Source organism: Suncus etruscus, chromosome 15, assembly GCF_024139225.1.
Source record: "Suncus etruscus isolate mSunEtr1 chromosome 15, mSunEtr1.pri.cur, whole genome shotgun sequence".
Taxonomy (NCBI): Eukaryota; Metazoa; Chordata; class Mammalia; order Eulipotyphla; family Soricidae; genus Suncus; species Suncus etruscus.
Window position 1 is genome coordinate 27174998 of NC_064862.1, and position 71819 is coordinate 27246816.

A 71819-nucleotide genomic window follows, 5' to 3' on the forward strand; every position below is an offset into this window, starting at 1 on the left:
GACCCTCTGGGGTGCCAATATCAAATGGAGGGGCAGGGAGGGGCATATGCAAGGCAAACGCCCTCCCTGCTGCTGTGCTATCACTCTGGTCCCTGCCAAACTTTTCTGAATGCCAGGAGGATGGTAACAAATGTGTCAATTACTTCCCTCCTCAACTCACAGCCTCAACAAACTCTTTCATGCTCCACTGGGGGCTCCCCAGACCTTTGTCTAACCCTCCTGTCCCCTAGCCTTGCTCCCCTGCCCCAGGGTCTTTGCATACCCACCAAACCCTTCTTTTCAATTCTTTTACCCCAGAAGTACCTCGCTCCTTCTCCCAGGCCCTCCCTCTGCCCCCAGAGGCCAGGTGTGCTACATCCCGTGGGGCAGGGTGCAGGGCAGCGCAAGTAGCCTGGTCGGTCGGGTGGGCAGGTGGGCAAGCGCGGGGCCAGGACCATGGCAGCACTTCCACATCAAGGTGCATCTGGCCAATGAGGTGCAGCTGCTGCAGCCACTCACAGGATAGATAGAGAAGGAAAGAAACAGGGGAAAAGGAAGATGAGAAGGCAAAGTTATGGGGAGCAAAGGGACTTCATGTAGGTCGGTAATGTAGAAGAGTGGTAGAGCTATTTATATAAATCAAAGACTCAACACTGAAAACGTGAGATCCAAATTACAACCACTAACCTTCAAAATGTACCTGTTGGGGCCAGAGCACTAATACAGTAAGAAAAGTACTACAAGGCTGACCTGGGTTCATACTCTGGCATCCCATATGGTTTCCCAACACTACCAGACATGATTCTTAAGTGCAGAGCTAGGAGTAACCCGAGTATATAGCCCCCAAAGTCACAAACAAAAAACCCTGAAAACTAAAAAAAATCCAAGACGGCACTCCATACAAACATTACACACAGAACAAAAGAATAGTAGTATTTTTAGTATCTTACCAGAAAACTATACAACCCACTGTCATATGCATTTCCAAATGGTAATAAACTATATTATGCAGGGCTATCTGGCAAATAAAAGGAACTGAATACTTAATAATATTGGCAATATGGAAATCCTGAGAGAAGATATACACAGATATGTGGCTAGTAAATTACAAAATCAAATGTATGAAATAGTTATTGATATTGGTAAAATGAAAATCCTGAGAGGAGGGGAATATATCCAGATGTATGGCTAGTAAATCACAAAACAAAATGTACCCTCCTTATTCAAATAGGGTAAGTTGGGGTTGAAGCAATACATAGAGGATAGGACATTTGCCTTGCATGTGGCCAACCCAGGTTTGATCCCAGGCATCCCCTATTGATTCCCCAAGCAAGCCTACCAGGAATACCCCATGTGCTGCCAGTGTGAACAAAAACCAAAAAAATTTTAAATAAAATCGAGTATGTTTTGTGCAGTTGACAGTTTCCACTGTTCAACCATTTGACACTGTAACCTTTTAAGTACATGAAGGCTCATAATACTGCCATTTATAAAACTACTTCTAATAAGTTGAGAGCAGTTCACACATTTTTTTCAATATCCAAAAACTTTTCATCCATCTTAATTTCAGGTGTTCTCTACATAAATGCTGATTATGTGATTAGGAGCAATAGAACAAGGTAGGGTGTTTGCCTTCCACGCAGCCAACCAGGGTTCAATCCCAGCATCTCCTATTGCCACGCCATGCATAAGGCACCTCCATTTTAGAGGAATTCAGGCCTACCAGATGTATCTATGGATTTTCCTGGAGTAGGTAGCTGATAATTCCTCAAGAAATATTTGTCCAAGCAGGCGCATTTGTGGATGTTATACAGCCTACGTGAATGACTGGTAATATTTTGAAATTCATGCCATGATAGTGACATTACAATTTCATATTATCTGGCATATTCTCGCCCTTGTAAATCACAGGCCGAAAGACTGCCTCGAGGTGCACACGCGCCTGTTCCAACACGGCCATTGCTGCCGGTGCCGCTGCTGCTGCTACCACCCACCTGAGGAAGAGGATTGGAATAAGGCACCGTCACCCTGAAACTTATCCCTCATCCCTGACTGAAAGTGATTGGCGTTTCTACACCTCAGGTGCTCAAGGGCAGCCCTAGCCCATTCAAGAGTTTCGGGGCCACAGCTGTCTCCTGTGCCACAGCACCCGAGGTGCCGTGAGATACTGCCTGGTGTGCTGTGGGAAAAATTACAATTTCATCCATAACATGCGGCTTCAGCTTACAAATAGACCAATCAGGGCCAAACAGGCCCCAGTTTCCGCACTGAAAAAGTTTGACATCTGAAGGGAAGTTGGAGGTGTAGTTCAGGAAGTACTTGTGAATTCATCCCGTTTCTAACATTAAATACAGTAGTATGAGAGAACTTGATGCTGCGTCATGATATGCTGTGTTCTGGGGTGCTGTTCTGGGAGATAAGGATTGCTGGATCAGTTGCAATGTGATGGATTGGCCAAAGCAAAGACACAAGATTGGAAATGACAGCTCAAGATTTTCCTAAGAAGTTTCTCATCACAATAAAATAGATGGATTTAAGGGAGAGGGTTTACATTTCTCCATTCTAGGTGACAGTTGGTACTATAAGGACCAAGAGCGACATTTGAAGCCATCCTTTTTAAGTGAGGAAAAACCAGAGATTAAGAAAGCTATGTGTGCATACCCTAGATGTGGGGAGCATTTCATTGAAAGATCAGACTTTGAAACAAATGATTTCCATATTTATGACTCAGATATCCAAAGTTTAGATTGTGACCCAATCTTGCACACTTATCAGAAAAGTTGTGCATCTATGAGCCAGTGTAATCAGTATGATTAGTGAGGCAAAGCTTTCAGGGACAGCTCCTATCTGACCAAGCACCAGAGAATTTAGACTAAGGATACCCCATATCAGTGTTCAGAATGTGGAAAATCCTTTAAGCAGAACTCTCATCTGGCAGTACATCTGAAACGTCATAGCAGAGAAGATTCCAGCCAGTGTCTGCAATGTGGGAAAACATTTTGAAAGAGCTCATCCCTCATCCGACATCAAAGAACACATCCTGGAGAGCAACTCCTGGAGACAGAATAAATGTGGACCTCACTCCGCCTCACCTTGATTTCATCGAGCAATGTATTCAGAAAGACTAGAAAAGACAAGAAAAGTCCATTGAGCTGGTGAATGCGAAGGCATTGCTTAGCTAAACTTTTAAGTCTGTACATTTGGGAACTCCTCGAGATGTACATGACAGTAAATATGGGGGGAAACTCTAGGAATGATTGAGTCTGTAGCAAACATCATAACACATACACTGGATGAAAACCTGTGAATGTCAAGAAATTTTCCGGAGGGGCCAGCGAGGTGGCGCTAGAGGCAAGGTGTCTGCCTTGCAAGCCCTAGCCAAGGAAGGTCCGTGGTTCGATTCCCCGGTGTCCTATATGGTACCCCCAAGCCAGGGGCAATTTCTGAGCGCTTAGCCAGGAGTAACCCTTGAGCATCAAACAGGTGTGGCCCGAAAAACCAAGAAAGAAGGAAGGAAGGAAGGAAGGAAGGAAGGAAGGAAGGAAGGAAGGAAGGAAGGAAGGAAGGAAGGAAGGAAGGAAGGAAGGAAGGAAGGAAGGAAGGAAGGAAGGAAGGAAGAAGGGAAAAAAAAGAAATTAATTAATTTTCCGGGGAAAAAAAGACTGCCTCAAACTCTGTTGCTCAGAGAAATGCAGCACCAAAGATTACTAAGAAAAGTTTTCCCTCTGGCCAACAAATAATTTACATCTCTAAAGCAAGTCAGCCAACTACTTGCAAATCCTGCCTTTCTGGGTTCAGCTTCTAAGTAGTAAACAAACAGTTTCTACCTTCACTATCAGCTGCCATCACACAGATCCCCAAACTGCAGCAAACAAGTGTTTCATCTTTTGTCATAAGATCCTCCTTTCTAATCTAGTACACCCCCTTCTCTTTATTATGTTTCTTCCTCCTTCCTAACTCAGGATTTCTTTGTTTTGTTTTTGTTTTTTTGGTTTTTAAGCCACACCCGGTGGTGCTCAGGGGTTACTCCTGGCTGTCTGCTCAGAAATAGCTCCTGGCAGGCACGGGGGACCATATGGGACACCGGGATTTGAACCAACCACCTTTGGTCCTGGATCGGCTGCTTGCAAGGCAAACACCACTGTGCTATCTCTCCGGGCCCCAACTCAGGATTTCTTAGTCAATTCTTTTCGCCTGTACTGGCTAGTTTTGATATGTCTATTTTAGCAGAGTCTGCTGTTATTATTTCTGTTTTTCGATGACTCCCGCCATTTGTCCAAGCAGAAATTCCTTTCATGCCTAAGATTGGGTTTGCCACATATATATACTACCAATATGGAAGAATAAAATTGTCTCACGTCTGCCGTAAGACGAGGGTCCCCACATTGTGTGGTCTCATCATTTATTTCTTCAATATTATTTCGCCCAACTGCTCATGTCTACGCGCTTTTCTCTCGCGAAGGATATTTTCCCCCACTAGAATTGCCGAGATACAAGACGCCTGCAGCCCCACATGGTCCCCCAAGCACTGCCGAGAATGACCCCTGAGCATAGAGCCAACAAACAGTAAACCCTGGGCACTGATGGGTATGGCCCCCAAACAAAACAATATTTGATTGTGTTTTGGGAAAGAGGGGGATTCTATAAATTTAGCTTTGTCAAATATTCCCAGTAATTGGCTAAATGTCATCATTGTCAAATCAATACTGATTAAAAATCAAGGCTAACTACGGGGTTTTGTTTGTTTGTTTTTAGGTCACACCTAGCGGCAGCGCTCAGGGGTTGCTCCTGGCTCTAGGCTCAGAAATCGCTCCTGGCAGCGGCAGGCGGGGGGACCCTATGGGATGCCGGGATTCGAACCACCGTCCTTCTGCATGCGAGGCAAACAGCCTACGTCCGAGCTCTCTCTCAAGCCCTTAGGCGGTTTTTAATTCAACATATTTACTTCAGAATTCATTTCACCTGGCTCGGGGAAGTAGAGCCAAAGGTTCACGCTAAGCACTCTCTCTATTTAGATATACATATATATAAGGCATCTATAGACACTCTGCTTTTGCCTAAAGCTCCAGAGCATTATAAATAGAAAGGAGAAATAGAATCATGTGAAGTAGACATCATGATACATTATTGCGTAGAAATATAATGGTCTGAATCCTAGAAATGGTCAATCTACTCGGGGGCGGGGAGATCGTGTCGGGAGGCCCCCTGACACAGACGCCCAATCCAGAAGCTTCTTCGACGGCTTTTGGGGGGCTCCAAGCGTCGTCTGGTGCCGGGCTGCCCGGGGAGCGATCGGCCGCAGAGGCGGAGCCGGGCGCGGAGGCCCGCCGCTCACCCCGAGTCGTCTCGGCAGCCCGGAGAAGGACGGGACTCCGCACGAGCTCGCAGGGGCGTGGAGCCAAGAAAGGACCGAGCGGGGAAGTCCGGGAGGCTCAACGCGCCCGCAGAGGCCCCAGTCCGGGCCGCGATGCGATGCCATCGATCGGGCAGCTCCCTCCCTTCCTCCCTCCCTCTCGCCCGTCGAGAGCGAGGCCCCGTCGGACTGCTGGCGGGACAGGGCGCCTGGGGCCCGGCTCCCGCGTCCAGAGGCCAGGGCGGCGCTGCTCCCCGGGGAGGAGGCGCCCACCCGCCGGCCCGAGCACGGAGCGACGGGCCTTCGCGAGCAAAGTCTCCGGCCGACCACGGCTCGCTCCGACTTGAGCGCCGCGCCGCGACGGCTCCCTCCGCGGGGATCACGGTCCCGCTGCCTCCCTCAGGGGCGCGCCGGCCCGGCCAGCCCGGAAGGTGGCCGAGTGCGGCGAGGCCACGGCCCCAGACCGGCGCCAACACGCCCGCTCCCGCCCCCGCTGCCGTCCACTAGGGTGCTCGAGACGGAGCCCAGGGAGGGACGGGACGGGACACGCCGCCGAGGAACGAACAGGCCCCGCCTCCTGGGCGCAGCCCCGCCTCCTGTCGCATTGGGCCACGCCTCTGGGAGTCCCGCCCCACCCGGAGGAGGCCACGCCTCTTAGTGCCCAGCTCCGGGCATGCTCAGGGGACCATAGGAGATGCTGAGGACTAAACCTAGGTCAACTCCAAAGGTGGTTGGTTCGAATCCCCGTGTCTCATATGGTCCCCCGTGCCTGCCAAGAGCTATTTCTGAGCAGACAGCCAGGAGTAACCCCTGAGCACTGCCGGGTGTGGCCCTAAAACCAAAAAAAGAAAGGATCCCAGGAACCCTTGTCCTGGCCGTGCCCTGGGAGGGTGGTGCCCGTCTCAGCGCCCCAAGGCGCAAGGACCTTTCTCCCCAGGGGACACACAGGTGGTTGAGAAAGTCACTGCTGGAGGCCCCAGTAGAGGGAACATCCAGGAGGATGGAGAGGCATCATGCTCCTTGGATGCTGCAAACTAGTTTCAAAGAATTGTGCCCAGAGAGCTGGCCCAGGGTGTGGAGAACTCCTTTGGACCACAATAGAGTGTCTGTCCACATCCGTGTCCAGAGCCATCTGACACACACCCCTCTCCGAGCTCCTTCGCTGCTTTTGGGCTCCCGGTTCCATCTCAGACGCTGCCAGATCTCGCCCAAAAGCTCAGCCCGAGAGACAGCAGAGCCGCGAGACTTGCAACACTTTCTGCAGACACCCGGGGCGAGGGGAGAGGAGGCCCAAGGTGTGGAGAGCTCGTTTGGATCACAATAAAGGCATGAACTAGTGTTGCAGGACAGCGGTGTGATGCCACATGGCACACAGTGTATGGGGAGCTGTTTCTGACTTTCAGCTTCCTTCGGGACTCTGGCCATAAGGGCAAATCCTGGAGACAGAGAGGAGGTTCAGACACTTATGGTGGGAGACATGTTTGTCTCAGGACAACGCCAAACAGAGAACAATTACTGATCTTCCCAGTAAACAGGGAGGAGACAAGTTGTTCCCTCTGGGTGAATGAATAACCTGATTTTGTTCCGCTGTGGCCAGTAGGAGGGGAGGCAGGGACTGGAGCAATTCATTAATGATTTCCTCTCTCTGGTCCAAATCAAAGGAAGGTGCCCAGTTGAGGTGGCAATTCCCTAAGAGTATCAAACACAGGGACTGTCCAACAGGGACCTGGGCATGCTTTCCTGCAGCCAGCCAACGAAAGCTGTTTTCCTTTTCTACTCTACCCTAAGACCCCAATCCCCCACCCCATTCTTTGGTCCTGCTCAGTTGCCCACTAGAGCGACAGAGAACATCATCGTCATCGTTGCATTTCTGCCCAGAGACAATGGAACATACAAGTCTGTCCATTTGGTCCCCAACTCTTTTCTGAAGGTAGAGAACGTGGTTGGGAAACGCTAAGGAAAGAAACGTAGTGCTGTCTCCAGGAATGTCATTGGCCACCATATGGAAAGTCTGTGAAAGAGCGGCAGACATGTAGGCCACCTTTTTCTGGCTTTATTCCAATGAACTCCAAGGAGCACCATCTGAGGCTCTGCCGTGCATAGCCATGCCCCTCTAGGGAACACTGATTCAGGGGTGCAACGCCTTCCCAAACTGTTGGAGACTGTTTGGCATAACTAAAGACCTTTTTACTAAAATCAAAATGGAGTCTCTGAAAGTCTGAGCAAAAATGCCTACGTGACAATTAGCAGGAGCTGCCAGCCTGAGCAGCTAGCAGATGTGGCCTTTGCCCATGGACCTAAAGAAAAGGGGAGTTACTGCATACCTCAGAACTAGGGGAGTTGACCACAGACACCAAGATGTTCCCATAAAGATAGGGGCTGGTGGGCCTAAGCAGAGATTAGATCTTATACTTTGTTGCTCTAACACAATGTAGGCCTCATGATTGATGAATGCCAGCCTCATGATGTATAACCTTCTTAATTTTGAAAAAACAGGATGTGCCTAAGGAAAGTTACAGTTATTCCAAGAATGCCTTGCCCCCTTTCTCTTTGTTTGGCCTGACTATATAAGGTCTACCTTTACCCACAATAAACGGACTCTTGATCGGAACCTTTCGTCTTGAGTCTCTTTATTTCCAGCCCCTCTTCTGTTTTAGGCCGGAATCCTCTTCGTGAATCGTGAATAACTGTTGTGGTCTCCAGCCTCACCCGTGGGTCGGGGTCTCTGGTGGGCACACCAAATCACCTCTGTGCTTGCTTTCCCAAGCCTCTTTTCTCAGGGCTGATCCTGGAATGCATGGAAAATGCAGGGTGGCTGACAGAAACCTTACAATTCACCAACTGGGCCAGAAACAACTCTACCTGGCCCTGACAAAGGACTGCACCACATTGTCTGAACTGCTGGGGCTGCCTCCCTCGAGCAGTCCCCAGGGGGAAGACTCTGCTCAGGATGGGCCTGTTCCTGGAAAGACCAGAAGCTTCACTGCTCCGGCCTGGATGTGGCTGTTGCTCAAGGAGGCCTCTCACTGTGGGAGATGCGCTCCCACAGAGGGAAACTTTGTGCTCTTCAGGACATCTGCCCTTTCCCTCTCTAGGGTTCACTGCAGCTGAGCAGCTGCCAAGATATTCCTCTCTTCATCAACGCACATCATCAGACATTGCCAGCCAGGCACGGACAAACACCTGACTGACTTCCTCTGTCCGTGACCAACAAAAGAGGTGCTATGAATCCTGGCTCCGGAGATCAACTTACCCAACGGCCAGTCCAGAACCGGGAGCCAGTTTGGTGCCGATGATGAAGGTCCCTTTCATTTGGGACTGCCAGCGTCAGGGGTTAGCGGCCTGGGAGATGAGCGTCCTGGCAAAATGGGATCCTGCAGCTAGAAAGACGTGTTGGCATATAGTGAGTCGCCTGTCGCTTGCAGTGGGCCAAAGCAGTCTATGATCGAGGGCAGACATTGCTGCATGAACCCATTCAGGAATTGGGCAAAGAGTCTGGCTTTGCTGTCCAGACACAAGCTGTCTAATGGTTCCTTTAACGATGGGGGAGCAGGGGGTCCATAGGCGGGGAGGACAGGCCACAGTCCAGGCAGCAAGACTTCCCCTGCCAGAATCATCCTGCCTGGCTCTGGTGAAACCTGTGGCTACCCTCACATCGCATGCCTTGACACTGCCTGGCCCCTGGCCTGTCTGCTCTAACCAGACATCCTTCCCATGCTACGTGGGCAGGTGCCTCCTATCTCGTGGCCATGAACGCGCAGAGAAGCCCGCACAGGAGCATGGAACATGCCATGGGTGATGTCAATTCAGAAAAGCTCTCCGGAAACCATGTCTTGGCCGTGCCCTGGTTGGGTAGTGCCTGCCTTGGCGACTCAGGGTTCAAGGATCTTTCTCCCCAGGGCATACACAGGTGGTTGAGAAAGTCCCTGCTGGACAACCCAGGGAGAGGGAACACCCAGGGGCATGGAGAGGTGTCGTGCGCCTTGGGTGCTGCAACTCAGTGGCAAAGGCTAGTTCCCAGAGAGCTGTGCCCAGGTGTGGAGAGCTGGTTTGGACCAGGATCGAGGCAATGACTAGGGTGACAGCACAGTGCTGTGATGCCACCAGGCACAGGGTTCACGGGGAGCCTTTGGTGCCCACTGGCAGCTTATTCTCGGGACCCTGGAAGAGGGTCAGGATCTGGGGGGACGGGCAGGTGCAGGGAGACAGGCTTCTCTCAGAGCAAAGCCAAGCAGAGGACAAGTCCTGAGCATCCCACAACAAGTATGAGGAGACAAGTATTTCCCATGAGGGCAAAGCACGGGATTGTGGGCTTGGGATCGGCCAAGCCATGACGAGCCAGGGAACAGAGCAAAGCCTTTACCTGCTCCTATAGCTGCAGTGGCAAGGGCTGTGGAGATGGGCTCTGGCTGCGGTCTCCTAAGAACATCAAACACAGTGACTGTCCAAGAGGGACTGGGCACACTTTTGTGCACCCAACCTGGGCACACTTTTGTGCACCCAACCACCAGTCTGTTCTCTTTTCCAACCCTGCCCCCACCCTTTGGTCCCGCTTCAGTGCCCGCCGCAGGCACAGAGCATCAGAGTCGCCAAGATGGCATATCTCCCCATGGAGGATGGCACACACAGGCCTGTGTGCTGGTTCCCGACCCTTTTCTGGAGGCAGGGAATTGGGTTCGGAATCGCCGGCGATTCGGGCGCTGCTTGGGCTCCGGCCTAGAAAGTGAGGCACGTGTGGCAGGTGATGCGCTGTTTCAGGGAGGCCATGTAGTTACCGCAGTCACGAGGCATCAGTCAATGCTCCACAGCTCCTCCTGGGCTCCCAGATTTTCGGAGCAGCTTGCGGGCCCAGGGGATGCCACCCCGACGTTGACTCGGTGGCGGGGACACTGGCTCCCTGGAAAGAGAAAGGGTTCTTCAGGAAAGCTTCAGCACAACAGCCGCAAAGCCTCCTCCTTCCGCAAAGCATTCCCGGCCAAGATGTATATTTTAACATACTATTCAGAGGATGACACACAGCAGCAAAAATATCTGCGTAAAAATTCCATGAATCTCACACAAAGATTAACTCTGGATCCAGAAAGAGGTGGCAAGGTGGGCTCCTACAGATACAGACATTTGGCATTAAGTGAAACATCTATCCCTTGCAGGACGAAAAGGCAGTTTAACATAGAGGGGAGATACTGGTGATTGCAGCCAGACTTCCCCTGCCAGAATCATCCTGCCTGGCTCTGGGGAAACCTGCGGTTACCCTCACATCGAACGCCTTAACACCACCTGGCCCCTGGCCTGTCTGCTCTAACCAGACATCCTTCCCATGCTACGTAGGCAGGTGCCTCCTATCTCGTGGCCATGAACTCGCTGAGAAGCCGCACAGGAGCATGGAACACGCCATGGGTGACGTCAATTCAGAAAAGCTCTCCAGAACCTATGTCTTGGCCGTGCCCTGGGTGGGTAGTGCCCACCTTGGCGACCAATGGTGCAAGGCTCGTTCTCCCCAGGACTCACACAGTTGATTCAGTAAGTCCCTGCTGGTCTCTCCAGGGAGAGGGAACACCCAGGGGCATGGAGAGGTGTCGTGCGCCTTGGGTGCTGCAACCCAGTGGCAAAGGCTTGTTCCCAGAGAGCTGGCCCCAGGTGTGGAGATCTGGTTTGGACCAGGATCGAGGCAATGACTAGGGTGACAGTACAGTGGTGTGATGCCACCAGATACAGGGTTCATGGGGAGCCTCTGGTGCCCACTGGCAGCTTATTCTCAGGACCCTGGAAGAGGGTCAGGATCTGGGGGGACGGGCAGGTGCAGGGAGACAGGCTTCTCTCAGAGCAAAGCCAAGCAGAGGACAAGTCCTGAGCATCCCACAACAAGTATGAGGAGACAAGTATTTCCCGTGAGGGCAAAGCACGGAATTGTGGGCTTGGGATCGGCCAAGCCATGACGAGCCAGGGAACAGAGCAAAGCATTTACCTGCTCCTATAGCTGCAGTGGCAAGGGCTGTGGAGATGGGCTCTGGCTGCGGTCTCCTAAGAACATCAAACACAGCGACTGTCCAAGAGGGACTGGGCACACTTTTGTGCACCCAACCACCAGTCTATTCTCTTTTCCAACCCTGCCCCCACCCTTCGGTCCCGCTTCAGTGCCCGCCGCAGGCACAGAGCATCAGAGTCGCCAAGATGGCATATCTCCCCATGGAGGATGGCGCACACAGGCCTGTGTGCTGGTTCCCGACCCTTTTCTGGAGGCAGGGAATTGGGTTCGGAATCGCCGGCACAAGAAACGCGCTGGGCTCTGCCTCCACGAACGTTCCTGGCCCCCGATGGCAAACTTCTTTCAAACACCCACACCCAGGGACTGACACTGCTTTCAGCTTAAGGAGTTCTAAAGGAGCCCCACCGGAGGCCCTGGCCATGCATGGCCGAGCCTTTGAGGGAACCCTGACTGAGTGCTGGGGCGCAACGCCCGAGACAACCACCTTTGAGCTGCCTTTCACCAGTGGCTTGACTCAAGGTTGACCCTGAAAGGCCTGGAAAGTGCCAGGTGGCTGCCAGAAACCCCTGCCTGGCCCTGACAGAGGACTGCACCACGTTTCCTGGGGCTGCTGGGGCTGCCTCCCTGGAGCACTCCCCAAGGGGAAGACTGTGCTCAGCATGGGGCCTATGCCTGGAGAGACCAGAAGTTCCATTGCTCTGGCTGGAATCTGGGTGTGGCTCAAGTAGGCCTCTCACTGTGCGACATGCACTCCCACAGAGGGACACTTTGTGCCCTTCACGACACCCGTCCTTTCCCTCTCTACAGTTTACTACAGCTGAGCAGCTGCCAAGGTGTTCCTCTCTTCATCAACGCACAGCATCAGACATCTCCTCGAGAAGAACACCTGACTCTTCCTCAGTCTGTGACCAACGGAAGAGGTGCTAATAAAGCTGGCTCCAGAGATCAACTTACCCAACGGCCTTTCCAGAGCCGGGAGTGTCTCCACTAACCCCGCATCATGGGTTGGGCTGCCATCGGCTGGGATTGCTGGCCTTGGAGAGGAGCAACCCAGCTCGATGGGATCTTGCAGATAGAAAGACATTTGGCGTATGGTGAGCTGCTTGTTGCTTGCAGTGGGACAAAGCAGTCAGAAAACCTCTCCGGAACCCATGTCTTGGCCATACCCTGGGTGGGTAGTGCCCAACTCGGCGACCAATGGTGCAAGGATCTTTCTCTCCAGGACTCACACAGTTGATTGAAAAAGTACCTGTTGGTCTCCCCAGGGAAAAGAAACACCCAGGGGCATGGAGAGGCGTTGTGCGCCTTGGGTGCTGCAACCCAGTGTCAAAGGCTTGTTCCCAGAGAACTGTGCCCTGGTGTAGAGAGCTGGTTTGGACCAGGATCGAGGCAAAGACTAGGGTGACAGCACAGTGGTGTGATGCCACTAGGCACAGGGTTCACGGGGAGCCTCTGGTGCCCACAGGCATCTTCTTCTTGGGACCCTGGAAGAGGGTCAGGATCTGGGGGGAGGGGCAGGTGCAGGGAGACAGGCTTCTCTCAGGCAAAGCCAAGCAGAGGACAAGTATGAGGAGACAAGTGTTTTCCGTGAGGGCAAAGCACGGGATTGTGGGCTTGGGATCGGCCAAGCCATGACGAGCCAGGAAACAGAGCAAAGCCTTTACCTGGTCCTGCAGCCGAGGTGGCACGAACCATGGAGATGGTCTCCGCAAGTGCTCTGCTAAGAACATCAAACACAGCGACTGTCCAAGAGGGACTGGGCACACTTTTATGCACCCAGCCACACAGTCCATTCTCCTTTCCAACTCTGCCCCCACCCTTTGGTCCCTCGTCAGTGCCCACCACAGGCACAGAGCATCAGAGCCACCGAGATGGCATTTCTCCCCATGGGGGATGGCGCACACAGGCCTGTGTGTCTGGTTCCCGACCCGATTCTGGAGGCAGGGAATTGGGTTCAGAAACGCGCTGTGCTCTGCCTCCACGAACGTTCCTGGCCCCCGATGGCAAACTTCTTTCAAACACCCAGGCCCAGGGACTGTCACTGCTTTCGGCTTAAGGAGCTCTAAAGGAGCCCCACCCGAGGCCCTGGCCATGCATGGCCGAGCCTTTGAGGGAACGCTGACTGAGTGCTGGGGTGCAGGGCCCACGACAACCACCTCTGAGCTGCCTTTCACCAGCGGCTTGACTCAAGGCTGACCCTGGAAAGTTGGAAAGTGCCAGGTGGCTGCCAGAAACCCCTCTGCCTGGCCCTGACACAGGACTGCACCACGTTGCCTGGGGCTGCTGGGGCTGCCTCCCTGGAGCACTCCCCAGGGGGAAGACTGTGCTCAGCATGGGGCCTGTGCCTCCAGAGACCAGAAGCTCCATTGCTCTGGCCGAAATCTGGGTGCTGCCCAAGGAGGCCTCTCACTGTGCGAGATGTGCTCCCACAGAAGGACACTTTGTGACCTTCACGACACCCATCCTTTCTCTCTCTAAGGTTCACTACAGCTGAGTGGCTGCCAAATTTTTCTTCTCTTCATCAATGCACAGCATCACACATCGCCTCGCAGGGCACATGATGAACACCTGACTCATCCTCAGTCCTTGACCAATGGAACAGTTGCTAGGAAAGCTGGCTCCAGAGATCAACTTACCCAATGGCCACTGCAGAACCGGGAGCCAGTCTGGTGGCGAAGATGAACGTTTCTTTTGCTTGGCACTGGCAGGTTTACGGGTTCGCGGCCTTGGAGAGGAGCATCCCGGTGCGACGGGATCCTGCAGATAGAAAGGCATGTTGGCGTATGGTGAGCTGCCTGTTGCTTGCAGTGGGCCAAAGCAGTCTATGCTCGAGGGCAGACATTGCTGCCTGCAGCCATTCGAGAACTGGGCAAAGAGTCTGGCTTTGGTGTCCAGACACAAGCTGTCTAATGGTTCCTTTTACGATGGGGGAGTGGGGGGATCCATAGGCAGGGAGGACAGGCCACAGTCCAGGCAGCAAGACTTCCCATGCCAGCATATCCTGCCTGGCTCTGGTGAAACCTGCAGTTACCCTCACATTGCAGGCCTTGACACCACCTGGCCCCTGGCTTGTCTGCTCTAACCAGACATCCTTCCCATGCTTCGTAGGCAGGTGCGTCCTATCTCGTGGCCATGAACTCACAGAGAAGCCCGCACAGGAGCATGGAACACGCCATGGGTGACGTTAATTCAGAAAAGCTCTCTGGAACCCATGTTTTGGCCATGCCTTGGCTGGGTGGTGCCCGCCTCGGCGACCCAGGTTGCAAGGATCTTTCTCCCCAGGACTCACACAGTTGGTTGAGTAAGTCAATGCTGGTCGCCCCAAGGAGACGGAACACCCAGGGGCATGTAGAGGTGTCGTGCACCTTGGGTGCTGCAACCCAGTGTCAAAGGCTTGTTCCCAGAGAGCTGTGCCCGGGTGTGGAGAGCTGGTTTGGACCAGGATTGAAAAATGACTAGGGTGACAGTACAATGCTGTGATGCCACCAGGCACAGGGTTCACAGAGAGCCTCTGGTGCCCACTGGCAGCTTCCTCTCGGGACCCTGCAAGAGGGTCAGTATCTGGGGTTAGGGGCACGTGCGGGAAGACAGGCTTCTCTCAGGGCAAAGCCAAGGAGAGGACAAGTCCTTAGCATCCCACAAGAAGTATGAGGAGACAAGTGGTTCCAGCTAGGGCAAAACACGCGATTGTGGGCTTGGGATCGGCCAAGCCATGACGAGCCAGGGAACAGAGCCAAGCCTTTACCTGGTCCTGCAACTGCGGTGTCAAGGGCCGTGGAGACGGGCTCTGGCTGCGGTCTCCTAAGAATATCAAACACAGTGATTGTCCAAGAGAGACTGGGCACGCTTTTGTGCACCTAAACACCCAGTCCCTTCCCTTTTCCAACCCTTCCCCCTCCCTTTGTTCCCTCTTCAGTGCCCGCCATAGACACAGAGCATCGGAGCCGCCGAGATGGCATTTCTCCCCGTGGAGGATGGTGCTCACAGGCCTGTGTGTCTGGTTCCCAACCCTTTTCTGGAGGCAGGGAATTAACATGCTGTGCTCTGCCTCCACGAATGTTCCTGGCCCCCGAGGGCAAACTTCTTTCAAAAACTGATGCCCAGGGACTTTCACTGCTTTTTGCTTAAGGAGCTCTAAAAGAGCCCCACCGGATGCCCTGGCCATGCATGGCCAAGCCTTTGAGGGAACCCCGACTAAATGCTGGGGCACAGTACCCGAGACAACCACCTCTGAGCTGCCTTTCACCAGCGGCTTGACTCAAGGCTGACCCTGGAAGGCCTGGAAAGTGCCAGGTGGCTGCCAGAAACCCCACTGCCTGGCCCTGACACAGGACTGCACCACGTTTCCTGGGGCTGCTGGGGCTGCCTCCCTGGAGCGCTCCCCAGGGGGAAGACTGTGCTCAGCATGGGGCCTGTGCCTCGAGAGACCAGACTTTCCATTGCTCTGCCTGGGATCTAGGTGTGGCTCAAGTAGGCCTCTAACTGTGCGACATGCACTCCCAGACACTTTGTGCCCTTCACGACACCCGTCCTTTCCCTCTCTATGGTTTACTGCAGCTGAGCAGCTGCCAAGGTGTTCCTCTCTTCATCAACGCACAGCATCAGACATCTCCTCGAGAAGAACACCTGACTCTTCCTCAGTCTGTGACCAACGGAAGAGGTGCTAAGAAAGCTGGCTCCAGAGATCAACTTACCCAACGGCCTTTCCAGAGCCGGGAGTGTCTCCACGGACCCGGCCTCAAGGGTTGGGCTGCCAGCAGCTGGGATTGCCGGCCTGGGTGATGATCGTCCCTGCTCGATCGGATCCTGCAGATAGAAAGACATGTTGGCATTTGGTAAGTCGCCTGTATCTTGCAGTGGGCCAAAGTAGTCTATGCTCGAGGGCAGACACTTCTGCCTGCAGCCATTCGGGGATAGGGCATAGAGCCTGCTTTTGTGTCCAGACGCATGCTGTGTATGGGCTCCAATTTTGGTGATAGGGCTGGGGGGGGGGGGGCGATAGCCAGAGCGGACTGGCCATAGTATGGCAACTAGACTTCCCCTGCCCAAACCATCCTGCCGGGCTCTGATGAAACCTGCGTATTCTCTCACATCACACGCCTGACACCCCCTGGCCCCTGGCCTGTCTGCTCTAACCAGACATCCTGCCCATTTTATGTAGGCAGGTGCCTCCCTTCTCCTGGCCATGAACCCGCAGCAAAACCTGTACGGGGGCGTGGAACTGCGGGCACATCGTGCCACGGGAGTCATCAATTCAGAACAGCTCCCCAGAGAACCCAAGTTCTCGCCATGACCTGGGAGGGTGGTACCCGCCTCGCTACTCCAATGCGCAAGGAATTTCACCCCAGGGGACACACAGGTGGTTGCGAAAGTCACTGAATAACCTGATTATGTTGCGCTGTGGCCACTGGGAGGGGAGGCAGGGACTGGAGCAGGTCATCGAGGATTGCCAATTTTTCTTCCGCGGTGAGCCGGCGATCCCCTAAGAGTATCAAACACAGGGACTGTCCAACAGGGACCTGGGCACGCTTTCCTGCAGCCACCCAACGAAAGCTGTTTTCCTTTTCTACTCTACCCTAAGACCCCAATTCCCCACCCCATTCTTTGGTCCTGCTCAGTTGCCCACTAGAGAGACAGAGAACATCATCGTCATCATTGCATTTCAGCCCAGGGAGAATGGAACAAACAAGTCTGTCCATTTGGTCCCCAACTCTTTTCTGAAGGTAGAGAATGTGGTTGGGAAACGCTCAGGCAAGAAACGTAGTGCTCTCTGTCTCCAGGAATGTCATTGGCCCTCATATGGAAAGTCTGTGAAAGAGCAGCAGACATGTAGGCCACCTTTTTCCGGCTTTATTCCCAATGAACTCCAAGGAGCACCATCCGAGGCTCTGCCGTGCATAGCCATGCCTCTCTAGGGAACACTGATTCAGGGGTGCAACGCCTTCCCAAAACACCTCTGTGCTTGCTTTCCCAAGCCTCTTAACTCAGGGCTGATCCTGGAATGCCTGGAAAATGCTGGGTGGCTGACAGAAACCTTACAATTTTCCAACTGAGTCAGAAACAGCTCTACCTGGCCCTGACAAAGGACTGCAGCACATTGTCTGGGCTGCTGGGGCTGCCTCCCTCGAGCGGTCCCCAGGGGGAAGACTGTGCTCAGCATGGGCCTGTTCCTCGAAAGACCAGAATCTCCACTGCTCCGGCCTGGATGTGGGTGTTGCCCAAGGAGGCCTCTCACTGTGGGAGATGCGCTCTCACAGAGGGAAACTTTGTGCTCTTCAGGACATCTGCCCTTTCCCTCTCTAGGGTTCACTGCAGCTGAGCAGCTGCCAAGATGTTCCTCTCTTCATCAACGCACATCATCAGACATTGCCAGCCAGGCACGGACAAACACCTGACTGCTCCTCAGGCCGTGACCAACGGAAGAGCTGCTATGAATCCTGGCTCCAGAGATCAACTTACCCAAAGGCCTATCCTCAGCCGGGAGCCACTCTACTGACTCGGCATCACCTGGTGGTGCTGGGGATGTCCTTCCCGGCGTGGTGGGATCCTTCAGATAGAAGGACACGTTGGTGTTTGGTCAGCTGTCTTTAGCCTGCAGTAGGCCAAAGCAGTGTATGCTCGAGGGCAGACATTATTGCTGCCTGTAGCCGTTAGGGAATAGGGTCCAGAGTCTGGCTCCCTCAAGCTATCCCTAAAGTGACAGTGCTTCTCCCTCTAGGTTCCAAAAGGTCCATTGCTGGACATCGATGTGGGTGTTGACATCAACCTTGATGGCTTCTCACTGTGGTACATGCACTCCTGCAGAGGAATGCTTCATAATCTTCACAACACCTTCCCATTCCTACTCTAGGGTTCATTGCAGCTGAGGAGCTGCAAAGGTATTCCTCTCTCCATCAACCAACACTGGGCACTCAAAGACCTCGTGACTCTTCTTCAGTCTGTTACCAGACTGTGACCAGGGAAGGGAAGGGAGGGGAAGGGGAGGGGAGGGTAGGGGAGGGGAAGGGGAGGAGAAGGGAGGGGAGGGGAGGGGAGGGGAAGGGGAGGAGAAGGGAGGGGAGGGGAGGGGAAGGGAAGGGAAGGGAGGGGAAGGGAAGGGAGGGGAGGGGAGGGGAAGGTAGGGGAGGGGAGGGGAAGGGAAAGAGGGCCGTGCTCGAGGCGCCGCCCTCCCGCGTCTGCAGCCACGTCCCCGCTCGCTGCCTCCCACCGGGTCCGGCTGGCCTAAGGCCCCGCCGCCCTCTCGCTCCCGCCGCGTCCCGTCCAGGCCGCTCCAGAGTCTGCAGGGCCGAGTCCGCCAGGGCTACCGCCGCCCGCCCGTCCACCGGCCGCGCACCCGCGCTCCCAACCCAGCCGGCACGGAGTCTACCTCGTCCCTGGGCTCCCTCCAGCGCGGCCACGGCCAGGCCATGACGACGACGCCTGCGACCGCTCCGACCCAACGGCCGCCTTGAAGGAACTGTCGGCCTGTCGCCGCAGGCGCGCTCGGAAGCTATGCCGAGCCGCGAGGCCCCGCCCAACTCGCGAGGCCCCGCCCAACTCGCGAGACCCCGCCCCGACCGGAGCAGGGCACTCCTCCTGGCGCCCCGCCCCGAACGTTTAGGCCACGCCTCCTGGAGCCTCGCCCAGCCTCCGACTGGATTAGATCACAACGCGTGGCGCTTAGTCCCGCCCCACCCGGAGGAGGCCACGCCTCTTAGCGCCCAGCCCCGCCCCTTGGTGCTGTTCCAGGTGGCCCGAGCGCCCCCTGCTGGGCATGGCACCTCCATGGGGGAGGTTCCGCTTCAGCCTCTCTTCTTGCGTGCTGGGAAGCCGCAGAGAGCAAGGGCCTCTGGGAAAAGAGGGAGCAGCTGTCAGCCCACTGGGCCCTCAAGCCCGAGCTCCCAGGGGAATGGTTCTTAGGGCTGGGTGGGGGCCACGAAGACTGGAGGCAGATGGGAAGCATCTGTGTCAGAGGGAACAAGAACATTCCACCTGAGGGTTCTCTTCAACCCTAAGGACATGAGGATTGTCCACAGGATCGGTGCTGGAAGGTCTTTCTTTTCACAAGTGCACATGACTGCACTGTATTTATTTATTTATTCACCTACTTACTTAGTGTGAAGTGGGCCACACCCAGCACTACTCAGTGGTTACTACCGGCTCTGCACTCAGGAATTACTCCTTTGTTTGCTTTGTTTTGGGGCCACACATGGCGACGCCCAGGATTTACTCCTGGCTCTGAGCTCTGAAATCACTCCTGGCATGCTCCGGGGACCATAGGAGAAGCTGAGGATCAAACCTGGGTCAACTGCATGCAAGGCAAGCCTGCTGTACTATGTCTCAGGCCCTGATAATTGGACTTTAATTTCTTAAAACAAACCTTCCTTCCTTGCTTCCTCCCTTCATTCCTTCCTTCCATCCCTTTGCTTTTTCACTTTTGCTTTCTTTTGAAAAGATCCTGATTCTATACGATAAAAGCCTAACAATAGTTATTCCCAACTTTTCTTTCTTTTAGGGAGGAGGCATCCTAGAGGTATTCAAGGGTTACTCCTGGTTCTGCACTCAGGGGACCATTGGGTACTGGGGATCAAACCAGGGTTCCTTCTGTGCAAGGAAAGTATCTCACTGCCCTATCCCTGCAGCTCTTCTTCCTTCCTTCCTTCCTTCCTTCCTTCCTTCCTTCCTTCCTTCCTTCCTTCCTTCCTTCCACTCCCCCACATGTATGAGTGCTCAGGGCTTATGGGGTGCCGGGTATTGAACCCACATTGTCTCTGTGCAAAGCAAGCACCCAAATAACCTGCTTTACAATCTCTCTGGCTCCTTTCCCCTCCCTCAACCGGAGTCACAACTGGCCACGCTCAGAGGTCCAGACTACTCTCCACAGAGCTCGGCCTGCAGGCTGGTGGGACTCAAAAGCCACACCGCATCTGGCTCCGGGCGTAAGAGCTTTAGGGGTCAGGCCCAGTAGTGATCTAGAGGGCCACCCTGGCAGTGCTCAGTAGCCATGAAGTGCTGGGGAGCAAATCAAGGGCCCCCTACACACTTGAACCCAGGCGCTCTCTCTGGCTCCCCAGTATGTCACTGTGGCCTGTCTCATGGGTAATTGCTCATCCTGGCCATCTTGCAGCTCCCGAACCTCTGTGGCTTCAGTGACTGCAGGGGTTTCAGTGACCTGCCTGGTTTCTGTAAGGGTGTGGACAGGTAAGGCGCTGCTCCAGAAAGAAGGGTGCCAGGGGCCTTTGTGGGGGGGTTCCGTCTGGAGGGCATGTGCAGGGGAGAGATAGGATTTGGCCTCTCCATGCTCCAGATTACAAGGCAAGAGCTTTTTCCATCACTAAGGACAGACTCTGCTTCTGGGGACAGGGTTACCTTGCAGGCATGGACAGCCAGGAAGGACAGAGGAAGTGTGTGTAGGCGAGCATGGACTTATCACCCGTCTTAGGGCACCCTTGCTGAAGAGGGACACGCAGACACAACACTGGAACCCATTTCATTGCCCTTGAAACACCCTGGATGCTCTAGACCCGCTTTTTTATCCATAGATGGCTGAAACTGCTCCTTATTTTCACTGTGTGTTCGAGCAACTCACACCTTGTCTCTGAGTCTCGGTTTCTCTGTCCGTGACCTGGGCACCTTCTTGGGCACAGACTAGTTCCGGATCACGGTGTTAAGATTATAAAGATGCTCATGGCCAGGCGAGGCGGGGTTTAGAACCACCGTTAATCCTGCCTTGGGTGCTAGGTCTGTGATGGTGGACCCCAAGGACCCTCTGCTGTGTGGGTGCCAAGCTCCACCTCAGCCTCACCAGGCAGCAAGCAGGATGCCAAGACTTTCCAACCACTCAGGAGGCGGCAGAAAAGCACATGGCAAGCCCCAGACTGGAAGGAGACCCAAGGAAAGACTGCTCCAGGCATGGGGAGCTCCGAGGGCCAAGCTCTGTCCAAGGCACTGAGAGAGCCGGTGGGGAGATCTGGGCTGGGCCCCATTCAAAGCCGGCCAGATGAGGCAGCACTGCCCCCTAGAGGCCTCACTGACTTAATTCTTCCCCCTGAAACCTGGAGCCTCAAATAGGCAGCCTTGGGGGGCTCAGAACACACCCAGGTCTGTCTCAACAAAGAAGACAAGTTTTGTCTGTTTGTTTTGGCCACACCAGGCAGCATAATGAGGGTTACTCCTGGCTCTGCACTCAGAAATTGCTCCTGGCAGGCGGGGGAGGGGGATGAGGAACCAAATGGGAAAGAACTCGGATCTATCCTGGGTCAGCTATAAGCAAGGCAAATGCCCTACCACTGTGTTATTGCTCCAGCCCAGAAGTTTTGAACCTGAAGCCTGGGTGGTGCTGGGAGGGGTAGGGTATTGGACACGCTTTTCCTGAAAGATTGATGTGGGTGTTAAAAAAAAAGGATCCAGAAGGATTTCTGTGTGTCTGTGTCTGATGGCACAGGGGGAAAAAGGGACTAGCCCACAGCTAGTTGTGCTCAGGGCTCCTTCTTGGCTGTGCTCAGGGGAGCAAACACAGGCAAGGGAAGCGCCCTCCCTGCCGTGGAATCTCCAGCCCCTCGACATCTATTCAGGGCTCTGCAGGGCTCCCTGTGAGGCCCGAACTCAATCACAATCTTTCACAATCATTCTTTCAGCAATATTTGGATCCTACATGCCTCAAAGGTGAGATGGGAAAAGCACCCCTGGGGTGTGGGTATCCCCTCCCCAACTTCTTCTTTCTCCCACCTGAATGATAAGAACTGCCCACACCTGGAATGAGTGGGTAGAGGAGTCTGCATGGGGGAGTGACAAGGGGAAAAGAAGGAGAGTTGGGGAAATGGTTTGGCTGGTTTTTATGTCACACCCATCTGTGTGTGCTCATGCCTTACCGCTGGTCCTGGGATCACTCCTGTTGGGCTTAGGGGACCTTATGGGATAATGGTGGTCAGCTATTTGCAAAGTGAGTGCCCGACCCGCTTTACTCTCGCTCTGGCCTTGAATCTCTAGGTTTGATCCCACGCATTGCATGCCCCCCCAAAGCACCACTGGGAGTGATTCCTGAGTCCTAAGCATGAGTAACTCCCAACACAGCATTCCCCCACCCGATTACAACAATATTTCAGGTCCAGGGATATTCTAGGACCAGCAGAAAGGAATGGGTTCATGCTTTCCATGTTAAGGCCTTTGGCAATGTGTGGCCCTCTGAGCTTTGTTGGCTGTGGCCCTACTGACCTCCACTACCATATTGTCACTTAGAGTTATAAGTTCCACACAATCAGGATGAGTGGGAGCAATGCCTGAGAGCATTGTTTCAGGAGTCTCTAGTAAAAATAAACAGCTCAGCAGGATGAGACTGTGGTGGGCATGCAGGTGGGGTGTTCTATCCCTGCACCCCCACATATAAGTCCACTTTCCAAAAATAAATAATGAAGTGCCAATTTCTAGCTGGTGCTTGCCTTGGAATACTTAATTTTGTGAAAGCACAAAAGCTTACTTAGTGTGGAAACGATAGAAAGCCCGTGTTCTTCCTCAGACATGTCTCTGACTTGTCTCTGTCCCTGCTTCCTTCCACACCAGAGAAAGTGGAACTAACTTCCACTTAGTTGAGCATGTACTTCCTAAAGGAGATAAGAAAAGAAGATAGAGGAAAAAGAAAATGAAAGGTGGGGGTAACAATGAATAGGGCACTGTTGTATTACATAATTAATGATGGAGCTGGATAGGGCTGGATCGTGATGGATGCCATTCCAGGCCACTGTGGCTTCACAAACCCATTCAGCCGGCGAGTTCCAGGCCCAGATGAAACGCGAAATCACTCACTCACAGGCAGGCTTCAGGAAGAATCATCTTTATTTAGGCCCTAGCCACCACGTGTGTGTGGCCTATCTCATAACCTTTTAAGCATTCAGCCATTCCAGGCTACCCTGCGTTTAAACTCTTTTAGCCATCTTCCTTAGAGCGCCCAGCAGGGCCAAAAGGCAAAGACCTTTAATCCCCTGGCTTCCGGGTTTATCTACCTATTCCAAGACCCCTCCCAGGAATGGGCTGGGTCTTGGAAGTAAGGTCACACCTATTATCTGGTTCCCAAGACCCCTCCCAGAAATGGGTGGGTCTCAGATAGGTATCCTACATTTCCACCTTTTTTGAAATATAAAAAGACCCTTTTGTAATTTTAACTCCACCTTTAGCCAAAGGTGGGTTAATATTTTTATGCAGCAACGTAATAAAGTGAAAATTAATATACCAGCCCTATTTAAAAAACATAACATTTTTGCAAAATATACTATACACCTGTAACCTAAAATTCTATTAATGCTTTTTTTACCAAGCACTATTCCGGAACTTTTATGTTCCTATACTTTTAAACTATATTGGGGGAACTTTTTGTTCCTAAAAACCTTTCCTATACACAAGTACTACAGCATACATGCATAATATACATTTTAAAAACAGGCTAAGTACATTAAAATACACAGTAAAACATTTTGCAATCGAAAATATTAACTATGAAAGACAACAAAACACATTTAAATTATAAAGAAAATGACTAAGACAAAGATGCAGGTGGTTAGAAATGAGATGTTTAAATGGGCTAAGCTGTATTACCTCCCTTTATTTTTTATTTTTTAACCACTAACTAACTAAAACTTATTTCATCACCAACTATGAGTAAAATATAAGACTACCCGCTTAGTTCCTATACTTAAAATGATTAATTTGTCCCACGCTGATCTCACCATGTGGCTTCTGTAAACTTTGTGCAGTCCGGTTTCGCTCGCGCTGTTGTTGACCATGTGGTCCCAGGTTCCACAGCCGGATTTCAGGCTCGCCATTTTTCCGGGCCAAGAGGAGCCCAGCCAAGCCAAGCCGATCCGATCGGATTTGCAGGCATTGCCACTTAGGGGTTTTTAGAAGCTTTTTTCAGCTTTTCCCTCCAAGCGTCACTTTGGACGGTTTTTCTCGGCCACAGCTTTTTTGCAGAGGGCTTTTGGATGTTCAAAGTTATTAAAACTAAAAGTCCAGTCCGAAATTTCCAAGGTCGAAATCCAAATTCAAGCCGCAGGTCATTTTCAGAAAATCAGTCCACTTTAAATACAGTCTTTTTTCTCCTCCGTTTCCAATTTAAGCTTTTAATAAGTTTTTGTACAGGCCGAGGTTTTTGTTTCTTGTAACAAAGTCTCAGTTCTGGGCCTGGGCCTGGGCTGGAGGTGATGCAAGCTTCCACCTCTCTTCTTTCAGTTGCCCTTCTTCCCCTGGAAGGGGTCACGGCCATATTTGAACATTGTTGCACGTGGCCCAGGGTTTTGGGCTCAGTGCACCCGAAAAGAGCCAAAATGAAACTGAAAAGCAGAAATCTCACCATGATTGCTGTTTTCTTGGGTCCAGGATTCAGGTCAAAGTTCGGAGCGCCATTTGGACCCTCAGAACTGTAAGTGAAATATTTCATTGGAAATTTCCTATGCTGACCATCAAATGGTTTCTGTGGTTAGTCATATGGATTTTACCACCCTTAGTCTTACGCATTGGTGCTCTAGTATACAAGTGGATCATTCCATTTTGTTTAAAACTAATTGGTTTTGATCTAAGGACAATCACTGCAGTTGGATGGTTGTGGTCTATATTTCAAATGAAAAGTGTAGTGTCTCTAGCCATCATAGTTTGTGGAATTTCTGTGTTGACTAACGTTATTATTATGAGCATAGTTATTTGCTGTTATTTCTATTTAGGAAATAGAAAGTGTAGAAATGGTGAGGCTAAAACCAGTATAGATAATAAGGAAATTTATCTGACGAAAACTGAGACCAAGGTGCAGGCTGACGAATCCAGCCCCACCATCAACAATATAGAAATTTTTGCTGGAAGAAAAACAACTCAGAATGTTAAGCCTGATTCTAGTGAATTGCTTGACAGTAGTGACTCAGATAATGATCTACCTACAGTGCTAACTCCACGAAGTATGCCTCCTTCTAGTCACAAAATTGAATCGCAGAGCAGAGCAGATTCAAACGATGAACCACATGCTCGGTCTCAGAGCTCTATTCAGAGTAATTTTGCTAATCAGGCCTTATCCCCTATAGACGGGGTAAATGTTTCTAACTATGTACCCTATCAGATGGAAGAATTAGATCGGTTTAAAAGATCATGTAAAGAAAATGGGCCAAAATCGCCATACAGTGTGGAGTTATTAAGACTTTGGAGTCATAACTCATCTTGGACTTTGTATAATTTTAAAAGAATCGCTGAAATATGCCTGTCGTCTAAACAGCGAACTGAATGGGAAATGTACTATTCAGAAGGCGTAAAAGCTAAATTATATAGTCCGGATGGTATGAAAAAGCAAGTGGCAGGTGTTACTCTATCGTATGAATTATTGATGGCAGAAAATCAATTTGCAAATATTCAGACACAAGCAGCTTTACCTAAGGAAATCTTAAATTTAATCAGGGAGATTGCATTGTCAGCATGGGAAAAAAAATTGATTCTAACAGCATTGGTAGAGGAAACTTTTTAAAAATTACCCAAGGCCCTTATGAGTCATTTGCAGAGTTTGTAGGTAAGATTAAAGATGCTCTGAAGTTACAGGTGGAAGATGAGGAGATTAGAAACTTCCTAGTAAAATCTTTGGCCTATCATAATGCAAATTCAGCCTGTAGATTAGTATTGAATACATTAAATGAAAAGTCAGATCTGAATGATTACCTTTATGCCTGCCGGAATGTCTATGTGGAACCCCAACCCCCACCCCACTTAGACTCAGTACAAACCTTCCCAGTTACCAAGGGAACAATGCCTTACTCCCCTCGGGGACAGAACACTTTCCGGAAACCAGGTCTTTGCCCAAAATGCAAAAGGGGTCGCCACTGGGCGAAAGATTGCAGATCCAGAAACCTCATTAATAATAACCTAAGTAGAGGTTTCAACACATTCCCCAGGAGGCAAATTGCCTGCTACCATTGTGGAAAACAGGGACATATCAAAAGAAATTGTCGTCTCCTTATAAATTCAGCTCCCCAAGAACACACATACAAGATGCAGGGAAACGCCCACAGGGCCTCCCCCCAGGCCCTTCCAAATCAGGGGCAAAGTTCACAGACAATAATCCTTCCAAGCCCAGCCCAAGAAAATTCATCACGATAAGGGAATTAATCCTCTCCACTTCAGGGAGTGCCGGATTAGACATATTATGCCCAGAGGACATTACAATTTACCCAGGAGCATGCCCTTACATGTTAGAAACTGGCATTGTAGGCCCGCCACCCCCAGATACCATGGGTTTGATCCTTGGCAGAAGTTCCCTCAACATAAAGGGTATATCAGTAATCACTGGTGTCATTGACTCAGATTCTATGGGAGAAATCATTGTAGTTATTACTGTATCAGTTACATGGACCTTTAAAAAAGGAGAAGCGATTGCCCAGATAGTAATAGTGCCTTATGTCAAATTTGGGACTTCAGATAAGACTAGAATTGGAGGTTTTGGAAGCACAGATCTGGATGCTGCTCAAAACCCAATCATGGCTCTGGTTACTAAATGTAAAGATGAACACCCAATGATCAAACTTCACTTGGAAGGCAAACCCTTTGATGAAATGATAGATACGGGTGCTCAGGTTACCGTAATTTCTGAAAAAGAATGGCCAGAAAATTGGCCTCTTCAGGAAATCCCGTATTCCCTAGAAGGAATAGGAGGCCTGAGTTCCTGTCTGTTGAGTACGAGGACTATACTATTTTACGGCCCAGAAAATCAAAAAGCAATAATCAGACCTCACGTGGGCCCATTTTCACCATCCCTGTGGGGCCGTGACCTACACAAACAGTGGAAAGCAGAATTCCACATCCCATTAGCTCCAGAAGAGCCCGAACCTTCTTTTGATTTAAAAACCAAAAATTTTTAGTGGGGGCCACTGCCGTAAAAACACCAGCACCAATAAAAATAAAATGGAAATCTGATGAACCAATTTGGACAGGTCAGTGGCCCCTTAAAACTGATAAATTAAAGGTGCTGACAGAATTAGTGGAGGAACAGCTAAGTTTAGGACATATTGAACCATCTTTTTCTCAATGGAAATCACCTATATTCACTATAAAAAAGAAATCCGGTAAATGGAGACTTTTGATGGATCTTAGAGCTATAAATTTATCCATGATACCTATGGGCAAATTGCAGACTGGTTTACCATCACCTGTAGTTATTCCAAAGGAATGGCCACTAATTATAATTGATCTGAAAGACTGCTTCTACCATATTTCTATCCACCCAGATGATAAAAAACGTTTTGCATTCTCAGTTCCTTCTCTCAATAATACCCATCCCTGCAGACGTTTCCAATGGACTGTTCTCCCCCAAGGCATGCTGAATTCCCCAACCATGTGTCAGTTTTTTGTAGATAAGGTTTTGAGCCCTGCTCGTGAAAAATTTCCTCAAGCCATGATATTTCATTATACAGATGATATCTTGCTCACAATGAACAACGAAACAGATTTACAGGAATTATACTCTTATGTTACTGACTGTTTACAAACATCAGGACTGAAAATAGCTTTAGAAAAAATACAGATAATGCCACCGTATCAATATTTGGGTTTTATTTTGGACCGGACGTCTATACGTCCACAAAAATTTTCTATCAAAAAAGAAAACCTCAGAACGCTTAATGATTTTCAGAGACTTTTAGGTGACGTAAATTGGCTCCGCCCTGCACTAGGAATCCCAAATGCAGAGTTATCTAATCTGTTTAAAACGTTGGAGGGTGACCCTGCTTTAGATAGCCCGAGAAATTTAACAACAGCTGCCAAAAATGAATTGGACATCTTCTTGAGCAGATTACAAAAATCGTTTCTCTCAAGATTCATCCCAGGAGAAAAGGTATTACTGTTAATCTTCCCTACTATAGAAACCCCCACAGGGGCCTTGATGCAACAGTCAGGACCTTTGGAATGGGTGTATTTACATAACAAACAACCTTGCTCAGTTGTCCCCTACTTACAACTGATTTCAGAGATTATTATCAAGGCAAGACTCAGATCTATATCTTTACTAGGTTTTGATCCAGATATAATAGTTTTGCCAGTACCAAAAAAGGAAATTGAGTCAATATTGCCAATTAATGAATCTCTACAAAGGGCCCTCTCAGATTTCACAGGAGAAATATCCTCCCATTATCCAGCAGGAAAAATTTGGGACTTTTTAAAGAAAACTCAGTTTGTTATTTCTTCAATTGTTCGGGATTCCCCTATCCCCAATGCCAAGGTTTTTTACATTGATGGATCCCAAAATGGAAAAGGAGGAATAACTGGAGACAACATTAATATGACCATAGATACCAAATATAAATCTGCACAGAAAGTTGAATTAGCAACGTTAATTTACCTATTAGAAAATGTATCTGAAGCCATGAATATGGTTTCTGATTCTTTGTATGTGGTAAATTTATGTCATGTGATAGCCACTGCATCCCTTAATGCTAATAACCCGATCATACAGGACTTACTTAAACAATTACAGCAGCTTCTTCAAAAACGAACTGAGGCCATCTTCATCACACATATTAGAGCCCACTCAGGTCTTCCAGGACCTATGGCTCAAGGAAATAAAACTGCTGACTTGCTAGCAATGCCTATATTTAAATCACCTATAGAGGAACATTCAGCCCTACACACAAATGCTCGCCGTTTACATGTGAATTACCAAATTCCATGGAGGCAAGCTAGAGAAATTGTAGAAAACTGCAACGTATGTGCACCGTTAACAAAAAAGACTCACATAGCAGGAGCAAACCCAAGAGGCTTACAGTCTAACGAACTTTGGCAAATGGATATAACTCAAACAGATTTATTTCCAAGGAAACCATATCTTCATGTTGTGGTGGACACTTATTCTCGGTTTATGTGGGCAATTCCCATGTCTTCTCAAAAATCTAAGGCTGCTTGTAGTTTTCTTTTACAATGTTTCTCTGTGATGGGTATTCCATATTCTATAAAAACTGATAATGGGCCAGCCTATGTTAGCAAAACTTTTGAATTTTTTTGTAAGGAATGGCAGATAAGACATCTCAGAGGAATTCCTTACAATTGTAGGGGACAGGCCATTGTAGAAAGGACTCACAGAACCTTAAAAACTCAATTGCAAAAAAATAGAAAAAGAGGTTTACCACCAACGGATTTGCTATCTTTGACTCTTATCACACTAAATTACTTTAACTTACCCCAAGGGGAAAGCTACACTGCAGCGGAAAGACATTTTAAAGAAGATATTCAGAGACAAGAAACAACCCATAAACCTATTTGGATCAAGGAGGATGAAAAATGGATAGCTGGCTATCTTCTCCTAAGAGGAAGGGGTTATGCCTATGTTTCTATAAATGATGACTCTCCCAAGAGATTTTGGGTTCCATTACGTCTTGTTAGAAATCGGGCTAGCACAAATGATCAGGTTCAGACTACAAACTCCCCTTCAGAGAAAAAACAGAATACTTCAGACACTAACAGCAGTAATATTACTAAGGTCTCTGGGGCAGGGAATGATTTAGCTGTCACACACCATACAATGAGTGAGACTGATGGTAGTGATAAACCCTTACACTCCGAGATGCAAAAGGAAAGACAGGAACCTGTCTTAACTGGGCTCCAAAATATAGGAAACTCTTGCTACATGAACTCAATATTGCAATGCTTGTATAATATTTCAGACTTAACTCAGTATTTTTATAAAGATCATTATAAAAAGGATATTAACAAGAAAAATCCGATGGGGCATGAAGGTAAATTAGCCGAAGAATTTGGTCGGCTCATCAAAACCATGGGAAATGGATTTCATAGATATATTAACCCTGAAAGCTTCAAAGTAACAATTGGTTTACTTAATGACCAGTTTGCTGGACACAATCAGCAGGATCCTCACGAACTACTGATGTTCCTAATAGAGGGATTACATCAGGACTTGCTTACTGTAAATCTAATGACAGACAAAACTACACATCTCATGGGAAATGAAAATTATGAACAATTTAGTCCAGAACACCAAAAGGCTCATAAATCTATTATTTATGATCTCTTTCAAGGACAATTCAAATCTATACTCCAGTGTCTCACTTGCCACCAAAAGTCTGAGGTTTATGAGACATTTGTTCATTTGTCTTTGGCTGTTACATCTACAGATAAATGTACATTACAGGAATGCCTCTCTGAATTTTTTAAAGAAGAAGAATTAAGAAATGACAACAAAGTTCTGTGCAACAGTTGCAAAAATAGAAGGGATTTTTCAAAGAAAACGTATTTATGGAAACTGCCACCAGTACTTATAATACACTTGAAACGTTTTGCTTTTGATGGCAAACAAATAAAAAAATTGCATACTTATGTAGATTTTCCTTTAGAACACCTCAATTTAGAGGAATTCACTTCAGAGAATAAAAGCAAGATTAAGAAATACAACTTATCATCGGTGTCAAACCATTATGGTAAAGTTCACTATGGACACTGTACTTCATACTGTAAAATTGCTGCAAAACAACACTGGATCAATTTTGATGACAAGAAGATCAAAAAAGTCCCTAATACATTGGTGAAATCCACAGCAGCATACATCCTGTTTTATACTTCTTAGAGATCTACAATGAACACCAGATAATCATTTTACTTCCTTATCAGTTGCTATTAATGCTCTAGGATTCTTTCCACGGGCATGATCAATGAATATAGATTGAAAATCATGAATCCCCAATGTGTTTCCTTGTAGGATGGATTTATGTCTTAATTTCATTATTGCTCTAGGTCTCAGTTAATCATGAAATTTTACAAATTAATTTAGTCAAGGTTCACCTGAAAGAGAAATTTCTCATCATATTAATGTTGTTTTTCTTTCTAGGTATACTCATTTAACGACTTTCACTCTTTTTATTATAACATCATTGCTTTATTTCCCTCAATTTAGGTTTTAAGACGCTGACATAATGATAATTTTAGGTGGACTTTCTTCACAGTGCTTCTTGCCTATGATTGATTATCATAAAGTTACTGTTATACAATAACTTTGTATATATACTGATATACACGTATAGTAGAGTTGTCCATGTTTGTATTACGCATGAAATTCTCTTTCAGATCTGCTAGGCAAACAAAAAATTTTTTTTAGTGAATTTGAAATGATTTATCTAAACAATTGCCGGCTATTACATTTTAAGGAGCTTTTAGTTGATTCAGCTGAATTCTCTTTTCTTTTGCTCTATTTTGGATCCTTTCCAACAAATATTTTTTAATATGAGTGAGTGTTATGGCCATATTTTTTGTGAAGTCTGTGTATGTATGTCTTGTTTAGTGTCTGTCTGTTCTGCATATTTTGTATATAGTTTCCTTTTTCCTAACTTTATCTTCCCCAAATTAGTCTTCCTTATCCTTCCTTCTCTCTTCCTAGTCCTTAACATTTTAATTTTCAGGATTTCACATGTGCAACCCATCTCCTTCACCCACAACTACAAGCTTCCTGATCTCGGCGGGAAGAAGAAATCCATGACTGTTGGAGTTTTACACCATATATGCTGCAAACTTGTTGGAAATGAAGCCACCTGGGATTTGTGTCACAATGTAACCCCAGAGAAAAGATCCATGGACAAGACCCACAGTCTCTGGATTCCAGTTAAACTGTGCTATCTGAATTTCTGGTTTTCCATCCACATACAAAATGCTATTGTTGACCGTTTCTACAATGGCTACCCCAAGATTGCACCGATCCCAAAGGAAATACAGAAGCCCAACCAACTTATGATGTAATGATGTAACGTTTGGGGATGCCCCAACACATGGATGACTGTACTGGCCTTCCTTCTTCATTCAGCTTGATGTTATCTCCTGTACAAGGCTTCAACCCGCTTTTCCAGACCCATCAAGTGTCTTCTGCCGGTCTTTTTGGAGTTCCAGACCCCTCATATTTACAGATTGGTATTGAACTCTGTAGAAATTACATCTGTTGTTTTTCCTATAACTGTAATCCTTTGAAGTTACGTTTGGTACTACACTTCTTTTGACTATCGTAATTAATGTTTTTCTATTTTAGTTTTTAATATTAGGAATCGATGTTGTATTACATTAAGGTTTTGCTTTCTTGACTTTAGGTTTTTGAGTTATATATTATTGTCTATAATTTCCCAAATGATATTTTTGTCTGTTCTCAGGGTTTTTTGCGTGGGCGCATCATAGGCAAAATACTAGGTTTATAGAAGGTTCCATCCATTTTGGATGGGCCCTCAAGTTGTTTATTTACACAGGGAGGGTCTCTGCCTTAAACATTTTGTTTTGGTTTGTGACTTAAGCTCCCATCTATAAATAGTCGACATCAATTTCAGACATCTTATGGACTTCAGACCGGATTAAGAACTTGGACTAAATTCAGATACCTATTGATCATCATTGCAGTGGCTCCCAACTGTGCAGAGGGTGTATGTGCCACTTCTTCCGAAATAAAGGCCTAGTTCAATGCCCTCAAAGATGGGCTTTCTGGTCTACCTGAACTTGAATGAAAATGGAGCTGGAGAGATAGCATGGAGGTGAGGCATTGGCCTTTCATGCAGAAGGTCATTGGTTCAAATGCCGGTATCTGCCAGGAGCGATTTCTGAACGTGGAGTCAGGAGTAACTCCTGAGCACTGCCAGGTGTGACCCAAAAACGACCACCACCACCACCAACAACAACAACAAATAAAGAAAAGGTGCTTCTTCTTGCCTGCTACACAACCTTTCTGGTGTCTCTTCGAAAGATCTATGTACGTCTTAGATTTATCTTCTCAGGAGCTTGTAGTTGATTCCTTGATACATGTTTCTGGTTTTAGACACACTGTGCTTAGGTTAGAAGTTTTTCTTTACATTTTCCTGTGATGCGCTTATGCAAACAGCCGCTCTTTTATTATTGACTAATTTTTCTTAGCAGGTCAGCCCCTGAAGAGGTTGACTGATGGTGGGATGGAGAATGAGGCCCTTCTCTTCCAGCTCGGAGCACGCGTCTGCCACCCTGTCTAGCCCACGGTTCTGAGGTGAAACGGCGGGTAAACAGCTCGCAGACAATCAGGCTCGTGGAAATATTTGCTTTATTCGGATGGACAAAACTGAAGTCCAAAGACTCAGATTCAGTTCCAGCCAGCAAAAAAGCTCCTCGCCTTCCACAGACCCTTGCTCTTATACTCCAGAGTCAGGTCCCACCCAATGGTGGGATCAGATACCAACCAATGGTGGAAGCAGAATCAGGTCCTACCCTGGGGTGGGGGCAGAATGCCAGGTCACACCCTAGGGTAGGGCACAGATTAGGGTGAGCAACATAGTAATCCCCCAAAATAGTTACATACACAACAGGGCACCAGCAGGAAGTCACTGCCTTGCATGCAGTCCATCTGGGTTTGATCCGCAGCATCTTGTGTGATTCCTTAAGCATCATCACCAGTCAGAAGTGTTCCCTGAGCCCAGAGCCAAGAATAAGCCATGAACACAGCCAGGTGTGGCTTTTGAAAAAAAAATTTTAATTGTTCCAGCAGAACACACCAAAAACAAATAGAAAATTGTAATGTGGGTGTTCGCTTCGACAGCACATATACTAAAATTGGAATGATACAGAGAAGATTAGCATGGCCCATGTGCAAGGATGACACGCAAATTCGTGAAGCGTTCCATATTTGAAAAAAAAATGCAATTTGGAGTGAGAGATAGTACAGGAGTAAGGTTCTTGCCTGTATGTGGTGACTCCAGCTCAATCCTATCCCCACATGTGATCCATCCTGAGCACCACCAGGAGTGATTCCTGAGTGCAGAGCCAGGAGGAAGCCCTGAGCACTTGCCCCACCAAAATGACAAAACAAGGAGCAGCTGCAAATTAGGAAGCCTAGTTTGCTCTGCAGACAAGAAGCAAATGGTGGACAATTGTATGGAAGGTGCTGGGGGACCTCATTTCATCCCCACTGACATGACAGGATGGACCTATTTTTTCCAAATTCCATGCTGAAACATCAATCCTCTGAGACACAGCTTCAACCACTTGCCAGTACTCCTCTTCAAGACACAGGCTACAGAGTGGCATGACCCCAGGCCTGTGGGATGAGGACCCCTCAGTTACTACTGTAGTAAGCAATGGGACTGGGTGGATGAGTGCAGGGACCAGGGAGCACACTAGCAAGGACTTATTCCATAAAGCCCCTCTCTCGGGTGGGGAGCACGGGGCTAAAGCCTCCTCCAGTGGATCCTCCAAGCCCTTCCAGACTCAAAGTGGGAGCACAGTAATGTGGGGGTGGTGAGGAGGGTTTGGTAGGGCTGAGACACGCATTGCACATCCTAGAGTAAGTCAGGGAGTCCAGAGTGATACCTCAGTGGGCTGGAGCTTGTGCTTTGCACATAGAAGTTGTGGGTTCCATCCCTAGTCCCCCAAGTCCCTATGCATAAACGGGGAGCCAGGAGGCCATCAATTCAGCCAGTACAGGGGTCATAAGCCAGAAGAAGTAACAGTGAGTGGCTGGAGACATTGTACAGTGGGAAGGGCTCTTGCCTTGCAAGCAGCTGACATGGCAGCCCATGTGGTCCCCTGAGCCAACTGGGAGTGATCCCTGAGCACAGAGTCAGGAGTAGGTAAGCCTTGGGCACAGCTGGGTGTTGCCCAGAAAACAAACATAACAACAAACGGAAGAAAAAAGAAAAGTGAAAAACTCATTTCTCCCCTTTACCCCCTCAATTAAAGCAGGCAAGTTGCAAGTCACTCTCTTTATTCACTCTCTGGGCATTTTCCGGGAGAGGGGGAGTATTCTGGGCAACAGTGCTCCCAGGGAGAGGTAAATGGGGGCACAAGTTGAAGTGGTGGAAGGTGCCTCATGGGTTCCATTGCATGTCCCGGATGCGGCGCACTGACTGCACCTGGAGATGAGGGACCCCAAAGTCAGTGCTGTCCTTGTAGTCCCCTTCTCCAACAGGAACTGCTGCCTGTGGTAGCCAGGGTACTGGTAATGGACCCACCTGCAGGACCAGAGATGGAGGGTGAGGAAACACAGGAGAAATGGCAGAGAAAGGGGGGTCTGGCCAGGCCACGCTTACAGGATGATGAGCCAGAGCTCTAACCCCTTTCCACCTCTGCTCAGGACCTCAAAAAAGGGGGCTAGGCCCGAGAGGGGGGATCATTTGATCATTCTAATTAGCACTAAAATTGGCTTTTGTCCTCTCCTATCCCAACCCTCATTCTAGCTGCAAGACATCTCAGAGGCCCAGGAGCCCTGGGCCAATCCTGCACCCCCCACACCTGTGTTTTCCCGCCTTTCTACACCTGCACCTGTCCATACACCTGTCTTCACACCTGCTCTCACACCTAGCCTCACACCTGTCTAAAACACCTGTCTCACACATGTCCTTTCTAAAAACAAGGTTCAGCCCTGTTTTCCTAACCTCGCCACACCTGCAGATAGTGGTGGACGCATGAGGCTATTGGGGTCTCTCTGTCTTTGAAGCCCAAGATGAAGTCTGTTTTCTCTGGTCCAAACACCGCCCACTTCTGGCCTACGAGGACCAGGCCGGCCAGCCCCAGGGGACACCTCTGTGCTGCCCCCATTTCTGAGCTCCAGCCCATCTGATTTGTAGAGTCCTCAGTCTCCCCTTCTCCTAGCACACATAAGGCCTACCTGCCAGGGACCCCAGCTCCTCCCTCCCACACACTGAGCCTCAGTTAGGATTCTGGCCTGGGCAGCTCTAGCAGAATCCATGAGGGAAGGAGAATGGGTGTGAAGAAACTCAGGAGCCTGTGGATGCACAACCTTGCATGTGCTTTGCAGCTTGAGAAATGACCCTCCCTGGGGCCTGAATAACTGGCTGATAATAGTTGATAAACTGGCTCTCTGGGGAACACAGAGTCCTGGGTGTGATAGTTGCCAGCATCTATCCTGGGTCTCCACATTGCTTAGGGGTTCCGGGATCAACCGTGCTACATTAGAGTGTTGTATTGGCCTCACAGGATGGTGTAAAGTGCTACCCTGCTGTGGAGACACTGCCCAAGCAGACACATACACACACACACACACATACACACACACACACACACAGCCTCAGACTTTTCTGTTTTTCTTCTTGGTTTTGGGGTGGCACCTAGCTTTGTTCAGGGCTTCCTCTTGGCTCAGTGCTCAGGGATCACACCTGGTGGGGCTTTTGGGGACCATAAGGGATGCTGGGAACTAAACTGTCAGCCACATGCAAAGCAAGCGCCCTCTCCACTGTACTATAGCTATTGTCAGGCTCCAGATTTTGCAAAAAGAAATTCCCCAGAGTGGATGGCCACAGGGAGGGAATGTGCCAAAGGCAGCTAACTGGTTCTGGGAAGCAAGGTCTCCCTGTGTTAGCAAAGTGCTCAAGTCAGCCTGGGTCAAAGTCCAGCAAGACCCTCCCTGCCCTCACCTCGTCAGGGTGGTTGCATCCATTCCCACTCCACCTTGGCAACCCTGGTCTGTGCAGCTGAGCTGAAGGTCAAGTTCTCTCACCTCCAAAATGCTGGGATGGGATGGGTCTGAGAGTGGAAAGACATTTGCCTGGCACCCGGCAGACCCAGGTTCAATCTCCAACATCTCATGTTTCCTGAGCACTCCAAGTGTGGCCACCAAACCCAAAACAAATGAGCAATAAACAGCTGGGACTGTTGCCCCTCAGACAACTTTGACTCCCTCCAGGGGACTAAACCCTCACCTGGGAGGGGATTCTCACTCCCACACAGGCCCAGAGGGAAGCAAGGATCTGGAAGGCCTCTGGGCACAGGTGCAGAACTCAGGGCTCAGTGCTCAGCGTGCTGGTCTGGTCTGTACTCACGTCCCACCGAGCACCCACACCGACGACACCTTCTCCTGGAAGCCATGGGCGTGGAGACTGGGCACATCGTCGCTCAGCACCTCCATCTTCTTCCCCGTGAAGTTGGGGTTTTCATAGAGGATGATCTTGTGCTCTTGGTTATCCTGCTGATACGAGATAGAGGTGGGTGTGGGTGGAGCAAAGGGCAAGGTTGGCTGGTTCCTTAGCTTTTGCATCCGAATCCTCCCTCTAATGCTTAGCACCTGTTGGAGTCTTTCTTTGGGGAGGGGGTGGGACAGCACGCAGGGGTGCCTAGTGCTCACTCCTGGTGCTGTGCTCAGGGATCATTCCTGGTGTGGCTCAGGGGACCACAAGTGTTGCTGAGGTTGAACCCAGGTCGGTCTCATGCCAGGCAAGCAAGCAGACTGCCTTCTGGACTAACACTCTGACCCAAACACACACTAGATATTTCCAAGGACCAAAAACAATGCTTTGAGGGGTGCATTTGATTCAGTGATGTCACCTTGGTTTCCATGACCTCAGTTTCCCTCCCCCCCCTTTTTGGGGCCACACTCTGTGGTGCTCAGGGGTTACTCCTAGCTCTTCGCTCAGAAATCCCTCCTGGCAGGCACAGGAGACCATATGGGATGCCAGCCATCAAACCAGGGCCCATACCAGGTCAGCCTTGTGCAAGGCAAATATCCTAGTGCTGTGCTATCACTCTGGCCCCCCTCTCCCTTTTTAAAAATAAGCAGTAGGGGGATAGGATAGTACAACAGGAGGTCCACATATAGTACAGCAAATATAGTAAAAAAAAATAATAAATAAATAGGACAACAGGTGGCCTTACACATGTTTGCCACAAGTTTGATCTCTGACATCCCATATGGTCCCCAGAGCACTACCAGCAGTGGTTCCTGAGCACAGAGGCAGGAGTAAGACCTGAGCACTGGGTGTGGTAAAATCAAAATAATAATCATTACAAAGTGAGTAGCTGCCATGATCGACACATGTACACATATATGTGAGTGCTTCTGATCAGTGCTTGCAGGATTTTGACTTTCTTTTATCTCCCATCTTTTACCATCCTTTTCTTGAGCCAGTTTTCCGAGTCATCTCCTCCCCATCTCCCTGAATACTGTAAGCATTTTGGCATAAGAGAAAATGAGATACAGAAAGGCAAAGATACTTGTTCAAGACACACAGCTATAAATGTCAGAGACAGCAGAGGAACTCAGGTGTACTTAATGCTCAGCTCAGGGTTCTCTGATCTACTGGGTTTGGGGGACAGCTAGTTGGAACTGGAAGATTGGGGGGGGGTGTACTGAGTATTGCTGGTTCTGATCCACTAGAGATTAACTAACTGCCTATTGTTGGTTCTAGAGCTCACAAGTTCAAGACTCAAGATCTGAGAGGTACTGAAAAGCTGTGAACAAGGCTCAGAGGCCAGAACTGTCTTCTCCTTCCTTTCTCCCTCCTTCACTCCTTCTTTTCTCCTCCCCCTTTCTCCCTCCTTTATCGCCCCCTCCCCCCTTTATCTCTTCCTCCTTCTCTCCCTTTTTCCCTTCTCCCAATGCCTAGCATTGAACCCAGGGCCTCACAGATGTTAAGCAAGTGGGACTAAGTGGGACTTTCTCTAGCTCACTCAGAGATTTCTCTGTGTTGACCTCAGCTGAGGTCCTTTGGGGACCTCAGGGCAGGAAACCCATCCACACTGATAACCAAGTCCATAGCACCCCCTGCCTGGAGCCTTTCGCAGTTTTGTGGGTCGCTCTCAAGTTGAATATGTCCCAGGTAGCAATAGCCCCATTTTACAGAGAGGAAAACAGAGACTCAGGGAAGCAAGACGACTCTGCACAGGCAGGAAGGCCTGCCAACGGAAGGGGCACAACAGAGTCAGGGTAGTTTCCTGGCTAGACCTGGTGGGGCAGGGACGGACTCACCATTTTGACAGGCCTCAGAGAGCTGAGGGAGTCGGTCCTCCGGCTGCTGGTCCAGGCGTCCCAGCGCGGGAACTCGCCCTTCTCCAGCACGAAGTGCTCCCCCTTGCAGTTGGCTTGTTCATAGCCTACCCAGCTGCAGTGGAGAGGGAGAGAGGGAGTAGGGAGAGAGGGAGGGATAGCACGGTGAGCAGAGAGAAGGGGAGGGAGGGCATGTGGACAGGGCGGGGGACAGGTTCAGTGCAGCCTCCTTGGTGGAAGGCTGAGCTACTAGCTGCCCCCATTCACCCTTGCCCTGTTCATCCACAGACTGAGAGAACACTCACTCAGACATTCACAAACTCACAGTTCACACACACACATGCACACAACTGAACCCCTCCAATCTCTCTCTCTCTCTCTCTCTCTCTCTCTCTCTCTCTCTCTCTCTCTCTCTCTCTCACACACACACACACACACACACACAGCAACACAGCAACAGCAGCAGCAGCATCCAGGAAAGAGACACACACACACACACACACACTCACGGGCCGGCCTGCACCAGGATGGATCCCGCCTTCTCCACGCCTGTCTCCTTCAGTCTGGGGCATGGCCCACTGAACTCCTGCGAGCGGCCCTGGAATTTCTCCTGTTCAAAGATGATGATCTGCAAAGGGCAGCAGGCTTCCCCCACCCCCTGCAAACCCCCACCCCCACCCCCTGTCATAGTGGCTAGAGTGCAGAGAGTGCTTAGAATGCCTCAGGGAGGCTGGCAGGGTCCACCCACCCACAGCCCAGCCCTTGGTGAACCAGCAAGAGCTCGTGTTTCACCTCCACGAGCCTCATTTTCCCCTTTTGTAAAGTGGAAACTAAAGACAGAACCCGGCTCCTTGGGATGTGAGGCCTGAGAGCAGGGGGTGCGGAGAGTTTCGCAGTGTTTGCTCTGGTGTGGGGGTCACAGCAGCAAAGGAGGCTCTGGCTGCAAGTCCGGAGCCAGAGCCAGAGCCAGGTCCCAAAGAAGTAGGAAGCGGGCACTGGAATGGGCATTCATGGCCCACCCCGGCCCATGGGGTCTCCCGAGATCAGAACTTTGCCATCTCTGCGGGCACCAGGATCTTGATAAATGAGGCTCTGTGGCAAGCACTGTGTGCCCAGAATCATGTCCCCTGAGCTCCCTGATCCCTTATCCGACGGCTCCTGCTTCGCAGCTCTCCAAGTCACAGGTCTACTTCTTGGTTTAATTGTTTCTCCTCTTGCAAACAAGCCCTCTAGAGGCAGGACCGGGGGTCCCCTGCATCAGCTTCAGCATCCCAACCAGGGAGTTTCTCATGTGAAACCCAAGGGCCCATCCAGGCTGGGTCCAAGCCCAGGGCCTCCTGCAGCGGTGGCGAGTCAAGATTGGCAGCAGGTTGCAGGTGCCCAGTGCTTCTGCCAGGCAGTTAAGTCTGGAGGGAGATGACATAGTGAGGAACTGGGAACTGGGGCATCCTCACCCTGACCCTCACTGGCTGGCCCTTCCTTTGACTTTCCCACACCAAAAGAAAAAAAGTGAGGCTCAGAGAGGACACGCACAGGTTATGTGGCCAGAAAGAAGTTGGGAGTGACCTTCACCTCTCATCCACAAGGCCCTCATGAGCCCACACCAGATTTGGGGCACACCAAGGCCCTTGGGTTTGTGGGGAAGGCGTAGGCAGAAAACTCAAGTCTCCAAGACAGGAAGTTGTCACCAAGATTCCAGACCTGCAGGCTGTGGGCAGGATCCTGCGAGGGGGCTGTGGGGAAACTGAAGCTTAGGGTCTGACAGGGGCACCCCAGGAGGGGAGAGACCAACCTCAGAGCACAGGGAGGGGACCCACCTTGGGGCTAAGAGGGTACCCCTTGCCTGTTGGATTCTGGTGGTTGGAGGCCATGGTTGAAGGCTCTGGAAGAAAACACAAGGCATCAGGGAGGTTGGGGTGCTGGGCCTTCTCTTTGAGCGTCTACTGTTTTTCATCTCTCAGTTTCAGGGTGTCTTAGAGTTGGGAGCTCAGCAAGGAGGGGCCTAAATTCACTTTTTTTGTATCCAGCTTAGCTCCATGGGGCAAGGAGGCTCATGTAAAGGTGGGGACATGACACGGCTTAAGGGGAGGGGTCCATGGGGATCTCTCCTCCTCAGATCCAGACATGTGGGCTTGTAGATTTTACACACAGCCTCCTGGTGAGAGGAAAACTGGAGCAAAGACAGCAGTGCTCACTGGCCTGCGGGGCTCCGGGGTCAGCCCTCTCCAAGTCCCCTGTTCCTGTGCACCCCTCACTGCTCCCCTGAGGCTCCCAACTACCAGGAATGTGCCGCCACCCAGGTTGCATCCCTCCTATGCCAGCCTCCACTCGTGCCATCTGCCCTGGGTATCACAGTACAGGAAGTCAAGCTGGGAGCTAGCTGGACCAGGCGTGGGGATGGCAGCTAGGGAGTTTCTGAGAAGTCGGAAAAGTCTAGTAAAAGATCCAGCTTTTCTCCCTTCCCAGCCATGGGTGAGGGACCTGCCTCCTCCCCCAGAGAAGACAGTCAGCACCCACTCAGGAGGCTCGGCTGGCCGTGACCCCCAGAAGGCAGAGGTTGGGAAGCGGCTTGGAAAGCTGACCTACTTTTCTCTCAAGAAAGCAGCCCAGTGGGTCTCTTAGAAGCTAGGGTGTGGGTCCCCCTTCCTGGGCTGAGCCAGTGTCGACTCGGTCACGAGCTGGTTCTGACACTAACCAGAATGCTCTCTCTGCCTCAGTATCCTGTTCTGTTGGTTGGCACCAACACGAGCCCGAGGGATGTCTATGGCCCAGAGGTAACCAGTCAACTACCAGAGATTTGCACCATCAGCCCTTGGCAGCAGTTCTGGAATATTCCCAGCGCTGAAGGCCTGATGAGGGGGATTTCCACAGCTTCAAAGCCTTTGAACTCATGTGTGCTTGCAGCCCCCAGGAAGCCAGAGTTGGCCCCAGGCTGCCCCAGCCTATATACAACCAGGCATGGAAGAAGCTTTGTCCATCCCAAGAAGGCTGACCCACCTCCTCCTGGTTACTGGTCCTTCTAGATCATCTCGATTCCCCCCACCCTACCCCACCCTGGTGCCACCAGGAAGCTGCCGTCTGTTTAGTAAAACTCAAGAGCAATGCCCACATGCCCACTCGGTGCTCACAGGTAAGCACTGTGGGCACTGCTCACCTCCTTCATCTCTAAACTCCATCATGAAGGTCTCACCAGCTCTCTCTCCAGTTAACACCAAGGAAAACGGAGGTGTGGAACACTGATGCCGTTTGTCACCCACAATCGCCTTGTCAGAAAGGTCTCAGAGGAAAGGAAAGGCAAAGCCAGGAAGAAAGGGAGACTCACCAGTGACACCAGCCTCGAGAGTGCCAGTGATGCCCGAAGGGTGGAGGGTGGCATTTATTCCTTCTCTGGGACCACTGAAGTGCCAAGTGGGGAGAGGGCCAGCCCCTGTGCAAATCAGGGGGAGAATGCGGGCACCTAGCTCAGCAAATGCTCCCAGACATTGCATCTCTGCATAATAATGGAATTAAGCGTCCACATTCAGCTAAGCCCGGAGGCTGCATTGGGACTTGCCCATTTTGCAAGCATCAGCTGTCTGGCTGCCAGGACTGGGAATGTGGGGTTCACTGGGGGGCTTAACCAAACTCTGGGGCAAACAGCAGCCGGAGGCAAATCTTAGCAGCCCAGAAGAAACCCAAGGGTCTGGCCCCGGGTCTGCCAACCAGCAGGCGGCCATTTAGTCTGCACACTTCCTTAGCTCGGCCATCCAGGGACCCACCTAGGCAGAAGCGGCCTCCAACCGGCCCTGCCAGTGCAGGACGCGCTAACAGCAGATACCAACCCTCAACTCACCTCACATCTCGCTCCCCCGGGTACCACCTCAAACAGAAAGACTTCGGCCTGTCCTGCCCCTCTGGTGGTCATAAAGGGAAACGCCTCTAGGAACCCCAATTAGTGCAGCAAACGTGAAGGAAGAGCCATTTGGAAACCAGCAGTGAGTAAGAGTTCCTTTCTCTCCACATCCCCGCCAGCACTGCTATTGCCATTCTTTGTGATGTGTGCCATCTCTGTGGTGTGAGGTGGCACCTCATAGTTGTTTTGATTTGCCTCTCCCTGATGATTAGTGATGCGGAACATTTTTTCATGTGCCTTTTTGCCATTTGTATTTCTTCTTTGACAAAGTGTCTGTTGATTTCTTCTCCCCATTTTTTAATGGGATTAGATTTTTTTTTCTTATAAAGTTCTGCCAGTGCCTTTATATTTTGAATATTAGACCCTTATCTGATGGGTATTGGGTGAATAGTTTCTCCCACTCAGTGGGTGGCTCTTGAATCCTGGGCACTATTTTCTTTGACGTGCAGAGCTTCTCAGCTTAATATAGTCCCATCTGTTTATCTCTGCTTCCACTTGTTTGGAGAGTGCTGTTTCCTCCTTAAAGATGCCTTTAGACTCAACATCCTGGAGTGTTTTACATACATGTTGTTTAATATACCTTATGGTTTCAGGTCTGATATCAAGGTCTTTAATCCATTTGGATTTTACCTTCGTACATGGTGTTAGCTGCGGGTCTGAGTTCGCTTTTTTGCAAGTGTCTAACCAGTTGTGCCAACCTCACTTGTTGAAGAGGCTTTCCTTGCTCCATTTAGGATTTCTTGCTCTTTTATCAAAAATTAAGTGATTGTATGTCTGGGGTGCATTTTCTGAGTACTCAGGCATATTCGACTGATCTGAGGGTCTTTCTTTATTCCAATACCATGCTGTTTTAATAACTATTGCTTTGTAATACAGTTCAAAGTTGGGGAAAGTAATGCCTCCCATATTCCTTTTCCCAAGGATTGCTTTATCTATATTAAATCATATTAAATTCCCAAATGCTTTGGGAAGTATTGCCATTTTAATGTTTTTATTTTATATTTTTTATTTTAAATAAAAAAATGGATTACATAGTTGACATAACTAATAATAATAGGAAGACCAAAAGCAACATATTTTTTTAACAAAATAGAAAGTTGAAAGAAAAACTAAAGAGATGGAAGAGAATGGAAAGAATATTTTTGAAAACTATTGGCTCACAATGAATTTATTGAATCACCAGCAGAAACTTTAGTAAGCTCTTCTTTTTTAAAAAAAAGGAGAAGTTAAAAAAATACAGCACTAACGGTGTGAGAATGGCAAGTATTTTTGTTTGTATAGGCCCAGCAAAATATAGGTAAAATGGAAAAAAATCTTGTCCTAAATACAAAGACACCTTATCCCTGAAGTTCTCTGGCATAAAACCGACTCTGGGCTCCAGGCATCCTAGGTTGGCCAACCCCTGATTCATTCTCTGTGGTCACAGCGAACATTTTTTCACATATTAGCTGTTGTGGTTGTCCGGTTTATGTAGTTAAAGAATCTGGTTTCTGTGCGAAGATTCTGGTTTCTGTGTTTCATCAAAGTCAGGATGTGGAGCATCCTCCAGTTTCACCTCAACATCAGATGCGAAGTGTCCACCCTGCAAGCAAGTTGCTGCTGTTGATGAATCATCTGGATGTCAAGGGAACACTCCTTGGAGGAAAGTCAATGCCAGGGTAGCAGCAGGGTCTCCCCTGGTAGAGGTTTGCCTCTTGGTGATGTTGTAGACTATTGTGATTGTTTCTGTAGATGGTCAATGGTTCAGGGGTGTATGGGCAATGCCCATTCTTCGGAGGTCTGAGCCAAGTCATTATGCCAGTGTTCGGGATATAAGGCCTAACTGCATTACAAAATTTGTGTTCCTATCTCTGTTATTTAATAACTTGTTTGCATATGTAACATTTTCCCTTTTTTTGATTTTTTGGGCCACACCCGGTGGAGCTCAGGGGTTACTCCTGGCTATCTGCTCAGAAATAGCTCCTGGCAGGCACAGGGGACCATATGGGACGCCAGGATTCGAAACAACAACTTAGGTCTTAGGTCAGCTGCTTGCAAGGCAAACGTCGCTGTGCTCTCTCTCCGGCCCCAGTATTTTCCCATTTCAATGTGCCTATGCAAAAGTCGAAGAATGCCACAATGTATTGTTGGTGCCTCTGGGAAGCTGAGGGAACAAGTCCAACAATCCCCTTCACTTGGTTCTAACATGAAATCTAAAGCGAAAGACTCTTCTACAATAATTCCTTGTTAAACAGATCAGAAAGAAAGAAAAACAAAAGACAGTGGGCACAATTTTACTGTATAAGGGGATATTCAATACGAGTTATAATGGTTAAGGGAATACACTTAGGATATTCATAAATGCATGTTCCCTTTGCCATTAAAAATAATCGGGAGGGGCCGGGCGGTGGCGCTGGAGGTAAGGTGCCTGCCTTACAAGCGCTAGCCAAGGAACGGACAGCGGTTCGATCCCCCGGCGTCCCATATGGTTCCCCCAAGCCAGGGGCGATTTCTGAGCACATAGCCAGGAGTAACCCCTGAGCGTCAAACGGGTGTGGCCCAAAAACCAAAAAAAAAAAAAAAATAATCGGGAGGAGAGTGCTGAATCCCGGACCCTACTTTGGTCTGTGATTTGGCCTTCTTCTAGCACCATGTCGGAAAATGCCTTTGATTAGGAACGATTCATAACGTAGTATGGTAGCAACCACAGTTACACAGTGAAGGAAGATGGAAGAGAGGCGGCCACTGAGAGTAGATAAGTAGGAACAGATTTCTGATTTCCTTTCATCCTGAGAGTCTATTTTTCCACCTTAGTAGCTGGTTGACAGCTAGCTTGGTTAGGGATAATAATGTGCTTCATGGGGAGCCAAGAACTGGGGGTAAAAAAACGGTTAAATGGGGGGGGATGGGCATTGGATGTGAGGTAGTAAAGGACTACAAACGAGATTTTGGGTGGTGAGTCAAGGGGGGAAGGAAAGTATACAACATAGACATTCTGTATATGACAAACAGATAAAATGCACTGGTATCCAAATAATTACCTGTATTTTATAGCACCCCCATGCGGTTTCAGAATGGACAGGGGTACTAAGGAAAGGTGCCTATGACTTCCTGAAGCCAGCACCTCTTGTGCTCTTGGGTTGCCATTCCACAAGCTGGCAAACACTCCCTTCAAGAGCTGGAAGCCCGGAAGCTCACCACCCCCACCCAAACCCTTCCTCCTGAGCTGGGTGGGAAAGAGGAGAGTCTGGAGACCCCTTTAAACTCCTCTTTTGGACCCACCTCACTGGCCCCCTTCATGTGTGGCCCAGAGGTAGCCCTGGGGTTCTGGAGGGAGGTGGTGGAAGGGAGCTGGGGTTACTGAAGCCCCATACCCCTCCTAGGCCTGATTAAAAAAAGACTTTGGCATGGCAGAGGCCTGCCATCCCCCATGCTGGCAAACACTTCTGGGTCCCAGGAAGGAAAGAGAACCTTCAACAGCTGGAAGCCCATAAGCTCATCACCCCCACCCAAACTCTTCCTCCTGAGCTGGGTGGGAAAGGGGAGAGTCTGGAGACCCCTTTAAACTCCTCTTCAGGACCCACCTCACTGGGCCCCTGGGTGTGTGGTCCAGGGGTAGCCCCATTTTAATAGTGTTAATCCTGCTAATCCATGAGCAGGGTATGTGTTTCCATTTCTGCGTGTCTTTTATTTCTCAGAGCAGGGCTTTATAGTTGTATAGGTCCTTCACAGCTTTAGTCAAGTTGACTCCAAGATAATTGAGTTTGTGTGGCACTAACATGAATGGGGTTGTTTCTTTTTTTTTTTTTTTTTTTTTTTGGTTTTTGGGACACACCTGGCAGTGCTCAGGAGTTACTCCTGGCTATCTGCTCAGAAATAGCTCCTGGCAGGCACAGGGGACCATATGGGCCACCGGGATTCGAACCAACCACCTTAGGTCCTGAATTGGCTGCTTGCAAGGCAAATGCCACTGTCCTATCATCCGGCCCCGAGGGGGTTGTTTTCTTCATGTCTATTTCCTCCCTATCATTATTGGTATATAAAATGGCCATTGATTTTTGTGTGTTAATTGTGTAGCCTGCCAAAATGGGCCTATTTTCTTTCACTGATGGCTATTGTCTGGTTCATCATATAAATCCTATTGTTTTTGATGAATAATGTGATCCATTAATCATGTAATAATCTGATTTATCTTATATATTCATCATTTACATTCATTCCTCCATCTTTCCCCCAAGTAGATAAAATAACAACTAATACTTACATCAAACTGTATGTTTATCGATGACATGAGGAACTTCTGAGTTAGGGAGCAATCCAACATTTATTTCAAATCTAATTTTATGAATTAATGGTTAAATTATAATTATGGGTAGGCTAGGCATAGAGAAGTTGAACAGAAATCAGGTTAAGTATTCTGTAAAAATAAAATGTCTACATTCATTTACAAAAATGTATTTACAATGATTTGTACTACTATATTTTAGTTATTTCAATCAGTTGTGTGCTATAAAACTCTGTGAACACACACACATTTTTCTCTGCTTACCTACAAGAGCAGGTTTTTAAACACTCTGTAATACAGAACTGATATATCAGAACTACTGCTGTTTTTGCAACGGCTATGTGAGATGTTAAGGAACAGCATATAACATAACCACAAATGGAGTTAAGGGATGAAGGCAAAGAAAGGCTCTCTTTCTCTCTTCTCTCTCTTCTCTCTCTCTCCTCTCTCTCCTCTCTCTCCTCTCTCTCCCCTCTCTCCCCTCTCTCCCCTCTCTCCCCTCTCTCCCCTCTCTCCCCTCTCTCCCCTCTCTCCCCTCTCTTCCCTCTCTCCCCTCTCTCCCCTCTCTCCCCTCTCTCCCCTCTCTCCCCTCTCTCCCCTCTCTCTCCTCTCTCTCCTCTCTCTCCTCTCTCTCCTCTCTCTCCTCTCTCTCCTCTCTCTCTCTCTCTCTCTCTTTCTCTGTTTATTTTGGGAGCCACACCTAGTGATGCTCAGGGATTGCTCCTGGCTTGGGAGGGCCATACAGGATGCCAGGAGATTGAACCGTGGTCTGACTTAGATCAGCCGTGTACAAGGCAAATGCCCTACCGCTGTGCCACTGCTCTGGCCCCTCTCTTTTCTTGGGGGGTTTGTTTACTTAAGTTTAGGTTTCTGTAGTTCTTGGGGTTTGGGGGTTTTTTTTTGCTTCTTGGAGGGATTTTTTGTTGTTTTTTTTTTTGTTGTTGTTTTTTTTTTTTTCTTTGTTTTCTTAGGAACAAGCTTTCAGAAAGTCTAGAAAAATGACATCAAGTTCCCACCAGAAAAACATCCCTGGGATGTTTTTGAGTCCCTGGGCAGTACCTTGTTACAGAGTGCTGACAGTAGATATTAGTGTCTTTGAAGTAAAAAGCACATTTTATTATTTTTGGGGGGTTCACAACCAGCAAAATTCAGGAGTTCCTCCTGGCTCTACGCTCAGAAATCGCTCCTGGCAGGCTCGGGGACCATATGGGATGCCGGGATTCAAACCACCGACCTTCTGCATGCAAGATGTCCTCCATGCCATCTCTCTGGCCCTCTCTGGTAGAGAGCAAGGCCGCTGTGGTTTATAAGTCATTGAGTACTCAATCACGGCAGGAATTGGCCCCACGTGCATTGGTGGGGACATCTTCCCAGTGTGGGTCCTGAGGAGGTTACAGTCCTTGAATATAGGCAGGCCCAGCAGAGAGAAGGTTGACAGCAAGGCCGCTGTGCTTTATAAGTCTCTGGGTACCCAATCACGGCAGGAATTAGCCCCATGTGCTTTGGGTGGGGACATCTTCCCGGTGTGGGTCCTGAGGAGGTTATAGACCTTGGATGTAGGCAGGCTCAGCAGAGAGAAGGTAGACAGCAAGGCCGCTGTGGTTTATAAGTCTCTGGGTACCCAATCACGACAGGAATTGGCCCCACGTGCGTTGGGTGGGGACATCTTCCCGGTGTGGGTCCTGAGGAGGTTATAGTTTTTGGATGTAAGCAGGCTCAGCAGAGAGAAGGTAGACAGCAAGGCCGCTGTGATTTATATGTCCTGGGTACCCAATCACGGCAGGAATTGGTGCCACGTGTGTTTGCTGGGGACATCTTCCCGGGTGTGGGTCCTGAGGAGGTTATAGTCCTTGAATGTAGGCAGGCTCAGCAGAGAGAAGGTAGACAGACAGCAAGGCCACTGTGGTATATATGTCTCTGGGTACCCAATCAGGGCAGGAATTGCCCCCACATGCATTGGGTAGGGACATCTTCCCGGGTGTGGGTCCTGAGGAGGTTATAGTCCTTGAATGTAGGCAGGCTCAGCAGAGAGAAGCCATTTAGTGTATTTTCATGTAGTATGCAGAATAGCAAGAAGAAATCTTTCCTTATGGCTTAAGGATGAAAGCACTTTGGCTACTGCCCTCACAACCTTTTCCCCTGCCTCCCTTGCCTCTCCCCAATCCAAAACTGGTGGCAGTGAAAGAGAGAGGCTTGCATAGTCCCTGCTTCCAGCGGTGGCACAGCACATCCAGGGTCCCCAGGCAGTGCCAACAGCCATTTTTTCAGGAGCCCCAATTCCTAGGCCTGGGGGGGTGGTTGAAGAGGCGGTTGAGCAAAGAGAGAGAGCCGTTGAGAGAATTTCAGGGGGGTGAAGGTTGCATTTGAGAATTAGGGAAGGGAGGTAGGAGATGGGTGCAATCGCCTGCACCGTTAGTCTCAAGGGGAGACCTTAGGCCCCAGGTAGGGCTCCCCTTCGCACCAGAAGTCCTCAGCCTGTCGCATCTCCAAGAGCCACACCTCTCAGGACAGAACACAGTCTTCAGAGACTAAGCCCTTGGTGTTGGTGGTGTTGGTATTAGTGTTGAAATCCTGGGGCCAGATGGCTTCCAGCATTCAGTAGTACTGACAGTCTCGGCCTTCATCGGGGTCATAGGTCGGAGCCAGGATGGCCAGGAAGGCGGCGGGCCCATCCACGGCATTGATCTGGAGCAGGTTGTCCTGCTGCAGGTTGAGCACGCAGGGCCCGCTGGCTCACAAGGCTTCTCACTGCTGGGGCTACAGGAATGGAAGTGTTGCTCGGGCAGTGGGGCCCAGGCTCTCCTGGGCCTGAGCCTCTGCTCCTTCATGGGGTGGTGGTGGTTGTCGTGATCATCCTCGAGCACACCCAGACAGCTGATGCGCACCTTGCCATAGAGCACTTTGAGTATGCAGCGCATACTGGGGTGGTCTTGCAGGGGGATGGAGGTGCCGCTCTTAAGGAACACGCCCAGGCTGAAGCCCTCTGACTCCTGGATGTGCATGTAGGTGACAGAGGCAACGTCTGAGGCAACTTCAAGGCGAGGCCTGGCGGGAAACAATGTTCAGGTCCTCAGCGCGCACCTGGCTCAACAGGCTCTGGAGCTTGCTCAGGTTTTTGGGGAACCCTTTGGACCTGGGCCCTGCTTGGGCTCCGGCCTGGAAACTGAGGCACGTGTGATGCGCTTTTTCAGGGAGGCCACGTAGTTATCAGTCAATGCTCCACAGCTACTCCTGGGCTCCCAGATTTTCGGAGCAGCTTCCAGGCCCGGGGGATGCCACCCCGACGTTGACTCGGTGGGGACACTGGCTCCCTGGAAAGAGAAAGGGTTTTTCAGGAGAGTCTCAGCGCAACAGCCACAAAGCCTCCTCCTTCTACAAAGCATTCCTGGCCAAGATGTATATTTTAACATACTATTCAGAGGATGACACACAGCAGCAAAAATATCTTCTAAAGAATCGCAGAAATCTCATGCGAAGAGTCTCAGGACCAGAAAGAGATGGCAAGGTAGGCTCCTACAGATACAGACATGTTGGCATTAAGTGAAACATCTATCCCTTGCAGTAGGAAAAGGCAGGTTAACATAGAGGGGAGATACTGGTGATTGCAGCAAGACTTTCCCTGCCAGAATCATCCTGCCTGGCTTTGGTAAAACCTGCGGTTCCCCTCACATCGCACACCTTGACACCACCTGGCCCCTGGCCTCTCTGCTCTAACCAGACATCCTTCCCATGCTACGTAGGCAGGTGCCTCCTATCTCGTGGCCATGAACGCGCAAAGAAGCCCGCACAGGAGCATGGAACACGCCATGGGTGACGTCAATTCAGAAAAGCTCTCCGGAACCCATATCATGGCCGTGCCCTGGGTGGGCGGAGCCCGCCTCGGCAACCCAGGGTGCAAGGATCTTTCTCCCCAGGGCACACACAGGTGGTTGAGAAAGTCCCTGCTAGACGCTTCAGGGAGAGGGAACACTCAGGGGCATGTAGAGGTGTCGTGCACCTTGGGTGCTGCAACCCAGTGTCAAAGGCTTGTTCCCAGAGAGCTGGCCCCGGGTGTGGAGAGCTGGTTTGGACCAGGATCAAGGCAATGACTAGGGTGACAGTACAATGGTGTGATGCCACCAGGTACAGGGTTCACGGGGAGCCTCTGGTGCCCAATGGCAGCTTATTCTCAGCACCCTGGAAGAGGGACAGGATCTGGGGAGAGAGACAGATGTGGGGAGACAGGCTTCTCTCAGAGCAAAGCCAAGCAGAGGACAAGTCCTGAGCATCCCACAAGTATGAGGAGACAAGTGTTTCCCGAGAGGGCAAAGCACGGGATTGTGGGCTTGGGATCGGCCAAGCCATGACGAGCCAGGGAACAGAGCAAAGTCTTTACCTGGTCCTGCAGCTGTGGTGGCAAGGGCCGTGGAGATGGGCTCTGGCTGCGGTCTCCTAAGAACATCAAACACAGTGATTGTCCAAGAGGGACTGGGCACGTTTTTGTGCACCCAACCAACAAGTCTGTTCTCTTTTCCAACCCTGCCCCAACCCTTTGGTCCCTCTTTAGTGTCCGCCGCAAGCACAGAGCATTAGAGCCGCCGAGATGGCATTTCTCCCCGTGGAGGATGGCGCACACAGGCCTGTTGTATGGTTCCCAACGCTTTAATGGAGGCAAGGAATTAATATGCTGCACTCTGCCTCCACGAACGTTCCTGGCCCCCGATGGCAAACCTCTTTCAAACATTAATGCCCAGGGACTGTCACTGCTTTCAGCATAAGGAGCTCTAAAGGAGGCCCACCCGAGGCCTAGGCCATGCATGGCCGAGCCTTTGAGGGAACCCCGACTGAATGCTGGGGCGCAGTGCCCGCAACAACCACATCTGAGCTGGCTTTCACCAGCGGCTTGCCTCATGGCAGACCGTGGAAGGCCTGGAAAGTGCCAGGTGGCTGCCAGAAACCCCTCTGCCTGGCCCTGACGCAGGACTGCACCACGTTGCCTGGGCTGCTGGGGCTGCCTCCCTGGAGCAATCCCCAGGGGGGAGACTGTGCTCAGCATGGGGCCTGTGCCTCAAGAGACCAGAAGTTCCATTGCTCTGGCTGGAATCTGGGTGTGGCTCAAGGAGGCCTCTCACTGTGCAACATGCGCTCCCACAGAGGGACACTTTGTGCCCTTCACGACTCCCACCCTGTCCCTCTCTACGATTTACTGCAGCTGAGCAGCTGCCAAGGTGTTCCTCTCTTCATCAACGCACAGCATCAGACATCTCCTCGAGAAGAACACCTGACTCTTCCTCAGTCTGTGACCAATGGAAGAGATGCTAAGAAAGCTGGCTCCAGAGATCAACTTACCCAACGGCCTTGCCAGAGCCGGGAGTGTCTCCACGGACCCGGCATCAAGGGTTGGGCTGCCAGCAGCTGGGATTGCCGGCCTTCGTGATGATCGTCCCTGCTCGATCAGATCCTGCAGATAGAAAGACATGTTGGCATTTGGTAAGTCGCCTGTATCTTGCAGTGGGCCAAAGTAGTCTATGCTCGAGGGCAGACACTGCTGCCTGCAGCCATTCGAGAATTGGGCAGTCTGGCTTTGGTGTCCAGACACAAGCTGTCTAATGGTTCCTTTTACGATGGGGGAGTGGGGGGATCCATAGGCGGGGAGGACAGGCCACAGTCCGGGCAGCAAGAGTTCCCATGCCAGCATCATCCTGCCTGGCTCTGGTGAAACGTGCAGTTACCCTCACATTGCAGGCCTTGACACCGCCTGGCCCCTGGCTTGTCTGCTCTAACCAGACATCCTTCCCATGCTACGTAGGCAGGTGCCTCCTATCTCGTGGCCATGAACTCACAGAGAAGCCCGCACAGGAGCAAGAAACACGCCATGGGTGACGTCAATTCAGAAAAGTTCTCCAAAACCCATGTCTTGGCCGTGCCCTGGGTGGGTAGTGCCCAACTCGGCGACCAATGGTGCAAGGATCTTTCTCCCCAGGACTCACACAGTTGATTGAGTAAGTACCTGCTGGTCTCCCCAGGGAGAAGGAACACCCAGGGGCATGGAGAGGCGTTGTGCGCCTTGGGTGCTGCAACCCAGTGTCAAAGGCTTGTTCCCAGAGAGCTGTGCCCGGGTGTGGAGAGCTGGTTTGGACCAGGATCGAGGCAATGACTAGGGTGACAGCACAGTGGTGTGATGCCACTAGGCACAGGGTTCACGGGGAGCCTCTGGTGCCCACAGGCATATTCTTCTTGGGACCCTGGAAGAGGGTCAGGATCTGGGGGGAGGGGCAGGTGCAGGGAGACAGGCTTCTCTCAGGCAAAGCCAAGCAGAGGACAAGTATGAGGAGACAAGTGTTTCCCGTGAGGGCAAAGCACGGGATTGTGGGCTTGGGATCGGCCAAGCCATGACGAGCCAGGAAACAGAGCAAAGCCTTTACCTGGTCCTGCAGCCGAGGGGGCACGTACCATGGGGATGGTCTCCGCAAGTGCTCTGCTAAGAACATCAAACACAGCGACTGTCCAAGAGGGACTGGGCACACTTTTATGCACCCAGCCACCCAGTCCATTCTCCTTTCCAACTCTGCCCTCACCCTTTGGTCCCTCTTCAGTGCCCACCACAGGCACAGAGCATCGGAGCCACCGAGATGGCATTTCTCCCCGTGGGGGATGGCGCACACAGGCCTGTGTGTCTGGTTCCCGACCCGTTTCTGGAGGCAGGGAATTGGGTTCAGAAACGCGCTGTGCTCTGCCTCCACGAACGTTCCTGGCCCCCGATGGCAAACTTCTTTCAAACACCCAGGCCCAGGGACTGTCAATGTTTTCGGCTTAAGGAGCTCTAAAGGAGCCCCACCCGAGGCCCTGGCCATGCATGGCCGAGCCTTTGAGGGAACGCTGACTGAGTGCTGGGGTGCAGGGCCCACGACAACCACCTCTGAGCTGCCTTTCACCAGCGGCTTGACTCAAGGCTGACCCTGGAAAGTTGGAAAGTGTCAGGTGGCTGCCAGAAACCCCTCTGTCTGGCCCTGACACAGGACTGCACCACATTGCCTGGGGCTGCTGGGGCTGCCTCCCTGGAGCACTCCCCAGGGGGAAGACTGTGCTCAGCATGGGGCCTGTGCCTCCAGAGACCAGAAGCTCCATTGCTCTGGCCGAAATCTGGGTGCTGCCCAAGGAGCCCTCTCACGGTGCGAGATGTGCTCCCACAGAAAGACACTTTGTGTCCTTCACGACACCCATCCTTTCTCTCTCTAAGGTTTACTACAGCTGAGCGGCTGCCAAATTTTTCCTCTCTTCATCAATGCACAGCATCAGACATCGCATCGCCGGCACACGATAAACACCTGACTCATCCTCAGTCCTTGACCAATGGAACAGTTGCTAGGAAAGCTGGCTCCAGAGATCAACTTACCCAATGGCCACTGCAGAATTGGGAGCCAGTCTGGTGGCGAAGATGACCGTTTTTTTGGCTTGGCACTGGCAGGTTTAGGGGTTCGCGGCCTTCGAGAGGAGCATCCCGGTGCGACGGGATCCTGCAGATAGAAAGGCATGTTGGCGTATGGTGAGCTGCCTGTTGCTTGCAGTGGGCCAAAGCAGTCTATGCTCGAGGGCAGACATTGCTGCCTGCAGCCATTCGAGAACTGGGCAAAGAGTCTGGCTTTGGTGTCCAGACACAAGCTGTCTAATGGTTCCTTTTACGATGGGGGGTGGGGGGATCCATAGGCGGGGAGGACAGGCCACAGTCCGGGCAGCAAGACTTCCCATGCCAGCATCATCCTGCCTGGCTCTGGTGAAACGTGCAGTTACCCTCACATTGCATGTCTTGACACCGCCTGGTCCCTGGCTTGTCTGCTCTAACCAGACATCCTTCCCATGCTTCATAGGCAGGTGCGTCCTATCTCGTGGCCATGAACTCACAGAGAAGCCCGCACAGGAGCATGGAACACGCCATGGGTGACGTTAATTCAGAAAAGCTCTCTGGAACCCATGTTTTGGCCGTGCTTTGGCTGGGTAGTGCCCGCCTCGGCGACCCAGGTTGCAAGGATCTTTCTGCCCAGGACTCACACAGTTGGTTGAGTAAGTCAATGCTGGTCACCCCAAGGAGAGGGAACACCCAGGGGCATGTAGAGGTGTGATGCACCTTGGGTGCTGCAACCCAGTGTCAAAGGCTTGTTCCCAGAGAGCTGTGCCCGGGTGTGGAGAGCTGGTTTGGACCAGGATCGAGGCAATGACTAGGGTGACAGTACAATGGTGTGATGCCACCAGGCACAGGGTTCACAGGGAGCCTCTGGTGCCCACTGGCAGCTTCCTCTCGGGACCCTGCAAGAGGGTCAGTATCTGGGGTTAGGGGCACGTGCGGGAAGACAGGCTTCTCTCAGAGCAAAGCCAAGCAGAGGACAAGTCCTTAGCATCCCACAACAAGTATGAGGACACAAGTGGTTCCAGCTATGGCAAAGCACGGGATTGTGGGCTTGGGATCGGCCAAGCCATGACGAGCCAGGGAACAGAGCAAAGCCTTTACCTGGTCCTGCAGCTGTGGTGTCACGGGCCGTGGAGACGGGCTCTGGCTGCAGTCTCCTAAGAAGATCAAACACAGTGATTGTCCAAGAGAGACTGGGCAGGCTTTTGTGCACCTAAACACCCAGTCCCTTCCCTTTTCCAACCCCGCCCCCTCCCTTTGTTCCCTTTCAGTGCCCGCCATAGACACAGAGCATCGGAGCCGCCGAGATGGCGTTTCTCCCCGTGGAGGATGGTGCTCACAGGCCTGTGTGTCTGGTTCCCAACCCTTTTCTGGAGGCAGGGAATTAACATGCTGTGCTCTGCCTCCACGAATGTTCCTGGCCCCCGAGGGCAAACTTCTTTCAAAAACTGATGCCCAGGGACTTTCACTGCTTTTGGCTTAAGGAGCTCTAAAAGAGCCCCACCGGATGCCCTGGCCATGCATGGCCAAGCCTTTGAGGGAACCCCGACTAAATGCTGGGGCGCAGTACCCAAGACAAACACCTCTGAGCTGCCTTTCACCAGCGGCTTGACTCAAGGCTGACCCTGGAAGGCCTGGGAAGTGCCAGGTGGCTGCCAGAAACCCCTCTGCCTGGCCCTGACACAGGACTGCACCACGTTGCCTGGGGCTGCTGGGGCTGCCTCCCTGGAGCGCTCCCCAGGGGGAAGACTGTGCTCAGCATGGGGCCTGTGCCTCAAGAGACCAGAAGTCCATTGCTCTGGCTGGGATCTGGGTGTGGCTCAAGTAGGCCTCTCACTGAGCGACATGCACTCCCAGACACTTTGTGCCCTTCATGACACCTGTCCTTTCCCTCTCTATGGTTTACTGCAGCTGAGCAGCTGCCAAGGTGTTCCTCTCTTCATCAACGCACAGCATCAGACATCTCCTCGAGAAGAACACCTGACTCTTCCTCAGTCTGTGACCAACGGAAGAGGTGCTAAGAAAGCTGGCTCCAGAGATCAACTTACCCAACGGCCTTGCCAGAGCCGGGAGTGTCTCCACGGACCCGGCATTAAGGGTTGGGCTGCCAGCAGCTGGGATTGCCGGCCTGGGTGATGATCGTCCCTGCTCGATCGGATCCTGCAGATAGAAAGACATGTTGGCATTTGGTAAGTCGCCTGTATCTTGCAGTGGGCCAAAGTAGTCTATGCTCGAGGGCAGACACTGCTGCCTGCAGCCATTCGGGGATAGGGCATAGAGCCTGGCTTTTGTGTCCAGACACATGCTGTGTATGGGCTCCTATTTTGGTGATAGGGCTTTGGGGGGGGCCATAGCAAGAGCAAACTGGCCATAGTATGTCAACTGGACTTCCGCTGCCCAAACCATCCAGCCTGGCTCTGATGAAACCTGCGTTTTCTCTCACATTGCACGCCTTGACACCCCCTGGCCCCTGGCCTGTCTGCTCTAACCAGACATCCTGCCCATTTTATGTAGGCAGGTGCCTCCCTTCTTCTGGCCATGAACCCGCAGCAAAACCTGTATGGGGGCGTGGAACTGCGGGCACATCACGCCATGGGAGTCGTCAATTCAGAACAGCTCCCCAGAGAACCCATGTTCTCGCCATGACCTGCGAGGGTGTACCCGCCTCGCCGCTCCAATGCGCAAGGAATTTCACCCCAGGAGACACACAGGTGGTTGAGAAAGTCACTTATGAGGCCTCAGGAAGAGGGAACACCCAGGAGAATGGAGAGGCGTCATCCTCCTTGGATGCTGCAACCTAGTGTCAAAGGCTTGTGCCCAGAGAGCTGGCCCAGGGTGTGGAGAGCTCGTTTGGACCAGGATAGAGGCATGGACGGGGGTACCGAACAGCGGTGTGATGCCACAAGGCACACAGTGTACGTTGCTCACTTTCAGCTTCCTTCAGGACTCTGGCCATAAGGGCAGATCCTGGGGAGAGGGGAGGTGCAGACACTCATGGTGGGAGACATGTTTGTCTCAGGGCAAGGGCAAGTAGAGGACAATTACGGATCCTCCCATTAAACAAGGGAGGAGACAAGTTGTTCCTGCTGGGTGAATGAATAACCTGATTTTGTTGCTCTGTGGCCACTGGGAGGGGAGGCAGGGACTGGAGCAGGTCGTCCAGGATTTCCAATTGTTCTTTCCGGGTGAGCCGGCGATCCCCTAAGAGTATCAAACACAGGGACTGTCCAACAGGGACCTGGGCACGCTTTCCTGCAGCCACCCAATGAAAGCTGTTTTCCTTTTCTACTCTACCCTAAAACCCCAATCCCCCACCCCATTCTTTGGTCCTGCTCAGTTGCCCACTAGAGAGACAGAGAACATCATCGTCATCATTGCATTTCAGCCCAGGGAGAATAGAACAAACAAGTCTGTCCATTTGGTCCCCAACTCTTTTCTGAAGGTAGAGAACGTGGTTGGGAAACGCTCAGGCAAGAAACGTAGTGCTCTCTGTCTCCAGGAATGTCATTGGCCCCCATATGGAAAGTCTGTGAAAGAGCGGCAGACATGTAGGCCACCTTTTTCTGGCTTTATTCCCAATGAAATCCAAGGAGCACCATCTGAGGCTCTGACGTGCACAGCCATGCCTCTCTAGGGAACACTGATTCAGAGGTGCAACGCCTTCCCAAAACACCTCTGTGCCTGCTTTCCCAAGCCTCTTTACTCAGGGCTGATCCTGGAATGCCTGGAAAATGCTGGGTGGCTGACAGAAACCTTACAGTTTTCCAACTGGGCTGAATCAACTCTACCTGGCCCTGACAAAGGTCTGCACCACATTGTCTGGGCTGCTGGGGCTGCCTCCCTCGAGCGCTCCCCAGGGGGAAGACTGTGCTCAACATGGGCCTGTTCCTCAAAAGACCAGAAGCTCCACTCTTCCGGCCTGGATGTGGGTGTTGCCTAAGGAGGCCTCTCACTGTGGGAGATGCACTCCCACAGAGGGCAACTTTGTGCTTTTCAGGACATCTGCCCTTTCCCTCTCTAGGGTTCACTGCAGCTGAGCAGCTGCCAAGATATTCCTCTCTTCATCAACGCACATCATCAGACATTGCCAGCCAGGCACGGACAAACACCTGACTGTTCCTCAGGCCATGACCAACGGAAGAGGGGCTATGAATCCTGGCTCCAGAGATCAACTTACCCAAAGGCCTCTCCTCAGCCGGGAGACACTCGGCATCACCTGGTGGTGCTGGTGAAGTCCTTCCCGGAGTGGTAGGATCCTTCAGATAGAAAGACACGTTGGTGTTTGGTCACCTGCCTGTCGCTTGCAGTTGGCCAAAGCAGTGTATGCTCGAGAGCAGACATTGCTGCCTGTAGCCGTTAGGGAATAGGGTCCAGAGTCTGGCTCCCTCAAGCTATTCCTAAAGTGACAGTGCTTCTCCCTCTAGGTTCCAAAAGATCAATTGCTGGACATCGATCTGGGTGTTGACATCGACCTTGATGGCTTCTCACTGTGGTACATGCACTCCTGCAGAGGAATGCTTCATAATCTGCACAGCACCTTCCCATTCCTACTCTAGGGTTCATTGCAGCTGAGGAGCTGCAAAGGTATTCCTCTCTCCATCAACCAACACTGGGCACTCAATGACCTTGGGCCTCTTCTTCAGTCTGTGACCAATAGAAGAGATGATAGGAACAATGACCCCAGAGATCAACTTACCTACCAGGATGTACTTTTTTTTGTTTTGTTTTTTGGGTCACACCCGGCAGCGCTCAGGGGTTACTCCTGGCTCCATGCTCAGAAATCGACCCTGGCAGGCTCAGGGGGTTATATGGGATACCTGGATTTGAACCACCGTCCTTCTGCACGAAAGGCAAACGCCTTACCTCCATGCTATCTCTCCAGCCCCCTTGACCAGGATGTTCTTAACTGCAAGCTCCATGCCAGGGTATCTGACACATTCGAGGGGATTGGTGTTGGTGGCCTATATTTTTGGGCTCCTCCAGCAATGGTGCCAAGGGACCCAGAATATTCACCTCCTCGACCATCACTGGGCCTGGAGCCAAGCACAGAAGCCGTGGGGTGGGCTCCTGCCTATAGAAAGATATGTTGGCATGGGGCCTAGACATAGTATGGAAGTAGGGTGGTTGCTTGCAAGCAGAAGATTGATGATTGGAATCCCAGCTTCCCACATGGTCCCCCTAGCCTGTCTGGAGTGATTTCTGAGTGTACAGCCAACTACAACTCCAAGAGCACTGCTGAGTGTGACCTAAAAAACAAAAGAATACGGAACAAAACAAAGAAAGGAAAAAAACAAGAAAGATTGTAGCTTGCGGGGTAAAGAGGACAACTTGGGATACATGCTGGGAACAGGGGTAGATGGAGGACAACATTGGTGGTGAGAATACCCCTGATTCAATGTCGCTGTGTACCAATGCACTTCCAAGGGTTGAACTTGGTTTAACCATGTGCAAAGCAAGCACCTTATCCTCTATCCTATCTCTCTGATTACCCCCCTTGCATTTTTTAGTTGGTGAAATAAATTATCCTTAAAATATGTGATTTGGGCTTTGTTCAGTATCTTCATATGTCTGCCTTGCAAATATGAGGCTGTGTTTGATGTTGATGCCAAGCACAGCTTTTTAACAGAGACGTTGGGAATATGCTGTCTGGTTTCCTTATGCCTTCACAGAATGTGTTCTATTGGTGTAGAATAATCAGGTGTCTTCGAGCAACACATCTGATAATGCTACTCCACCAAGTAACATTGATGTATAAGAGCATAGCAGTATCCCCTAGCCAGCACTACCGCTGGAACTGGTGTAAGCACCACAACTAAAATAGTGGGACTGGGGATCTTGGCCAAGTGTGTTCCCCCAGCAACCAAATGTGTGGTTCTCAATTAGCATCACTAAGAAAAAAGTAGAGCATCTATCTCCACCACATATATGACCCCTGACCATGACAGTAATAATAATGAAGGGAAGGAAAGGAGATCAATGGTGTCAAATGAGAAAAATACTAAACAAAAGGAGTCACTTTTATAGTATTAGGGCCAATTCTTCAGGAGACATACCAGTCCTTAATGATTTCCTTCCTCACACCTATATTTATGGCAGCGCTATTTACAATAGCCAGACTCTGGAAACAACCAAGATGCCCTTCAACAGAAGAATGGCTAAAGAAACTGTGGTACATATACACAGTGCAATAGATGTGGTACAATATACACCTATGCAGCCATCAGGAAAGATGAAGTCATGAAATTTTCCTATACATGGATGTCCATGGAATCCATTATGCTGAGTGAAATAAGTCAGAGGGAGGAAGATAGACACAGAATAGTGTCACTCATCTATGGGTTTTAAGAAAAATTAAAGACATTACTGTAATAAGGCCCAGAAACAATAGAGTTTGGGCTGGGAGGGCCGGAAGGATCGGTTCACAATTTGAAGCTCACCACAAAGAGGGGTGAAAGCTGTTAGGGAAATAACTACACTAACAACTAGCATGACTATGTTAATGAGTGTGAGAAGTAGAATGCCTGTCTCCATACAGGCAGGGCTGGAGGAAGAAGGGGGGGCATTGGTGGTGGGAATCACAATGAATACCAAGCTCCCATCCAGGAACTCAGCATTAGGGGAAAGCACAGTACTAGGTGTGTACTCACAGTTTTCCAGAGGAACCCCCACAACAGAATGAGCCATAAACTCACCATGAACCCTAGTCCGGGAGATCAGCAAATAAGGGGAAGGATTTGGGGGGATGGGAGAAGGGGAGGGTGGAAAGGGAGGGAAGGGAGAAGGGGAGGGAGAATGGATGAGGAAGGACAACTGGGAAAGGAGAATTCAGGGAAAGTACTAAGTAATTAAGTCTTTTAGGCAGCCGGGAGGCTTCAGATAGGTTCAAGGCTCAGGAGTTGATCAACAGATCACAATCCAAATGGAAAACTAAAACCCTCAGCAGGAATAGAACTCTCAGCTAGTTCTATTCCCTGATGCATCACAATGGACACTCCATGCTCCTTCCTCAGATAAGCCCAGTAACCATAGTTCCTGGACCCTCCTTCCTTTCCTTACTTTTAAGACACCATGGTGTGCAGACAAATAACATACAAATTTGATGCTGAGCATAGAATCAAATCCACCAGCTGAGGAAGAGGTTTCCCAGTCTTTCCTTTTTTGGGGGGGGTGAGGAAACAAAGGAAAATTCAGTAGGCTTCATATCAATGAAATCACCAAACATCACTTGAATTCTGTAATTATATCTGGAGTCACTGAGAAAATTCATTAAGAATTTTCAGGGGCCGGGAAGGTGGCGCTAGAGGTAAGGTGTCTGCCTTGCAAGCGCTAGCGTAGGATGGACCTCGGTTCGATCCCCCGGTGTCCCATATGGTCCCCCCAAGCCAGGGGCGATTTCTTAGCGCATAGCCAGGAGTAACCTCTGAGCGTCAAATGGGTGTGGCCCAAAAAAACCAAAAAAACAAAAACAAAAAAAAAAAAAAGAATTTTCCTAGGGTTGAGTTTGGAAATACCTTCGTAAGGAGGAGTAAAGAAGAAATCCAAAGTAAGAGAGGCTAGAATTGAATAGAATTATAATGTGCTAGTCAAACAGGTATCTTCACAGGTTTCTTTAAATGTTTTTCCATTTGAAATTATTAGGTTACTGAGCCCGGCGCAGTGGCGCTAGATGTAAGGTGTCTGCTTTGCCAGTGCTAGCCTAGGACAGACCACAGTTTGATCCCCTGGCATCCCATATGGTCCCCCAAGCCAGGAGCGACTTCTGAGTACATAGCCAGAAGTAACCCCTGAGCGTCACCGGGTGTGGGCCAAAAAAAAGAAAAGAAAAGAAATTATTAGGTTACACGAGACATTTCACCATCAAAATGCCTGAGTCAACAACTCTGTTCTTAAGTTACTGGGGGAGGGTTGGGGCCACACCCAACAGTGCTCAGGGGTTACTTCTGGCTCTGCACTCAGAAATTACTCTTGGCAGGTTTGGGACCATATGGGATGCCAACGATCCATAGGCAAACCTCCTACCCATTGTGCTAGTGCTCTGGCCCAAAGGTGTGCTTATATATAATATTTATCAAGTTTTGCACTGTTTTGGAGTACTGTAGATGAGGGGTTCCATACATCGCTCTTGGATACCTTTCAGTACCACCACCTCCTGGTTGAAAGCTTTCCTTCAGCCCAGGTGTTTTCAACTCAACCCCTCCCTCCTTACCCCATCCCCTCCTTCAGCACCCCCAGGGGGCTTATTTCCTACTGAATACCACTTCCCGTGCTCTACATCTTCATTACCCTCAACTTTTCCCACACTGCTTGGTCATCTCGGTTTTCAAATAAAAGAACTCGTGCTTGTCCAAGTTTGATCCTCTGTATTCAGATGAGTAAGACTACCTGCCTCCCTCTGACTTATATGGCTTAATGTGACCATCTCCAGTTGACTCTATGTTGCACTGAATAGCAAGATTTCATTTTTGCTTATACCGCCATAGTCTTACTTCAAATATGTATATCTAGTATATACTGCTATATGCACATATATAGGTGCAGTGGAGATATACATATATATTATACTACAGCATACTAGAACTTTATTCATCTGTTACTGAACAGTTGGGATTTCCCCCACATTTTGGCTATTGCACTAAGTGATGGAGCGAGTTCAGGTGTTCATTTATCTGTTCAAAGGAAATCTTTTGGTTTTGGTGATAGATGACAAAGGGCAGAATCACTAGCCACAGAAAAGTTCTTCTCATATTTTTTATTTTTTTTTTTTTGAGAAATTGTTTTCTTTCTCTTTTTCGGGGGTAGAGGAGAAGGTCAAGCTCTGTAGTGCTCTGGGCTTATTCCTAGCTCTGGGTTTAGGCATCACTCGATTATATTAAGTGGGCCTTCTGGGTGCCAGGGATCCTAGTAAGGGGGATCATCCACCTGTAAGGCAAGTGCCTTTATCTTTTTCGTCTGACGTTTGGTTTTTAGTGATCATTCAGTATTCTTTCAGAGCTGGTTTTGCTATATCAAGTAGCTTCAGCCATTGTCTGAACATGCTTTTATCACTCTCAAACCTTGAGTGAAAACCTTGCAAGATCAATGAATTTCTTTTTTTTTTTTTTTTTTTTTTTTTTTGTGGTTTTTGGGTCACACCGGCAGTGCTCAGGGGTTATTCCTGGCTCCAGGCTCAGAAATTGCTCCTGGCAGGCACAGGGGACCATATGGGGCGCGGGGATTCGAACTGATGACCTCCTGCATGAAAGGCAAATGCCTTACCTCCATGCTATCTCTCCGGCCCCGAGATCAATGAATTTCTTTATAGTACTTTGACTATTTCATTTAATTCTCTTACCTAGAGAGTATCATTTGTAAACTCTGATATCATTTTTATGTTTCTGCTGTATTTGATGCATTTCATCTCTCTTGCCACTATCAGCCTATTTATTATTCCACTTTTGATTACAACATGTCTTGGTGTTGTTATGTTTATTTTTTCAAAGCCTTTGGGTCTTCTGAATCTTGCACAAGCCTAGCTTTTCAGACTATCAGCTATCAGCTCTCCCACCAGCTCTTTTTCCCCTTTTTCTTCCCTCTCATTCTGGATTTTGTATTATTTGAAGGTGTTTCTCCTGCTATTATCCACTAAGAATTGACATTTTCTTCATTCTAAAAATGTGTTTCTCTTTGTCTCTTCTTTATTGATGATGTGATATACTTTTCTTTGAGATCACTGATTTGATTTTTGGCTTCTGCCATTCTGCTCTTAGATCTGTTACTACCTCCTTTAACTCATTCATTCCAAAAATTTTTTTAAATAAAATTAAAAAATTGAAAAATCAAATGATTTTTTAATGTATTTTTCTTGTATATACCCATTCCCCATATAAAATACAGACCATGCTAAGGGCATGAATTGAGGTGGACACAGGGTGGGTTTACTGAGCTCCTCAATCTATACCATCAGTAAAAAGTGAAAAGAAAACTGCCTGTAGTAGTAAGCACCAGGAGATCAAATTCTTTTGTTTTTCTTTCTTTCTTCTTTCTTCCTTCCTTCCTTTCTTTCAGCCTTCCTTTCTTTCTTTCTCTCTCTCTTTCTTTCTTTCTTTCTTTCTTTCTTTCTCTCTTTCTTTCTTTCTTCTTTTCTTTCTTCCTCTCTCTTTCTTTCTTCCTTCCTTTCTTTCTTTCCTTCCTTCTTTTCCTTCCTTCCTTCCTTTCTCTTTTTATTCCTTCCTTATTTATTTCTTTCTCTTTTCCTTCCATTCTTCCCTTCCTTCCTTCCTTCCTTCCTTCCTTCCTTCCTCCCTCCCTCCCTCCCTCCCTCCTTTCCTTCCTTCCTTCCTTCCTTCCTTCCTTGTTTCTCTCCTCCCTCTCCTTCTGCTTCAAAAGACTTCTGAGATTGTTTCTCTCTTCAGTTAAGTGAATATCAACAGAACGGTTCTGAAGTCATCTTCAAGTGTTGAAATGTTTGAAGTTCTCGAGAAATTATTACTTTATGCTCAAAAATTGCTCCTGGCAGGCATGGGAACTATATGGGATGCCAGGGACCAAACCTCGGTTGGTAAAGGGTCAGCCACATATAAGGCAAACACCCTACCCACTGTAGTATCGCTCTGGCACCTCCAATAATATAACTTACAAGAAAAATATTTTTAAAATTTGGGGCCGGAGAGATAATGAAGCTGTAGGGTGTTTGCCTTAGACACTGAAGGACAGTGGTTCAAATCCCGGCATCCCATATGGTCCCCCGAGCCTGCCAGGAGCGATTTCTGAGCATAGAGCCAGGAGTAACCGCTGAGCACTGCCGGGTATGATGCAAAAACCAAAAAAGAAAAAAAATGTTTTTTTAAATTGAGGCATGGTACTTTCATGTCTGTACATATTGATAGACACATTCTATTGACTTGTATACCTGAAAACACCCTTGTCTTACAAGCAGAAAAATAGGAGAGCCTTGATAATGTATATTCAGATAAACACTATCTGAATCTCTAACCAGCCCAAATGCTTGAATGAGACCTCTGTGTGGAGACTAGTGGCATACTAGTGAGATTCGGAATCCCAGGCCCCTTGAAGGAAGTGCTCCACAGCTGGAATGAAGTCACACTGAAAATATCAAAGGAAAATGTGCAACTTCATGTTCCTCCACTTGGCAACCACACTAGGAACAGTGTGGGGAGTTTGAGGACAGTTTGGGAGAAGTAGAGGACAGTAGAGGACAGTAGAGGAAAAGGCACATGGGGAAAGAATTTCCTTCCTACCTGGGATATGGGTTTCTAAACCATGGCACATTTGCTTCCATTTCTCCGAGATGAGGAAGACTTTCTTCATGGCATGTGATTCTATGTGAGGGGCTTGATGCAGACATTCTCTGAAGGGTTATTAGGAGATGTGGGAACCCGGACCTTAATGGATCTGAAACTGGAGGATAATATAAGGATTGACCAGGAGAAGTAGAAGGCTGAGGAAGAGCAAAGTCAGTTTACTGAAAGAGTCCACTGGTCTGACTGATGAAGCAGAAGCCATTAGCAGAGAAAGACAGACCCACTGGCATCCATAGGGGACACATTTCATCTGGGGGTACTTTCAGTGGGAAACTTCTGATTTTTTTTTTTTTTTTTTTTTTTTTGGTTTTTGGGCCACACCCGGTGACGCTCAGGGGTTACTCCTGGCTATGCGCTCAGAAGTCGCTCCTGGCTTGGGGGACCATATGGGACACCGGGGGATCGAACCGCGGTCCATCCTAGGCCAGCGCAGGTAAGGCAGGCACCTTACCTCTAGCGCCACCGCCCGGCACCGAAACTTCTGATTTTTATAGAGTAGTCCTGAGGGGACAAGAAGGAAACATATACCCAATTTGGAGGAAAGTGTAAAGTTTATGTAAACTACTCTAAGCAAGTCATTAAAAGGGGAAAATACATATACAATGTTTGGGGTCAATAATGAAAGGTCTTAAGCCAGTCATACAAAGATAACAAAACGTACATGATGTAATTTAAGCCTATTGGGAAGAGGGCAATGTGGCCGATTCTAAGACTTTAAAAGGCAAAGGCATAACATATGTCTTGCTGGCCCAAACTGGTAAAGCAGAGGTGCCTAGGCCAGTTCTGGAACTGGAAGGCAGAATGGAGCAATAAGGAGCCTCTAGTCTCCAAGACACAGCTGATGACTTTAATAAGAAGGGTAGGAGCCTGCTAGGTCTTTGAAATGGGAACTCTGTGAGACATTATAGCCCCCAAATCTTTACAAAAAGTCCCCATCTCCTGACTGGAGGTCAAAATTAGAGCTGCCCAAACCTAAGTTGTATATGATATATTTCATAAATTGTCAAAGATAGCCTAAAACCCACATGTTGCTTAGTTTGGTTATGTTCAGAATAAGATTAAAGGGAAGAACTCAGAGATTGTCAGGCAGCAGACAAGCAACAAAGATTTAACCTCAAAGAGACACTTCCTTTGAGGCTATAAAGGAAGATAAAGAAAACACCCAGGAGAAATGATCCTGAGAAAGAAGTTATCCCACAAGACTGATAGCCCTCAAGAGCATAAGAATAGGGAGGCAACCTCATAAACTAGATGTGTCAAGAAGCTCACCAGGATGTCTTGTATTCTAACCTTATTTTCCTTTCCTGTATCACCCCACCACCACCTTGCATCAATAAGGTAGGAATGTGGCCTTATCTCACCCAGCCATTGTGTTACAAAAGTATATAAATGCATGGGGCTCTGATTGTTTCTTTGGCCTGGCCCTCAGTGCTGAGCTCTAATAAAACTCTTTTCCTTAACTATCTATGTCTGGTGTCTCTGCTGGCATCATTTTTTTAAAGGGAATTACTAGACTTTTTCATACTTGGGTTATACATATACAAAAGTATATAAATATACATGGTTCTCTCTCACTCTCTCTCCTCTAACCCCCTCCCACCATTTCTCAAATAGGCGTTATCTTTTTGTCTCCTTTTAACGTAATTTTTTTTTTAGTTAGAAAAGTTTAATGGCGGTTTGAATCCAAGTCACGGCACCAAAAAAAAAAAAAATTTAATGGAAAGTAGATGATAAAACGGAGAAAGAACTCCCCAGTTGGAAGAAACTTTGAAAAAGATAAAGTTCTAGAAATTCTTCTATGAGGGAAGGTAATGGACTGGGGGAAGCTTGGGTAGGATCTAAGACTGACTTTTCATTCCTGCAAAGAGTACTTCTTTGTTTCATCCTGATTTCACTGGTTCCCTTGAGAAAACAGATGGCAGGGATACTTTTCCACACCAGGTAGAATAGATGCAGTCTGATAAATGTTACATAAGACAATTGATACCTTAAGTCAGTACTGCAGTTGTTCATAGCAGATATTCATCAGTCCTAACCTTCCCCAGGCACTTCCCCCAGTGACAGAGGAGGGTAGAGATTAAAGTGGTCAGCTTGGAGCTGGAGAGATAGCATGGAGGTAAGGTGTTTGCCTTGCATGCAGAATGGTGGTTCGAATCCCAGCATCCCCTATGATCCCTTGAGTCTGCCAGGAGTGATTTCTGAGCATAGAGCCAGGAGTGACCACTGAGCACTGCCGGGTGTGACCCAAAAATCCAAAAAACAAACAAACCCCAAAGTGGTCAGCTCATTTCTTAAGATTGCATTCCTCACCACTTCAAATAGCAGGGAGCTGTGCTTCTTTTGGGGGGAGTCACAACTCCCACGTGGAAACCTGTGGGAATAATTCTACTTGATCACGATGTACAATATATATTGGTTTGGGGGCCAACCCAGCAGTGCTCAGGGTTACTCCTGGTGGGCTTGGGGGAGCATATGGGATGCCAAGGATTGAACTCAAGTTGGCCACATGCAAGGCAAACGCCATACCCTCTGTACTATTGCTCAGTCCCTGTATATAATTTTTTCATAAAGATTTTTACATACGTTTGTACAAAATGAGTTTCATTTTAGTGAATCTGAAGCCAGATTTAATTCCTTCACTAATGTTTTGATATTGATGTTCCATCTTTTCATGGGTTTAAAGCTTCATTAAGCTTCAATATAGCTTCGTTAGCGAGCCTTCCTTGTTACAGATGTTGAGGCCTACTCCAAATGATAGGCATCAGAGGAGAATATCCTCCCACGTCCCATTGTACAGTACTGTTAGAATAAGCTGCGATAGTTTCAGTTTCATGTACAATTATCCTATTCCACTCAAGTGGTTTTCTCCCTTGCCTAAACAAATGGGAAAACTGAAAAAGCCAAGTGTCATATTTTCCAAGATACATTCCCTTTCCCAGATGATTTTTCTGAGCATTGGTGACCCCAGGGACTGGGTAGTCATGAAAAAAAATGCCAAAGATGAGGTGTTCTCCAATTCCACAACCTGTGTTAGTTCACCTATGTAACTTACACCTGACAATAATAGCTAGAAACATAGTGGTTGGTGTTTTACTGGTATTATCTGGATAATATGTTTTTCCACCTCCTTGGTAAACTTCTTTGCTAGTGCCCAGTGGACAGTGATGCTGAAATTGTCTTTTTCATCACCATTTTGGATCTTTTGCGGGCTGGGTTAGGCAAGCTTTCTTGTAAAAAAAAAACCGACTCTCTCCCTCAAACTTTTACCCATCTTTTTTTCCATTCTCCTTTTTCTTCATTCCTAAATCCATATAGACTGATTCATCTGAACATTTATCACTAGCCTTCTGCAAGTTTTTCAGCCTCATAAATCATTTCTTATCCTTGAGGGGGAGACAGTTAGTTAAGGCTTTGTGTATTTGTTATTTGTTGCCTGGGGGAACTCCTGTTCACTCCCCTCCCTTTTTTCAGTAATTGAGTTTTTTTGTTTGTTTGTTTTGTTTTTGTTTTTGGGCCACACCCGTTTGACGCTCAGGGGTTACTCCTGGCTATGTGCTCAGAAATCGCCCCTGGCTTGGGGGGACCATATGGGATGCCGGGGGATGGAACCGCGGTCCGGTCTGTTCCTTGGCTAGCGCTTGTAAGGCAGACACCTTACCTCTAGCGCCACCTTCCCGGCCCCCGTAATTGAGCTTTTAATGAGTCTTGTTTCTTGGCACAATAGTTTGACCCTGTTTATTGATTTGGGTTTTTTGTTTATTTGTTTTTTGGGGGGCCACAACTGGTGCCGCTCAGGGGTTACTCCTGGCTATGCCCTCAGAAATCACTCCTGGCTTGGGGGGGACCATCTGGGACTCTGGGGGATCTACCCGAGGTCCGTCCTAGGTTAGCACTTGCAAGGCAGATGCCTTACCTTTTGCACCTCCAGTCCGGCCCTGACCCTGTTTATTTAGAAGGAATTATAAGTAGTGTGTTTGATTAATATTTTGTTAAAACGAATGTTTTAAGTCACTGGCACACATCTGTATGTCTTAACTTTTGGAGAATACCCATCACTACAAAGCAAAGATATAAAATTTTGATTACATGTCTGTTCCCAGATAAGGGGTAGGTCCATAGAAGTCATGAATGAGTATTGTGATATATGCATCAGGTTGTCGGTCAAAGGATGTGTTATGAGTAATAACCATTTGCCAGAGAGATCATTAACATTTTTGTCCTGGGGATGAAGCCAGGTGTCTTAGAAGAACAGACAATGGGAAAGCACGTAGAACAAAGGGCCACAATTACTCTTAACTGCGCTCTACTTAATGGAATTCTTAACTTTTGCTATGAGTCAACCAGCCCAGAGAAGCAATGCTAAAACCTACAGAATAGGACGGAGTTTTAACAATATCATGTTTGCTTGGTTCTTTGAGTCCCACGAGGAACACCCTGTTTAACTGTAATTATTAAAGTGTCCAATTTTTCAAAAAGCACTACAATTTTGTTCTTAGTTCTGTAATGAATTTATACTTTGGAATGTCTAAGACCCTTTTCATTGACTTTCTCAAAACATAAGTATTAGAACAATTCTGCAGATACAATTTAAAGATCTTAGAACAATTCAGTTTGACACAGTACTTTTCATTAAAACACAACCCTCAAATCATCAAACATATATTTACAGTGTTTTTAAAAATATTTTTACGGGGCCGGGCGGTGGCGCTGGAGGTAAGGTGCCTGCCTTGCCTGCGCTAGCCTAGGACGGACCGCGGTTCGATCCCCCGGCGTCCCATATGGTCCCCCAAGAAGCCAGGAGCAACTTCTGAGCGCATAGCCAGGAGTGACCCCTGAGCGTCACAGGGTGTGGCCCAAAAAAAAAAAACAAAAAATAAAAAATAAATAAAAATATTTTTACAATCGTGAGGGGGGAATTTCATTAGCCCAAGATAAGAATTCCTTCAAGGTGGAGTGGCTTTCTTTGAGCTTGTACTAAAATAGGTGATTGCAGTCATCTGGAAAGAGTCTTAATCCAGTCTACCCGGAATCATTTAAAAAATCTAAACTGTCAAATACTTTAGAGACCTAATATTTGTAGATATTTTTAACAGTTTGGTTTAGGAGATTTAGTACAAGACTCTATAGCATGGTTTTCTCAATTAGTATTTGTAGGTTAGATATTCTAATAAGTTCATGTATATGCAAACAAAACACATATAGAACTGAAACACAGAAGTTTTCAGTTATTACTCAAATTGTCAATACTATTAAAAGAAGGCACTTAAGCTGTCAAACTTGATATAAATTCAAAACTCTTTTGATGCCAGTGGGTTCCCAAGTTGGGGGAGAGAAGCAGCAGCCTCAAGGAGAAGATCTGCTGCTTTCTTTCTCTTCACCTTCACTATCTTGGGAAATGACTGGAGAGGCCTAAGACTGTGGGCCTTGCTATTTGCACTCCATGAGCAGTGAATTAGAACAACAAACAACACAGGGGCCTGAGTAGTGGCACAACAGTAGGGTGTTTGCCTTTCACATGGCTGACCTAGGACAGGCTGCAGCTTGATCCCCTGGAGTCCCATATGGTCCCCCAAGCCAGGAGCAATTTCTGAGTGCATAGCCAGGAGTAAACCCTGAGCGTCACCAGGTGTGGCCCCCCCCCAAAAAAAAACAAACAAAAAACAGCAAATAATCAAAAATAAACAAAAAATAACCAAATCCCCAGGGTACCAAACTATAGTATTTAGTATATATATATTTATATATATATATATGTATATATGTACATATATGTATATATATTTATATATATACACACTATATATAGTATATAGCAGCGATGGCGAACCTATGGCAAGCCTGTCAGCTGTGGCACATGAAGGCCTTGCAGCTGGCACGCTGGGAATGTCCGCAATTAAGATATGTGGCGAGGTGGGATGCGAGTGTGCTGGTGTCTGTTTTGCAGCTCACCTG

The 71819-nt window shown here is 49.1% G+C and overlaps 1 non-coding gene and 3 pseudogenes across 1 annotated transcript; 1 reads left to right on the forward strand and 3 right to left on the reverse strand.

The window, feature by feature from the left end:
- Window positions 1-33833: 33833 nt before the first annotated feature.
- On the forward strand, window positions 33834-33940 carry LOC126031656 (U6 spliceosomal RNA). The gene has a single exon (XR_007503489.1). It is a non-coding gene; the product is annotated as a U6 spliceosomal RNA (small nuclear RNA).
- A 1176-nt stretch (window positions 33941-35116) lies between these two features.
- LOC126029770 (beta-crystallin B2-like) lies at window positions 35117-40898 on the reverse strand (annotated as a pseudogene).
- An 8703-nt stretch (window positions 40899-49601) lies between these two features.
- Window positions 49602-52863, reverse strand: LOC126029771 (2-aminoethanethiol dioxygenase-like; annotated as a pseudogene).
- An 11555-nt stretch (window positions 52864-64418) lies between these two features.
- LOC126031413 (uncharacterized) lies at window positions 64419-64557 on the reverse strand (annotated as a pseudogene).
- Window positions 64558-71819: the final 7262 nt, after the last annotated feature.